A 72,089-nucleotide genomic window follows, 5' to 3' on the forward strand; every position below is an offset into this window, starting at 1 on the left:
ACCTCGTACTCGCAGACAACATGACTCCATTTGGGTGATTGTTGATAGGGTTACTAAGTCTTCTCGCTTTTTGGCGGTCAAGACTACAGATTCGGCGGAGGATTACGCCAAGCTTTACATTAATGAGATTGTGAGGTTGCATGGAGTTCCTTTGTCTATCATCTCAGATAGAGGTCCTCAGTTTACATCTCATTTCTGGAAGTCATTTCAGAAAGGTCTTGGTACTCAGGTTAATCTTAGCACAGCATTTCATCCACAGACGGATGGTCAGGCAGAGCGTACCATTCAGACCTTAGAGGACATGTTGAGAGCTTGTGTGATCGACTTCAAGGGTAGTTGGGATGATCACCTTCCTCTAATAGAGTTCGCCTACAACAATAGTTACCATTCCAGCATTCAGATGGCCCCTTATGAGGCATTGTATGGGCGTAGATGTAGATCTCCAGTTGGTTGGTTTGAAGTAGGTGAAGCAGCCTTGATAGGACCAGATTCGGTCCTTGATGCTATGGAGAAAGTGCAACTCATTAGAGATAGACTTAAGACTGCTCAGAGTCGCCAGAAGTCTTATGCAGATGTGAGAAGAAGGGAACTAGAGTTCCAAGTTGATGATTGGGTTTTCCTGAAAGTGTCACCCATGAAGGGAGTGATGAGATTTGGCAAGAAAGGAAAGCTCAGTCCCAGATATGTAGGCCCTTACCGGATCTTGAAAAGGATTGGTAAAGTGGCTTATGAGTTAGAGTTGCCAGCAGATTTAGCAGCAGTGCATCCAGTCTTTCACATTTCTCTTTTGAAGAAGTGTGTGGGTGATCCAGCATCCATAGTGCCATTAGAGAGTGTGGCCGTGAAAGATAGCCTTTCTTATGAGGATGTACCAGTTGAGATTCTCGATCGTCAGGTTAGAAGGTTGAGAAATAAAGAAGTCGCTTCAGTCAAGGTTTTGTGGAGGAGTCAGTCAGTAGAGGGAGCTACTTGGGAAGCAGAAGCAGCCATGAAGTCCAAGTATCCTCACCTCTTTCCTTCCGATTCCATTCCAGCTTGAGGTAATAGTTCCTCTTCAGTTTTTCAGTCATTCATGCGAAAATTCAGTCTTAGAATCATGTTCCTTCAGTTTGTACTTGCATTTTCAGCGTATTTGCATGTTCTTGGAACTCAGTTCAGTCAGAAATTCAGTTCTCAGTGTTCAGTGGTAGGGATTGCAGCCCTCTCCCTCCATTTCAGCTAGTTTAGTCTTCATTCGAGGACGAATGGTCCCAAGGGGGAGATAATGTAACACCCCGTATTCAAAATAGACAAAAATGCAGATTTTGAGAAGTTGCAGGTGCAACTTACGGTCACCATCCACGGACCGTAGGTCAGACCACGGCCCGTGCTGGTGGTCCGTGGTTCACCACTGCAACCCCTCCCCAAACCAGCTCAGAAATTTGGCTAAGTGTTGACCCACGGCCGGACTTACGGTCCGTAGGTCAGGTCACGGACCGTAGTTCGTGTCCGTGGATCGATGCCCCAAAAGCCCAGCTTCAGTCCCGAACTACGGTTGACCAGCACGGACCGTCATTCGATCCACGGTCCGTAGGTCTGACCGTAGATCGAAGGTTAGCAGCCAGTTAGCTGAAAATTCTGATGGGTCAACTTCAGATGGTCATAACTTTTAGTACAAAATGAATTATGTGTCCCATGACCTATGGTTAGATAGATAATTGAATTATCTTTCCAACGCCACCGAGTTTGCTAAATTCCGACCTCCGAGTAAAAAGTTATGCCCGTTTTAGTGAAGGCCTGTCGAGCAGACTCGACCTACGGACCCAATCGACGGTCCGTGGATTGATTGACGGACCGTAGGTCCAAACCGTCGATCACTCCGACAGCAGTTAATTCAGGGGTCTTTTGGTCTTTTCCTATTTCGTTTAACCCCTAAGATACGTCGTTTAAACCCTAAATCATGAGGTTTTAATCAGTTTAAGCCTAGAAACATAACTAGAACTTACCTAAGTCAAATCATTAATCAAACTTAGAAGAATTAGAACGCTAAAAGGAGAAAAGAAGTCAAGAACCCTAGTTCAAGAACGCAGCAAGTTTCCTTTAGTTCCAGCACCAAAATCGAAAGATTTCTCCGTGGAATTCGTCACCAGGTATGTGGGATTTCACTAGTGGGTTCCTTTCGCCCATTAGGTCCCTAGAATTCAGTCAGATTCTTGATTCCATGATTATGAACAGACCTAGGGTTTCTAGAATTATAGCAGATCATCATGAATTAGTTATTTAAATGTTCCAAATCAGATTATCATGTTATTGCTCAGTTTATCACATGAATTTCAGAACCCTAGCTATGTATTTCTTTAGTTCTTGAATTACACATGCTAGGTCAGATATTTCAGTATTCAGTTTTACATGCCTCAGTTTATGAATGCATCATTATCAGATTAATTGTTGCATTCTCAGTTTGCATGTTCAGTTTCGAGCTATCCAGTATTTACAGAAACTCAGTCATAACCAGTTAACCAGTTAATTCATTGGGAGTAGCATAATACCGAGTTGGACTAGGGTTTCAGCGTACCCATATAGTCCCAGAACTACGAGCCACGTAGGTGTAAGTCCCCTCTGTGGGCAACATCAGTTTAGTGATCACGCCAGCATGCCTCTATACCTCTGGCAGGGTATATTGGGTCCTCTCGATGGGGCGTATACATCGGACTCCACATTTAGCTCATGTGGTTTTATGTCGGTTATTAGTAGCTCCCACAGTTCAGTCAGACTCTATTGCATTGACCATATTTCAGTACAGTCAGTATTCAGTCTCAGCATGTTATAAATTTGGTCATTGCATCAGTTAGCTCAGTATTCAGTATTTTCAGTATCTATATCATGTTCAGATTATTTCATTGCTTTATTGCTTTGTTCAGTTATATGTTATTTCAGCTTTACTCTATCCTGCATGCTCAGTACCTTTCAAGTACTGACGCATACGTGCGCTACATCTTCTCGTGATGTAGGTTCAGGTTCTCAGCATCCAGATCACGCTTAGATCGGTTCCCGATCTTCAGTTCAGCAGCATCAGTGGTGAGTCCTCATTCTTCGAGGACTAGTGACATGTTTATCTTTATCGCTTTTAGTCTTTAGTTTCAGTTTTGCTAGATCTAGTTGGGGCATGTCCCAACATTTCTAGTCAGTTTAGAGGCTTATTTCAGACATAGTTAGATTCAGCTTAGTATTTTGAGTTTGATATTTCTTTTGTATTAAACTCTCAGATTTGATATATTCAGTTATAGTATATGGGTATTCCCCATCTTTTCAGATTTATTTATGAATTAGCTTCCGCATCAGTTTATTATCTTTAGTATGCTCATGATCATGCCAGCAGGGTTAGCTTGGGATCACTTGTGGTCCTAGGTCCCGTGTCCGTGTCTCGGGGGTAGCTCGGGGCGTGACATTTATATATACATAATCCCTATAATTTGCCTAAGAGATATATTTAATTCATTATATCGCTTTTTTGCTCTTTGTAAAGCTAACTGTCAGGGAATCACATGATGGCCTACTGGCGGTGATTAGTGAACCCTGTATGGCATCTGTAGCCCACTGTCATGACCATGCGTGAAATCTTATGGTCTGGTAACGAGGTCTATTAAGGTACTCCCCCAGGGCTCCTGTATGGTCTTCCCGCAGGCCTGTATCAGACAGGTGAATCCACAATGGGAAATTCTAGCTGACTATATCTGAATTATGTTCACAGAGTAGCGTCGCACGTAGTTGCCCTAAATATACCCACCCTACACTACAGAGTAGTCTATAATCTCAACTGCTTGCAATTATTTATAATAATTAATTCATTAATCACATAGCTAGTGATACAAATTGTGATTACATTCTTTAGCTTGAGAATCATATATCTTGTGACCTATGCACTTACGAACAGTCTGTGGCTGGTTGCTTTCTTTAAATTTATGCAATATGTACACCGCTAACTTCTAAGAGTTCCAACTGTAGACAAATGTAGTTGTGTGAAACATATTGCTTCCTTGAAGAGTACTATAACTGTAGAGGTTTAGGACTCAACATGAGAGGGTTTATAAAATAGGATAACTTTCTTTCAAGTATCATAGAATCTATAGTGACATTTATCGGAAGAACATGCGAGTTTAGGTCGTGCCTTAAGGGCAAAAGAGGTTTTAGCTTTACATACCTTAATTCGGGACTTACTATCTTAAGTCGTCAAACTCCTTTGCTGAAAACTTTATCTATAACAGAAAATCATAAAAGGATAGTATAAGAAACTAATCAAGAGTCACAACAATGCCAAAAACGCAATAATGGTTCACGAGCGACAATCTCAACAATTATCATAGATGAGTGGTTTATCACCACACCCTTCTATTTCTCTACTTTCCAAGTAGGCTTATGACTTATTTACATGTTCAGTATTACTCCTCATCCTTTAACCATAAAGACCCAGCCCCCTTAATCTTCCACACTTAACATAAAAGTAAAACTCATGGCCTCAGATCACCATCCCACCGGTTCCTTGTTAACGATGTCAAATTCCTTTATAAGCTCATAGTTTCAGTTGGTAGAGAACTAATGCAATAAATTAAAATAATAGGAGCTCATATAACCAGCTACAACATATTCCTAGCGACTTAGGAATTTCATCAAACACTTGGTGAGCGACAAAGTTTCAAGAACTATAATAGTCGTGTTCTCTATACATCACCTTCCGTTTTAATGTAATCAGCTTACTTCCCTAATACAACAACATTGACCCCTCATTTGGTCAAAACAACAGCCAACACAACCTTCTACAAACTCCCTCCTCACCAAAATATCAAATACAATGGGTAAAACATGGACTCACGGCTTCCTATCACCGTCCCATGAGTCCTACCCACAAATTATACTTAAAGCATCCTTGGAATACTATTTATGAAGATAGAAGAGGATTCATACCTATATATCAAAGAAAAGCAACCCTGCACTTCTTTATTCTCCAAGAACAATACTTTTTTTCCTTCAAGAAAACATTTAGCTAAGTATATCTATAGGTCTATGGAGAGGAAGACACTTGATTCTTGAAGAAACCAACTTACCTTAAGCTTTGGTGGATTGAAGATGAGAAAAACTTGAAGAAATAAGTTGAAACCAGTCCTTACATGTTCTTGAGTATATGAGAAAGTATATCCCAAACTTATAATATAAAAACAAGAAGTATGGCCGACTTTCTCTAAAGTGCCACATGTCCCGCAGTGATTGGGCAGTGTGCGCGTCTGTCGTAGAGTGAACATAACTTTTTACTAAGATATTGTTTTAATGAGCTGTTTGTTTTATTGGAAACCAGACTCAAATACCTTCAATTGGATAGGTAGTAGGCCCTCTAGCTCGTTATATATTAGGAGATATGCTCGTTCAAAGTCAGATGAGAAATGAGATCATTTGTAGTATTCCTCCACAATGAACCTTTAAGCTTTGATCTTTTATTTAATGATCTCTTTGACCTAAAACTTTTTTTTAACCCTTCAAATGACTAAATATAAGGGTTACATGATATGCTTAACCATTTGCAATGATATACCTCCCCCGATATCACATCAATGCATTGGTGTTTATGAGTCGCAAATGTATTTTAAGTTACGGGGCATTACAATATCTCCCTACGATTTTTTATCTACCCATTTCTGCAAAAACTTCGAGGCTAAGTTAAATATAGATTCACATAGGAGCAAAAATGGTGTTTCTAGGTGTGGAATTTCTCAGGCTAATCATTTAAACTGATGTACAAATGACACAAGGACGCAGGCAAAAGGCGAACAAATGCTCTCTCGATGTGTCGCCAAGTGTATTGTGCGAACCAAGCTGACCACCAAGAGTCACAGGTCAATCAGTACATAAAACACGCAAATAAGAGCGAAATGGAGCTGGTGGGCGAACCGCTGAGCAGTTCGGCAGAATTTGGTCACCTCGCCTATCAGCTCAACGTGTCCATTATTAATCCAGCATTTCGACTCTCACCTAGCAACCCCAAACAATATAGCTTACGCACACATAACTCAATTTCAACGAAGACACATAGAAACTTCCATTCCCATCATTAACAATCCAACTCAAAGTATAGCTAAGTGGGAACTCCTCGAATAATGCACTAGGTGCCACATTATGATAGAAAATATATGTAATTCCAGTAACTCAAAGACTCAGCAGAGGTTTAATACTTTCATCATTATGCAAATGAGTACAATTATAATATTTTTAAACGTGAGGTTCAGACTACCAACCTTAGATGCTAACGAAGTGCCAGGCAGCATTGCAAACCAAATCCACGCACAAATCAATGAACCACAATATTCCAGAAGTGCAATATGAAACTAGGGTATAGGTGTGTGTTTGGTCTGATGAAGAAATGAGAGAAAGTGAGTGAAATAGGAATTTTAAACCTGTGGCCTGCAAAAACCGTCCAGTTCCCGCCCGTTCAGCGATGTGAGTCAAGTTCGTCTAGTCATTCGGCGACACGCCGAATGTCTAATTTCTTCACCGAAGTTAGCAGGACCTTTGGTTTATGTAGGGATCCCAACAGCGGTCTCTGTCGAGATTGCCAACATGGTTGGTGATGCGCCAGTAATTTTTCTAGACCGCTGAGCTTTACAGAAGCCCATCTGAGAATGCCTTCGGTTAGACCGTGGAAGAAGTTTTGTTCACCAAACTTGTCGGTGACCCGCCAACTAAATTTGTTGCTCGCTTTCATACATCTTTTCAAGCACTTCCCTAGCTTCAACCTGTTTAAACAAAACACTATTATTTTATCAAGAAAATTTTTTTAAAAAAAAGTAATTGGTTTTGGTTTCCTCCCAAACAGCGCCTTAGTTAACGTCGTGGCACGACGTAAGTCAATGCTCAAACTGGCTTTTTGGTGTTACACCTAGTGTAAGTAGTTGATTCCGCTTGCTCATACGGATGAAGCTGAGGTATTGTAAGATTCAAGAGAGTTTCGATTAGCTGAATAGACCTAGAATTTGAGCCACTTATATGATTCAGCGTTTCGACATTTTCTCTATTTTCCTCTAATACTTTGTCTTGCTCATTCAGCTTTTGGAAGATGGTTAATAACATATCGTTGATACGTCTATTTTCAATGTCCATGCATCTTCCCTGCTCCGTAGATGATGGGTACTTGCTCTTTCCTTTGGACATCACTTCCAGTTCTTCAACCTTTTGGGTCAAGCTATTTATTTGACCCAACAAAATGGTCAATTACTGGTCCTTCTCTCCATCCTTGTTGGTTTTAGCTGCAAGGTCAAGGAATTTGGCGGCGGTCTCATAGGGGTATTTCTCACGTACACTTGGCATGAGTTGGTTCAATAATTCTCTGTTTTCGGGACTCAGACCCCTGTAGAAGCATTCTAGTAGAACTAAATTGGGTATTTCATGAGTTGGGCATTGCATCAATAGTATTTTAAACCGCAGCCACGACTCATGAAAGGGTTCTTCTTCGAAATGCTTGAAGTTTAGGATGTGATCACTGAGCCTCATCACCTCTACTTGAAGGTGCTCCATCATGTATACTCATTGTCCAGCCTCAACTCGCAAACAACTAGACAAAACTAAAAATTAGGTGAGTAAACTACTACTAACAAGAACAACAGTTATGTTAGACTAAAAATTTTGTAATAACACCACTCCTCGGCAGCGGCGCCATTTTGATGCTTATCGTGACCAACAACACTGACCTACGGTATGAGTGTCTACGATCGTCGATAATTAGTAACCCAACCAAGGGTCAGGGTCGTGTCCCAAGGGAGCGGTTTTGAGAATTGATAGAAAAATAAAATTACATTGTAACTAGTCGTAGCTAAAGATATTAATGAACAAAAACATAGTAAATAAAAGGGGGTGACACGAAAGTGTCAAATATCAAATGAGGGTTTTGTAACAAGTGATAAAACAGCAAAATAAACAAGAAAATCAAATATGGGGAAAGGTTCTTGGGATGTCACCGCAATACAAGTTGAGATAAATCGTTGGGTACATGCTTTCGGTAGGAAATTTTCCAAGACAATAGTGACTAGGCTAAGCTTTAAATGGAAATAAGTTCCCTCTCGGGCAACTTACCCCGTTTCAAATGTGTTCCTCTCGGACACCCATTTACCGCATCAAGACCAGCCTATGCCTTACCCTACTCACTCTCTCGAGCTGAGTGTTAGGATATGGGACTAGGGCTCACCCTCTCGGGCTAAACCTCATGTCGACCCACTCCTTAGGCTATCAATCTAGTGGTTTTGGTTTCGCGACCTCCTTCTTAGGAAAGCCGAAAACACATGGGTGGCTTTGTATTTGCAACTACAAACCCTTTAGATTAAACCACAACCACTAGGTGAAATCACCATTAAAATACATCTAACCTATCAGCAAGCAAGACCCAACAAGAATATCAACCCATATTTGCTAAATCACACCCCAAGAATGGGGGGTTTTAGCCACCTATCAAGAAATAAGAAATTATACCTAACATGATAAAGAAATAAACTGGGTATAAGAAATTAAACCTTGAATTAAGCTACGGAAGAAGAATAAAGAAGACTCACTTCCAACTTGGGGAAGATGAACTCCTTTCTTCAAGTCTCCACAAAACCCTCTCCAAACTTGAGAGAAAAATAATATAGACTAATAATAATATTTACTCTAAAATGTTCCACACTAAGACTACAATTCTAACTATTATTTATAGTTTACACAGATTGTACTGCGGAGGTTTGTTCGACGATATTCGTTGAGATTGCCGATGAACTCGGCGATCCGCCTTTTGGTCATCTCATCGCCTTCAATGTCTTGCCTTTAGCATCCTCGCATTCTAGATCATTGGACGGTACAGTACTGCTTCGCGGAACTAATCAGCGACTCACCAACTGCTCCTTTCCTCGCCTTTTGATCCACGTTCTTCAAGGATTCGTGTACTGGAACGAAGGGTGAATTATGTTGTTTCGGCGACTCGCCAAGTTGAACTCGGCGATCCGCAGGATTCCATTTCTTATTTTTCTCAGCCCTATTTTCTCTGTTTTGCGCCTAACTGTCCATGCTTCCACTAAAACTTCAAATACTTAAAACTTCAGCATTTTAATCAGGTATTGAGATAAAACAGGCATTCAAGGACACTATTTCTATTAAAATAAAGCCCTAAATGAGTCCAATTTGTGGACTCATCACTTTCCACATGTCACTTTTCCATATTGTGTGGGTACCGCAGTTTAATTGATCATATGATATGGCAAAATTAGTGCTCGTAGGTTTAATATGAATCACATATCACTTGTTTACATGTCATATGCATCATAAACCGTTTCTATATATATTACATGCCTCATATCCTACTTGCTTAAACATTACATGCTTTATAGCATTTCTGGCCATGTGTCATGTGACTTGCTCATACTTCATATGTGTACTTGTTAACATGTGAGTCCACTTATCCATGCAATATAACGCACTTGTTCAATGTGATTTGTGTTTTATAGTTCATTTCCTGATATGTATACATGTCTTATAGTCTTCTTGCTTACATCTTATATATTTTGTAGCTTTAGTACTCATGCATCATGTGCTCATCTAGTCCATTTGCTACATGCCCGTATGTTATGCGCTCCCTTTTGTGCTAGTCTGCCGATGTGGCATACCCAATGTGACTTATTTATCCGTATACTATGCCCCTCTATGCTTATTGACTTGAGCTTTGAACATTTTGGGAACACGTTTCCTTGTATCATTCTATAGTGAAGATTTTGACCAGAAAAGGTTAGGCATATATGTAAATTTTTTCACAATTTAGCATAATGCCCTATCGGAAGGTGCGACATACAATTTTAGAGGTCATATTAATAGGTATGCTACGTTCTTATAAGACTTACCTATGAAGAGCTTCATAAGATAAAAGAGAAAGGAAAGTAGAGCCCCAATAGGTTAGGCCTATGATTTTATTTGTCCGTTCCATATAATTTTTTTGTGAGATACAGTATTCATTCTTGATTGTTAAGGCTCGGAAGCTAAGCAAAAAAGGTGTAACCTCCAATGAAGTATTGTGGAAGGACTAGAATATAACATAAGATACTTGGGAATAGAAGATGGTAGAGATCCTAAATAGCCCTCCCCCTTATAAACACCAATATAAGGATCTGAGGTCGTGTGGTCCCTATATATGATCATAAGTCCTACTAGCATTTGTTCATTTGATATGTCATTTGCATGTCTTGTGTTTAGGTATATTAAATTCCTTATTTGTATCAATTCTACTTGTGTATCTTCAGTGAATTACATGGACAAGAAAGGGGTTTAATTTGTCATATTTTTATTTCTTGAACCATATCTATTGAGACGTCATGCAAGACTTGTCTATACGTGTTTTAAGTTAGTCTATAGATTTTGGATAGTCCCATTTACAAAGGAAGCTCTCACAAATCTCCAAATGAAATTCCAAGATTAACCCAACTATCTACTACACTTATCATTCGAGGATGAATGATCATAAGGGGGGGAAGATGTAACACCATGTATTCTAAGCGTACTAGTTTTATTTATATGACGCTTATAAATTTCCTTGTGGTATAGTTATAGACTCGGTTTCCTATGCGAATAAGTGAACTCAAAAAAAAATTGAACTCGAGATAGTAAAAGGTGATGTTTGATGTAAAAGTCAAAGTTGTAAAGTGCGTATTAGTGTTACGGTCTTGTAGAGAAACTAAGATTGAGAAAATGGTGTAAAATAAGTGAGATGCTTGCTTGACTACACTATGCTAGTAGGTGACAAGTAGGTGATGCACCTACTTAGAATTAGTTGACTACATTTTAAGTGAAAATGACAAGTAGGTGATGCACCTTCTTAGAATTAGTGGACTACATTTTAAGTGAAAAGGGCAACTAGGTGATGCACCTACTTAGAATAAGTGGACTGCATTTTACGTGAAAAGGGAAAGGAGGTCATGCACCTACTTAGAATAAGTGGACTGCATTTTAAGTGAAAAGGGAAAGGAGGTGATGCACCTACTTAAAAACTTGTGGCAGAACTTGAGGAACTGATGCACCTGCTTGCTTAAAGTAAAGGACCATATTATTTCTCCAATTTACTAAGTGAAAACGTCCAGAAGGTACCTGTAAAGCACTCAAGCTCATCACATCTCCTTCATCACTTATTCTCCAGAAAATTACTCCCAAGGAAAGCCATAGAAGCTCCAAGAGTTCTGATCTGCAGATTCACCATTAAAATCTGAAGGAAACGGGTGTTTTTAAAGTACAAGTTGGTAAAACATCTCCCATCATAAGGAATTCAAGTGATAATCTTATTTAACTTCAAGGTAAGGGGGAGAGGACAACCTAAACATTGAAGAATCCAATTCATAGCAAGTGAGGTTTCTGTCCAACAAGGTAAGCTATGGAAATATTCATCCCTCTCTTGTTCTGGCATTGTTTGTGAAACTTTGTATGTGTTAATAAACTTAGGAGTGTTGTTTCTATATGGTGTGAGCTTGGTAAATGTTCAGATAATGTGAGCTCGTTTTGAGTATCTTAAATGTAATGTTAGTGGGAACTAATGGGATGTTGGTGGAAAGCCGTGATTCATATTGCTACTTCCACATTGTGATGCATAGATACTGTTTTGTGTATCGTAAAATAAGGGGGTGTGACTGGATATGTGCAGAGAAGTAATGGGAACTGGTTAGAGGATAGAACATTGAAAGTGTAGTGATACACCACTTAATTGATTGTTGCATGAGCTTACTTTATGACATCCCTTTGTATACTGTTTTCCAAGCGTTATGAAAACTGAGGAGTTTCGGAGGACCTTATAAGAAGGTTGTATACTATATGAAAAAAATTAGAGGAGAATGGGTGGAAGAACACTCTTGATGGGATCAATTATTGAATTACTGCCAATTACTATTTAGGTCTGATCGAGTAGCCCAAACTTGTTGATCAGCTACTAATGCTAGTTTTATTATTTACTCCATTGTAGATAAATAATCTGAAAGGAAGATGATTAACTCATTATAATATCCAAAGTTGTGAAGCAAGGTATGTAAGGAAATTCAATTTTGTAATTCTTTGGCATGAATCCAACACTTGGATTACAAAGTAAGCTTTCTAAGTACCTTTGGTAGTGACTGGTCCATAGTGGCAATATAAGATCACCAATATAGCTAATTATCTCTTCCTACTTCCTAGAACGTTAAAGTCAGTACTCTAATATGAGTTTATTACTAGATGTACGTGCTTACTTTACCAAGTATTAGCATGCAAGGCTTAAACCTTTTTCATCGTCAAAGTGCTAACCCTTGGCACACATTCCTCTTATATAAATCAAAATGATCCTAGATTACACATGGTACATATGTTTATATGTTGGTTATACAATATGTCCATATCCTGCCAACTTGCTTCAATGGTCTGCTCCATCATATAAGTTATCTTTTCACATGTTCATATGTTTCCTTTATTGGTTATCACTCCCATTGTGTTAGACTAAAATGTTACCTCACAAGATCCCTACTTGCTCTATTTGTACATTTTATATGTACTTACTTAGAATATGTACTTGTCCCTAAGTTGAATCTGCCCATGTGCTTCCTTGGTTCCACGACCTTGTATTTGAAATTAATTAGTAAGTATTTGGCTATCATATAGAGTTCATATCTCTTGGCTGAATGTTAAATGTTTGATTTGTGGTTCAATTTGAGATGTCAAAAATGTTTATTGAGAGATATCAACTCCTAAGTATTATGTTGGTGTCACAATTTCTTCCCATGTCATTGTTATTATCTTAAGTCCATATTCAAATGTCTCCTACTACGTTTTACTGTCACAAAGTTGAATAACACTATGACCACCAAAAAAAATATCTCAAAAGAGTTATGAACATCAAAAGAACAATCTCAAAGATTAAAGAGACAAGGTAAAATGAATCTATATAATTATGGGTGGCAGCTCAGGGGTTAAAATACCTAGCATGGGTCGATCCTAACTCTAGTACTTAAGTGTGCTAGCTCAGGGATTGTAATACATAGCGTGGGCCGATCCCAATCTATATTATTATGGGTGGCAGCGCAGGGGCTAAATGCCTAGCATGGGTCGATCCCGATTTGTATATCTATGAGGTCCGCATCCCAGGAATTAAAATGCTTAGCATGGGTGATCCTCTTCTACCACTGATCAGCTGGTCATTTGTATCATATACCTTATAAAGACTATAAAGCACAGAAAAGCAAGGAAAAGAGTGTAACATACACGATTCCACAAGTATAAGCAAACGTGATCTCTAATCCTTATCTATTTGTATTTGGTTTCACTTGAGCTCTCATTTTACATATGGTTGTATTATGCCTTACATATTCAGTACATTCTTTTCTACTAACGTCCCTTAGTGGGAACCCTGCATTTCATGTTGCAGGTACATGTACTCAACTAGTAGATATCCCCACTATAAGCACATGATATGCAACGGTTGTTGGTGAGCTCCAGGTTGACCCGGGGCTTTGCCGAGTCTTTACTATGTTTACTTTGATAGTTGTACCGTCATGGATTCCAGTAGAGGCTTTGTAGACAATGTAAAGATAGCATCTGTATTAATAGTTTTACCTGTCACATGTATCGGTTCAGCTAGTCGACATGTGTACATGTAGCTTCTCTTTAGTAAATCTATCTGCATATTAGTTCACTCTCTCATCATAGGTCACTTGTAAAGCATGTGTTCATATGATATTTGTCGGCCTCACCTAGGGTTGGGGTGCGACAGCTTTTCACAAATTGCACCACTGTGATGGATGAACTTGAGACTTGAGACTGATCTAGACATGCTCAAATTTTCCAGTAATGGTGGTGTTATCGATTTTATTCTTAGGGCTTCTCATGTGCGTGCAATCTATAATGGGAGGATCAGAAAGGGATAGTAGTACTTGTTATTTTAGCAACACATAATGTGTGTAAGTGTGATCATACCGATGAAATGAGATTTTTTGTCCCCTTATCAATAATTTGAATTTTAAAGAAATAATAATTTAGAAAACGATTTTTTCAACTAAATTAAGTTTATAAGGGGGCAACAAAAAATTGCTTTTAATATATTGATTTGCAGATAACTGCCAATGTTTCACCTTGAGCAAAGTCAACTATATCAGAAACATATCCATGCTATCTAATTTCTTCAAGGTTCATTGTTTAATATTTTGATCATTCAATATTTGATTCAAGTTATTAAATACCTAACAGTCTCATTAGAACATTTGTTAAACAACATAATAGAGATGCTTTCTTGAATTTCTCTTAACTAATTTGTTGGTGGTGTATCCATGTATTTAAGAACAATAGACTACTTCAATTATATGGGAACTTCTATGAGTATTTAAACATACATTTGTAGTTTGAAATCCTCTACCTAACGGCACAAAAATAGACGGAAGGTTGAAATTTGTCATAGAAGGGGTAGCTCGAGAGAAGACAAATCAACTTTCACTTTTAAATGATATATTTATGTCCAACAAAGATAATTGTTCTATTATATGTGCTTAACAAGAAGATGTTGCTAAGTGGTGCATTCTCTCTATAAAAAAAAATCTAAGCCTAACAACTTTAGGAGGTTAATTTCTGAATAATGGTTACTTTTTATACTTCATTGCTCAATTATATTCTACATTAACTTCATGATCTCAGACTAGAACAAAAGCAAGTACTTCTTGCCAGTTGTGATAAGCAAAATTGCTTATCATAGTTTCAGTAAAATAATGCAATTACATTTCCGTCTCTTGTTACACAGATGTTGCTCTTAAATATAAGACTCTGGTATATGTTTTGTCTCGACAAAGAATTTGATGGGAAAATTCCGATTGTAAGAATATATCATAAAATTTAATTGTTAGACATTTTTAACTCTAACAAAAGAAAGGTTTTATGTTATTGATTACTTAAATTTTGTTTAGTTAAATATAAGTTCATTACCTGGGAATGTGTTTATATCCTCCGGCACAAATCATGTAATCAATGCCAAAGCACCCTTTCAATGCTCTTCATTTACTTATCCTGGAGGTGATGATTGATTTCTCATTTGTATCTCATGAAGTGATACACAGTATTTAAATTATTTCCACATATTGTATTCTTAAAGACAACATCATTGTACATGATTTGGCTCGACAAAAAATTTGACGGGCAGATTATGATGGTAAGTATCATCCTTTAAGATTTGATTTCTTGACATTGTTAACTCTATTAAGAGGGAGCCAGGGGTGGCTCAATGACATTGGTGGATTAAAGCCAAATCTTAATAAAAATATTAAACATTTTCAATAAAACTAGCTTCTACATATGTCACACACGCATCTCGTGCACGTTTTATGCATTACATATGCATCTCATGGAGGCAGCAATAAGAGGCCCCAATGTTAGGGTGGTTTTAGCAGGTCTAAGTCCCATGGTAGAGGGTTCCTGGCAGAGGTTACCCTCAACAGTTTCAGCCTAGTAGACTTGTTCAGGAAGCTCTAAAACTTATAGATGAAGGTTTTGCGGGTGCTAGTGTTCACGTGGGTTAGGCTCTAGTTCAGACTTTTTGGGGTGCACATTTGTGGTATTCAGGTCGGGGTGGCCAGTCAGGATCAACCGAGTTGTCCTAGTAGATTTCTTCTAGTAGGGACTATTACCAGTGTGGTATAGTGGGTAATTTTAATAGAGATTTCCCTTCAATTGTTCATTGTGGGAGACAGGGTCAACAGATTAACGCCTCTAAGGCTTCGGTTCATTAATCTAGAGGTGATGCACAGGGTGGTAGGGGTGGTCTCCAGGGTACTCGAGGTGGTCCTCAGTCAGGCATTTCGGACAGTCGAGGTGAATGCTGCCATATATATGCTTTCCCAAGGAGGCCGAAGTGAAGTCTCTGGATGTTTTCATAACAAGTACAATCTCCATCTCTCATCAGCCTACTTATACATTATTTGATCTAGAGTCTTCATTTTCGTATGTGTTTTCTTATTATGATATGAATTTGGAGTTATCATGGGAACCGTTGTCTATGCCTATATGTGTAGCTACCCAGTAGATGATTCTTTAGCATTGAATCAACTGTATATGTCCTTTGTGGTGACAATCTTGGGTATGACAGTTGGGTAGACTTTATTGAGGCAAATATGGTGGATTTTGACTTGATTCTAGGCATGGATTGGTTTTCTCCTTAACATATGGTCTTGGATTTCTTCTCCAAGATTGTTACTTTGTACATGCCTGGTATTCCTCTGCTTGTGTGGACCAATGTTTATAGTCATATGTAGAGACGTGTGATTACTTTCTTGTTGGTGGGAAAGAGGTGTCTAGCTTATCTTTCTTATGTATGTGACACTAGTGCTGACACTCCTTTGCTTAAGACTACTCTTATGGTTAGAGAATTTGTCAATGTGTTACTATAGATCTACCAAGCCTTCCTCCTGACCGCGCATATTGATTTTTGTATTGATGTTGAGTTTGGCAAGCAACTAATTTCTACTCTACCATACCGGATGGCTCCAACTTAGTTAAGGGAACTTAAGGACCAACTCTAGGACCTCTTCGGCAAGGGTTTCATTAGATCGAGTATTTGTGAAGAAGAATGGTACCTTGAGTATATGTATTGACAGATGAACAAGGTAACCATCAAGAACATATATCTTATGCCATGGATTTATAATTTGTTTGACCAGCTTCAAAGTCCAACGTTGTTTTCTAAGATAGATCAGAGGTTAGGCTACCACCAGTTGAGGATTAGGGCAACAAATATCACTAAGGCTGCCTTCAAGACTCGGTACGACCATTATGAGCTCTTATTCATATCTTTTGGGTTGACTAATGCCCCAATAACATTCATATGGTTGATGAATTATGTTTTTAGGCCCTATTTGGACTTCTTTGTGATAGTGTTTATCAATGACATCTTTGTATACTCTAGGAGTGGGGCGAAACATGAGAAGCATCTGAAGATTGTACTGGAAAACTTGCGAGATTAGCAGGTGTATGCCAAATTCACTAAATGTATGTTTTGGCTTCAGTGTGTAGCATTATTCAGGAACGTGATGTCTAAGTATGGGATTATGGTTAATCCAATGAAGGTGAAGGTAGTTTGTGGTTGGTCTAGGCCTACTTCTCCTACCAAGGTTTGTAGTTTCATTTGGTTTGTAGGCTACTAAAACTCGTATCTATTATAATAAGTTCATGATTTATTCTATTAGCCCTAATATGAATTGTGAACACTCAAGCATGAATAACTAAATCCACAACTAGGGTTGTGGGAACCATGAGTAATTAACAACGTAAAACTAATAATTAAGTAATTATGGAATAGTGTTTATGCATGTATTGTTAATCGCTTCGTATTGAATGTTTTTAACGGTGTGCAACGTTAGAAATTGTATCATTCCTACTTGCCGGACCAAGGAAGTAATGAATGAGAAAGAGGTTAAACAACATATATTTAGCGTGATAATCTGCTATCTAATAGCTTGACCCAAATACGCAAGGGCTAATTTGGGGTTAAAGGTAAGGGTTTAGTAAAGCATATATTTGTAGACCAACCAAGTTGAGTGGTGAAATTCCTTACTCGGACAACCAATCACTTAGGATATACCTAACTTATCAACCTTGCATCATAACACTAGGAAAGAGGTACTATTATTAGGATTAGTGCGGTAAGAACTTGTGGGGAACACTTATGCCCTAGTTTCATCTCATATTGATATTACAAATTGTGAATCATGTTACTTGTTACAAAAAATCAATCAACAACTATATTGTGTTGTGAATCCCCATTTTTACGGAAATAAGTTGACTAAAAGTACAATCAACAATAAACTAGCCTAAATCTAGAGCATATTCCTTGTGATATCGACCTTAACCTCAATTAGGTTCTTTATTTTAAAATGACTAATTATACTTCTTAAAGAGGTGTAATTTGGGCGTATCAAGTATACAACGGAGAAGTTAGATGAGCTTTATATCATTCAAATTGTGTGATTGCATGAAGTCCTTTTTTATATTGTCTCTGATCGAGGTTCCTTGTTCACATCCCATTTCTGGAAGGACTTGCTGCATAGTTTGGGAACTCGGTTAGATATGACTACAACATTCCATCCTCAGACAGATGGTTAGTCCGAGAGGATGATTCAGGTGTTGGAGGACATGATCCGAGCTTGTGTGATTGATTTTGGTGCTAGATGGGATCAGCATATGCCCTTAGAAGAGTTTGACTACAACAACAATTATCATTTCAATAATGAGATGGTCCCTTTTGAGGCGTTGTTTGATAATTGATGTAGATCTCTGATCGAATAATTTGATTCAACTGAGGTGGATTCATTTGGTACAAACTTGCTTAGAGATGCTATGGATAAGGTCCCTATGATCCAGGGTATACTTTTGACAGCCCAGAGTCGATAGAAGTGATGTGAAAATAATTGAAAATTCATGTAGTTATATATTAATAAAATAGAAAGATTTTATGAATTCTCTTATCTTTCTAGTTATCATGATAAAAAGCTACTAGTTATGGTTAGGATTATCCCATGATTCTTTTAAAACGTATATAAAGTGCTTGTTCACATGTCATGTAATAGATGGATTTATGGTATGATGATATGATCACATGTGCATTCTTATCAACTTGTAATTCAGTTTTTGCAAGGTTGTTTGCTCAAGTTGTTAAATTAAGAGCACACTTTAAAATTATAAAAGTATGTTGATCCATTTAGCAGAAATTGTATGCCTCAAATATACCTAAATCATTGATTATGAGAAAAAAATCTCAAATAAAACAAGATATGAGATGAGTTTATTTAACATGTAGCAACACATGTACGCATCAAATAGACCAGGTTCCCCATCACAATTGATTCAGGGTCAAAAATCAAATAATTTTCATCTAAATCAAATGTGTAATATTTAATATAATTGCTCCACAGTGCACAAAAAAGAATCACCAAATGAAATTAGGGGTAAACGTTAGATTTTCTAACATTATGGGGAGATATGATTAGCAACTGAAAACTATGTGAGGTGTGGATTATTTATATTTTTGTTCAAAATATGTAAACATAAAGTTCATGAGATAATTCATTTGTAGCGAGTCCTCATATTCTGAGGACCATGTCATCTTCATTATGTTTTCTTTATGTTTTAGTTTTCAGACTTTGTACATGGTGTACGAGCTACGTTCCCACCAATCCTCGAACAATACGATCACCAACTATCCACGATCGGTGGAAGAGGTAAGGCCACACCCAATATTAGTGAAACAATGTTGGCACAAGTATGCACTAGTACATGGAATGTACTAAGTATGAGATACATGCATAAAACATAAAAATATTATCTTAAAGGTACATAATCGAAAACATGAAATGCATGACCAAGCTAAACATAGTAAAACATTTAAAGAACATCTTAAATCATGAACATGGTCAATGCATTTTGAAATTCATAAGGAAGGCTTTATAAACCTTTAAGGACAACTTAATTTATTTTTTGGGATATTTACTATTAACCGACATACACCATGTGAGCTATAATATATTTGATTGCCAAGGCAAAGACCTTAAGCTTATAGCTTAGGTGGAAACACTAGCTATGTCACTTAAGACAACAAATGGGGGCACATAATCAGAGACAAGGAAATTGCTACTAGAGACCCGACCTCTACTAATGGCAGAGCCTCCATCTCAATATCCTCCGGTGCTAAGCAAAATCTCAACAGAATAAGTCATAAACATAATCATATCACCATCCATGGAAAAGTACAATTAAGTTACTAGTCCAAGATAAAAACATCATAGAATAGCTCCTTAAATCTTGAATCATGCATGAGTTATAAAACCTTTCACCAAACCATGATTTCTTAATGTGAGGAAACCTTTCACAATTCATGCCTATGTGAGAAATCCTTTCACTATTAGTCGATGCTTATCTTAAAGCAATATAGATCATAAGATAATCTTTCTTTTATAAATCATGCATAAGTTTATGAAAACATCATTCATTGATTCATAACTTTTCTTAAATTTTATGCAAATTAGGGTTTATAGTCAAAATCACAATCAATGCATGGGTTCATATGGAATTGATTGGAAAGAATGTAATTGAGTCCAAACAATAATAATATGATCAAAATCAAATAATTTACATCCATACAAATAGAACCCTTGAGGAATTGAATTAAAACTTAACCAATTTAGTGAAATTGAATTGGAGTAAACCTTGGGACTCAATGGGTGAATGTAACCCATGGATGAACTCCCTACATACTTTTATCTTGAAGCCCTAAGAAATTGATGAAGAAAAAGACTTGAACTTGACGAGGTGAGCCTTACAGATAATTGGGAAGGATGAGTTTGGTGAATGAATGTAGAGTTGGTAGTTTTAGGACTTAAAAACCCTATATAGTCCTAGGAATGAGGATTAAAATGACATAGCTTAGGCTTTAAGAACATTGGATAATACCCAAATACCCTTTTCAGAATAATTGTCATACCCAATATACATAAGCAATCTACAATCCGTAGGACTTTCTATGGACCCTACTAGTCAATCATAGACCAAAGTCCTAGAACTTTAAAATACATCAAACTTTGACGAGACCTTTCTATGGCCCGTAGGACTTCCTACAATTCTTAGACTCAAACTATAGAACTCAACTTTAACCCAAAATTTCACTAAGTCTGGAACTTTTCTACGGGAGCTTCCTACGACTGGTAGAACCAACTACGACCCGTCATTTCCATCCATAGAAGTGAGGTCCTAACTCAAATCTCTGAATCATCCCTATAGATAAATCCTACACCTCGTCCTGTCAAGTCGTAGGTTCCACATTAGAAACATAAAATTCCAAAACTCAATTCAACTTCCTACTATTACCTTTCTACGGCCCGTAGGACTTTATACGGTCTGTAGGTAGGACTCATAGTTCGCTACTTCAACAAGTTTTCTGCATCTTTTCTTTTCGACTTGACTTCCCAATTTTTAAGGTGTTACAATATCTCTCCTTTGGGAGCATTCGTCCGCGAATGGTACTCAAGCTAGCATGAATAGAGTAAGAGAGAAACTAACAATCCAATATGAATGAAAATCTCATCAAAATGCACATAAGCATGGAGAATCACTCCAAGATAAATCATAACATCAAAATCAAGTTTTGATGAATATGCATGCTTATGGAAACATGAGAATGACTAAAATGAATGAATCTGAAAGAATGAATTATGAAGAACTAATACCTCAAGCTAGAATAGGAGTGGAGGGAAAGAGATGAGGATATCGGGACATCATATTGGCTTCGACCTCCAAAGAAGCACCCTCAACAAATTGATTTCTCCATAGAAACTTCACAGAAGCAACTTCCTTATTTCTGAACTATCAAACTTGCCGGTCTAAAATCTTAACTGGAACCTCTTCATAGGAAATATTCTCCTTGACTCCTAAACCTTCTTAAGGAACAATAGATGTTAAATCTCCAACAAACGTCTTCAAAAAAGAGACATGGAATACCATATGTACCGATGCCAAGTCATTAGGCAACTCAAGTTCATAAGCAACTTTGCCAATTCGCCTCAAACCCTTACATGGGCTCATATATCATGGACTAAGCTTCCCTTTCATTCCAAATCTCGTTGCACCCTTCATAGGTGAAACATTCAAGTAGACCCAATCAACAACATTAAACTCAAGCTCTCTTCTCCTATACCGGCATAAGACTTTTGTTGACTTTGAGCCATTTTGAACCTTTAGTGAATGAGTCGAACCCTTTCCATAGCCTCATGAACTAACTCGGGTCCTATCAAAGAAACCTCACCAACTTCAAATAGACCAATAGGGGACCTACACCTCCTACCATAAAGAGCCTCAAGTAGTGCCATCCCAATGCTAGAATGATAGCTATTGTTGTAAGTAAACTCAATCAATGGAAAATGATCATCTCAATTTCCCTTGAAATCAATCACACACACTCTTAACATATCTTCCAAATTCTAAATGGTACGCTCGGCTTATCCATCTCTATGAGGATGAAACTCATGCTAAGTTGCACTTTACTACCAAGACCTTTCTAAAAAGACTTCCAAAATTGAGACGTAAATTGAGTACCTTGATTGGAGTAATGGACAAAGGCACTCCATGCAACTTTAGCATTTTCCTAATATAAATCTTGGCATAATCCTCCGATGAGAATAAAATCGTAACAGGAAGAAAGTGAGCCAACTTTGTCATTTAGTCCACAATAATCCAAATCAAATCAAATTGTTGAAGAGTGCGAGGTAAACCCGTAATGAATTCCATATTCAAATCTTTCCACTTCCATGTAGGAATACTAATGTGTTGAGCCAAACCACCCAGTTTTTTATGCTAAACTTTCACTTGTTAACAATTTAGACATTTAGCCACAAATTTTGCAATATCCTTCTTTATCCTATTCAACCAATAGACCTCTCGCAAGTTGCGGTACATCTTGGTGGCTTCCAGTGAATAGAATACCGAGATTTGTGAGCTTCTATCAAAGTCTGATTTCTCAATTCATCAAAATTTGGAACACATAACTGACCTTGATATCGAAGGACACTATCTCCCCCTTGGGAGGAAGTCTCAACGGCTTTTTTCAAAACTGACTTCTTCAAGTCAACTTGTACCAAATTAATATATTGTATAGCCTTCACATATGATACAAAACAAGATTTTGAACCATTATGAACAATTACACCACCTTCATTGGGTCAATCTATGAACATCACGAACTAACTCCTTCTTATCATCTTCAACATGAGCAACACTACCCATTGACGATCAACTAAGATCACCTCCCACCACATTCACCTTTTCGGGATGAAATCATGTCATAATCCGTAAACAATAAACCCACCTCCTTTGGCGAAGATTCAAATCCTTTTGAGTGAACGCATATTTTTAACTCTTGTGATCACTAAACACATCTACATGAACACCATATAATTAATGTCTCCAAATCTTTAGAGCAAACACTAGCGCCGCTAAGTCAAAATCATGAGTCAGATAATTCTTTTCATGTACCTTCAATTGGTGACTTTCTTTCACCCTTAATTGGTGATAATCCGATTGGAGGTCAATCTTAGAGAAGTAACTCGATCCTTGGAGTTGGTCAAACAAATCATCGATCATTGAAGTAGGATACTTATTCTTAATGGTAACCTTGTTCATTGTCGATAGTCAATGCACTTTCAGAGAGAACCATCCTTCTTTCGGATAAACAACACTGAAGCACCCTATAGAGAGATACCAGGTCTGATGAAATTGTCCAAAAAATCATTCAATTAGTCATTTAACTCCTTTAGTTATTTTGAGGCCATACGGTAGGGAAGAATATAGAAAGGTTGTGTGTCTGGAGAATCTCAATATTGAAGTTGATTTCCCTTTCGAGAGGAATACCGAGGAGATCATCAGGAAACACTTCGAGAAACTCATTAACACTCAGAACTGACTCAAGAGTAGGGGTTTCACAATTTGTATCCCTACCCTGAATTACATGATAAATGCAACCCTTAGAAATCATTTTTCTTGCCTTTAGACAAGATATCAACTGACCCTTAAGAATATAATTCCCCTATTCTCATGACATGATAGGTTCGTTTGGAACATTGAAAGTCACGAATCAGGTCCTACAATATATAGAAGCATCAAATGCATGAAGTCAATCTATCCCAAGAATAACATCAAAATCTAACATAAAAAACTCTACAATATTAACAAGAATGACAATCGAGTTCTACAATATATAGAAGCATCACATACATGAAGTCAATTTATCCCAAGAATAATATCAAAATCTAACATATCAAGCTCTACAATATAAACATGAGTGACCCTATGAGAAATGGAAATAGGACAATTTCTATAAACTCTCTTAGCCATTATAAAATCACATACATGAGTAGAGACATCAATGGGATTAGAAAGGATTTCGGGACCAACTTAAAATCTCATGGACACATAAGGAGTAACAAAAGATAAGTCAGCACACGGATCAATTAAGGCATAAATATCAAGATGAAAGACTTCAACATATCGGTCACCAGATCAGGAGAACCCTCACGATCATGTCGAGTATGAACTACTAGGTTCAACTTTCCTACCATCCCTTCCTTTAGTAGAAAGCTATGGTAAATCTCTTATCTTGTTACCACTCTTTCCACACTTAAAACAACTGATTGTATCGGCCAAATACTTGTCATCATGTTTTTTACCACACCTAGTGCAAGCAGGAATAGAATGTCAATTACAACCACCTCCTTGAGGCTTAGGGTTAGACACCCTATTATTGTTGAACTTAGGAGCCGGATCATTAGAGGAACCTTGATCGAAAAACTCTTGTCGAAATTGAGGATGTCATGTCTACCAGACCTAGAATGAGAAAAGTCACAATCACCGGTTTTTTCCTTCTTGGACTCTTTTGTCCTTTACTTGAGCTTTTCCTCTATAATTTGTTGGGCACGTATCATCAAATGAGAAATATTTGTCTCCCTAACCATCATGTTGGTACAACACTCTTTGACAGTAAAGTCAGACACACCTGACACAGACTTACTCATTCTTGCCCTAAAGTCGGCAACCATAGTTGGAGCATACTTAGCCAATTCAGTGAACTTCAAGGCATACTCCTTCACACTTATATTCCCTTGACGAAGATTAATGAACTCAAGAACTTTCACTTTTTTTCATCTCAAGAGGAAATAAATGATCAAGAAAAGCTCCCTTAAATTTCTTCCAATCAAAAGGACCCGTATCAATTGCCCTCCAACTCTTCCAATGCTCAAACAACACATGAGAACCACCGTTAAGTTGATAAGCGGTAAACTCTACCTTTTCAATCGTAGACAATCCCATAATATCCACTACCTTATATACCTCATCAATGAACTCCTGAGGATCCTCATCAACCTTAGACCCATGACATTTTGGAGGATTCATCCTAGTGAAGTCTCTAATCCTTGTTTCCCCCGTACCCAAATTTGGATTTACGGGAGCATTAGACTCTCTATTAGCTTGGGCAGTCATGGCTTTAGCCAACAATTGAAAAGTGGCTTCAAATTTGGCATGATTCACTTGATCAAACAAATGATCAACCGAAACTTAAGAAACCTCGAGCTCCATAGTGGCGTCACCCACATTCCTTCTTACATAAGCTCTTCGAGGGGTCATATCCTAAAAAGGATCAAACACGATTTAGAAGAAGTATCTTTATAGAGATAGACTTTATGGAATGACTTTAGAACAATGAAAGAAGTGGAGTTTGCTAAACGTTTTATAGCCTCCAAATCATAAATGTGGTGCGCTTCACACTTTTGAACAAGACTCTACTCAATGTGGCTTATCAGACATTCTAGGACCTTTTTCTAAAACCTTGTGCTTTGAATGCCAAGTTTGTCACGACCCAAAGTACACTATAGACGTGAAATGGTGTATAAGACCTCGAAAGGCCCCTACACAAGCCACTTGGCATACATATACACAATATAATAGACAAAAGTAAAGAATCTCATATAAATGGAAAAGTTTGACATTATAGCAGAAGTCTAACATAGTCTTGACAAATCATTCTAATCCATCAAAATGAGTGGTCGGGACACAACCCATACACCACGTACAAAGTTTGAAAACTGAAAAATAAGGAAAACATAATGAAGATGAGATGGTTCTCGGAACATGAGGACTCACCACGTCTTCAATCTCGAACAATCAAACGATCACAACCTAATCACAAGCGGAGAGAGAAGAAGTATCACACCCTACATTAGTGAAACAATGTAGGCATAAGTACATTAGTACATTGAATGTACTAAGTATGAGATATATGCATACAGTATGAAAACGTGATCATAAAGAAATATAATTGAAAATATGAAATACATGACCAAGTTGAACATAGTAACACATTTAACAAGACATCTTAAATCATGAACATGGTCAATGCATTTTGAAATAAAAATTAAAGCTTCATAAACCTTTAAGGAAAACTTAGTTCATTTTGTGGGATATTTACTATTAACCAACATAGACCATGTGAGCTATTACATGGAATCTGGTGTCTTGCTCCTACACCGATAAGAGTATCCTTGCTTGCCAAGGAAAAGAAAATAAACTTTTAGCTTTGATGGGTCTACTAGATATGTCACTTAAGACAACATACGGAGGCACGTAATTAGGGACAAGGAGATTTCTACTAAAGACCTAGCATGTACTAACGGAGAGCCTCCATCACAATATCCTCTCGGTGCTAAGTGAAATTCCAACGGAAGAAGTCATAAACATAATCATATCAAAATCCATGGAAAATCACAACTAATTTACTAATCTAAGCTAAAAACATCATAGAATAGATCCTTCCATATTGAATCATGCATGAGTGGTAAAACCTTTCACCAAACTATGATCCATTACTATGAGAAAATCTTTCACAAGCCATGCATATGTGAGAAAATCCTTTCACAATTAGTCGATGCTTATCTTAAAGCAACTTAGATCATAAGAGAATCTTTTTTTCATAAATCATGCATAAGTTCATGAAAATATCATTCATTGATTCATAACATTTTTTCAAATTCATGCAAATTAGGGTTCATATTCAAAATCATGATCAATGCATGGGTTCATATGGGATCGAGTGGAAAGCATGTAATTGAGTCCAAACAATCATAATATGTTTAAAATCAAACAATTTACATCCATACAAATAGAACCCATGAGGAATTGAATGAAAACTTAATCAATTTAGGGAAATTGAATTGGAGGAGACCTTGGGATTCAATGGGTTAATGTAACCCATTGATAAACTCCCTACATGCCTTGATCTTGAAGCCCTAAGGAATTGATGAATAAAGGAGATTTGAACTTGAAGAACCTTAGAATTCCTTGTGAGCCTCAGAGGGAATTATGGAGGTTGAATTTGATGAATGAATTTAGAGTGGGTAGCTTGAGGACTTAAAGACCTTATATAGAGCTACGAATAAGGGTCAAAATTACATAGTTTAGGCTTTAAGCACATAGGAAATGACTCAAATACCCTTTACAAATAATTGCAAGACCTAGTCTAGAGAAGTGACCTATGGTCCGTCGTACTTCCTACGGACCGTACTGGTAAACCATAGACCGAAGTACTGGAACCTGAAAATCCATCCAACTTTGGCAAGACCTTTCTAGGGCCCATTGGACTTCCTATGGTCCGTAGAACAAAACTTTAACCCAAAATTTCACTAATTCTGGAACATTTCTATGAGACCTTTCTACGACTCGTAGAACCAACTACGACCTGTCATTTCCATCTGTAGACCCATCATTGCCTACGGATCAATCTTGCGCACCATCAAAAATCCTACACCTTGTCTTGTCAAATCGTAGGTTCAATCAGAAACTTGAAATTCTAAAACTCAATCCAGCTTCTTATGATTGCCTTTCTACGGCCCGTAGGACATCCTACATTCCATAGATAGGACTCTTAGTTCACTAGTTCAGCAAATTTTCTGCATCTTTACTTTCCAACTTGACTTTCCAATTTTTGAAGTGTTACAACTTCCTTAACGATTAGGTTTGGTATAAGACTCTACTTAGGTCAAATTCAAATGATCATATCTATTAGCACATAATGCATGAGGTACCCTATGACCTTTCAAATTAAAGGCCCTTGATTCATCTTTCTAATGCCATCAAGTTTTTCTCATTTTGAGTACGGAGTTAATTGTTATGACCATTTTACCAAAGACTACCACAACATATTTAGTGAACTATGAAACACTTCTACAGGTTGTACATCGTACTATCAACTCATAGGAAAAGTACATGGAGTCAAATTTTGGGGTTTGATTCCTACGAACCCATCTATGGGTCGTAAAACCCTCTACGGGCCATAGTTTTGACTCGTAAAATAAAAAATTTAGCCTTAAAACTTCCATATGAATTCCTCGGAGGGGATCTACGGTCCATAGATCAAACCATGAAAAATAGATGACCCCATGGAAGGTTTTCGACTATTTTTCAAGTGGGGTTTCTTTTGTCTTTTCCCACTTTTTTAAGTCCAAGTCATGATATTTGAACTTCAATTAGGAGAATATATTTTACCAAGTACTCAATTTTATTTTAATTCTGCGCTCTCAACTCCCAAACTCAAAAAGAAAACTGCAAGGAAGATAAAAACTAGGGTCTCAAGGCTTCCAATCAAGTTCTTCTTCAAACTTCTTAAGGAACATTGTTCTTCCAGGAATATAAGGCGAATCATAGTGTTGGACTAGTTAAACCTCACGCCCTACATCTCAATTCAGTCATTAAGAGTTCAATCTAGTGGTTTCCCCATAGTTTTTCCACAAAATTCTATATATGGATTGAGTTCTTTATTCCATATCATGAGTTCTTATTTATGAGATTTTGATATTTTATGCATTGATATTATTGGGTTGTTGTTCATGCTTTTATTTCACATGCACCCTACTTGATGAGATTTTATTGAAAGTCTTTGTGCATTTATTTCCATGCACTGATTTTAGAATTTTAAACTGAGTTCAAGAGTATTTTAAAGTATCTTTTGAGAAGAGTGTAACGGAATACAAATGGTTCCAAAAGTACTATTTTTACATTGAGAGAAAAAGAATGTTATTTTTAAGAAGAGTATAAATAGTTTTTAAAAGCATTTTAGCCATATAAAGAGGGTTCAGTTACCCAATAAAGAAAGTATTATTTTTCAAATTGAAAAGAGAGTATACTGTTTTTAAAAATATATATATAGAGTTTACAGAATATTTTAGAAAGATTGGGTACAGTTCATTTACCTCTTAAAGAAACCCTTTTGAGTAATTATATCAATCCATTGAGCATTTTACATAGCATACAGTTATATATTTTGGGAGTAGTATTGGGCACCAATTTGGAGAGAGTTCGGATAACTCACAACCCCCATAAACTACCTAGTCAATGTAGATAGGATCGTATCGCAAGACGGGGAACTCCTTTGTTGCCTCAAGAAGGATTTTTAGTGGATCCATCAATTCGGTTGTGTTCTACACTCCGAGAAATTATATGGTGCTCTGGCAACGTGGAAGGACGTTGTATCATCACGAGGATCATAGTGATGGTTGTCGATTAGAGAAACTCTCATAGTAAACTAAACTAAAGTATATTTTTATTTATATATTTCAGTTCAGTATTTACTATTATTGCATTCTTAAATAAATATTTTAAATGATTTTCATCTATATTTATACTATACTTCAGTTGAGTTACTTTAAGTCTTTCAGTTCAGCTATCCGTAATATTCAGTCCTGTTACATACTTGTACATTCAATGTACAGATGTCATTTGACCTACATCGTTTCATAATCTAGATTCAGGTACTTAGGATCATCAACAGGAGTTCTATTGAGATCACATCATCTACTCGTCAACTTTTTATAAGGCCTCCTTGGTTTCAGAGGACTTCAATCTTATGATTTGTTAGAAGTAGCATTTTTGAGGTGTCGTGGGTCTTTTTTCGACACCTATCTTTATACAGTAGAGGCTTTATATATAGACAGTCTTCAGTATTCAGTTTCAAATATTTTGTTCAAAACTTTATGTTTAATATTCGGTATTTTCAAATATCTTTGAAATTTAATAAAATATTTTTAAAAAAATGCTTTAGTTTTGATATTTGTGAATGCTTGAGTAAGTGTGTAGCCTTGGGTGTGACAAACTTGATATCATAGCTCACGGTTCAAGTGTTCTACAATGTCTATGAAGTCATGTCAATAGAATCTCATTTATGGTCGTGAGGGTACCACGTCTATTAATGAGGGACTATAGACATTTAAGAAAAGTTTTCCTTCTTGCATACTCTAAATCGTGCAATAGAATTATGCCAAAAGGAACTTATTCATACTCGTATATTTCTCAAATCCATTTGACTACCCCTCATACTCAAGGTGGTTGAAATAGCAAAGCCTAGATTCTTATGGATGAGTTACTCTCAGATAAAGTCTTCAAAAAAATTCAAGAGATTGTAGAAGGGATTGAGAGAAGCCCATTAGTGTGCTTAAGTTTATTTATCTGAAAAATGCACCCTTGTTCATATGAACCGTGCGTTTGAGCAAAAGCAAGATGTACTCTCAGATTCTCTTCTTTAAAACCTTGTTTCAAGTGATACCCTTTAAGAGGTAGTATGTTCTAGAATGCTTGAGTAGTAGTATCTCCCAAAAGATAGTATGATTTACGATAGTATAAGCCAGTAGTGGTATAAGTTCCCAGAATTATAAGTATGCATTTGGAAGTGTAGTAACTTAAGAGGTGGGGTACTTATTGATTAAAGTGTATAGTTGCAATCATTCACCTAGTAAGTTAGTAATGAAGAAATTTTCCTCTATGTGTAGGCTTAAGGGAAATTATTTTGTGAGGATATCATGATAGGAGTTAGAGGAATAGTTATTGGTTAGGATGAGTTAGAGTATACTTTAACCAAAGGGAGTTTTTGTCAATGTACCATTACGTTAGTAAAGACCAAGTATATATGTTGAATAAAATAGGTGAGTATTCATAAGGTGATAGATCTAAGCTAGCCTTATGATCTTTTAAAGGATATCTCCATGGTATTCAGAGGGTTATAGAACTAGTTATTAGGAAATGATGTATAGTGAATAGGCAAAAGGTACTTAGGTGTGAAAAGGAATGTGATGGTAATCTGTAAATAGATAGCTGGAGATAAGGATTGACTACTTGTCAGGAGGTCTTAGTGGGAAAGTGTTTTTTTAATTTAATCTAGTAGTGGTAAGTTGGTATAGTGTGTGAGGAGTTATATTGACATATATGGTTAGAACATGACAATAAGCTTGAATTTGAGATGAGCATCATGAAACAAATGACAACTCGAGGGGGGTGATGTTAGTTTTGAGATCTAATCTAGTAGGTTTGACATAAAGTAGGTGAGGAATTAAGGTATTAGTTTGCAATGAATGTGAGTGGTACAATTGTGATATTATGACCCTTGGATGAGGGCAATGAAGTGTGACTAAGTCATTCGATTAACAAGAGCATTAAGAGGTGTACCCGAGATCTTGTATAGTCAGATGAGCTTCAAATTAAGTTTATGATTTTGCATGTGTGCCTAGATAGTATATTTGAGTTGTCAATGTGGAGTAGGCTGATGTAAATATTACTATTACCCTTGAGAGTTTGGTTGAAAGGATCATATATAGCCTATGATGAGCCTCTTAAATAAAGTCAAAGTTCCCTTAAGTTAGGTAGATATGAACTTAGAAGGACGGTATTAGTGGTCTAAGAAGGAGAAGTCGGGCTATTAAGACCTAGATGAGGTGGCTTCATAAGACAATGTGGATAATGATTATAGAAAGACTTCTATAGAAGCAGGAAGAAGTTAAGAGAAGTAGCTAAGAAAGAAATCCTAGAAGGAATATTAGTACCTGCGCATGGAAAGTTCATAGACATCAGATTGGCATTTTTCCGAGTATTAGAGTAAATCAAATATAGACTAGTTTAGAAAATATGAAATAGATCCATAGCTTTAAAATGTCGACTTTAGACATAAGGGGGAGATGATAAGGTAAGGAACCAAGTCAAGTGTTAAGAATCAGACAATGATGTGTTCAGAAAGATTTGTAGTGATTTATCATTTTATTCATATTGTACTACATTCCTCAAAGTTCCATCGTTATAACATCCAATTGATGTCTCTATATAAGCCTAATATCCATGACCTATTCTCCTACACTTCAAATAGATCCACATTTATGCTAAATTTCCAGAATAAGAGGCAAAGACTTTAGCCCATTGATCTCAATCTTACTTCATAAAGTTATGAATATAAGCCTCATGATATGAATCTATTCATATAAGCACCATGTCTCATAGGATACTTAGTCTTGCGAATTCACAATTTACTCTCAATGTCTAGCAACATAATGTTACGTCATGCATATTCTTATATTAGATTTCTCGAATGAATTGTGCTGATGATCTTTCGTTCTAAGCTCCCTCAGTGGCCCTTTTAATTTTGATAATATTGTTGATGATAGTAGTTGAGTAATGAAAGATGGGATAGAGTTGATGTTTCTATTGTGATTCTTAGAAACTTCATGTCATGACCTGTAATCTTGAAAATTATGTGAGGTGCTCTAGTCTATTTTCAAAACTCTCAATATCAACCAGTTCCGCCTATGTTAGTAGACAAGTTCAGAAGTCAAAATTATAGTAAGAGTAACTTCTTTCCCTTTCATGCTCAGTTTAATCATCATTCGAGGATGATTTATCCTAAGAAGAAGATATTGTAACATACCAAAAAAATTTATGTTAAGGTCCGAATCATTCTTCATTTGTGAAAAAGGTCGTGTAGGGTGATTCTTAAATTTCTTTTAGGTGTTAAGGTCAGTTCTTTAGTATGAGAATGGATTTGGTTATGAATTAAGGTCACTAGAATCCTCTAGCATAAAGTTGAGTTGAAAGTTTCATTACCGATTACGTTTTGATTTAAGATTCTATTTAGGCCAACTACAAACGATCATATCTCTCATCACATAATGAATTAGGTGGACTATGACCTATAAAATTAAACGCTTACAAGTCCTCTTTCAACAACACAAAATTTTCCTTATTTCAAGTTTGGAGTAAAAAGTTATGATCATTTTTATCAAAGACTACCACAATAGAGTTTTCAAAGTCAGTGAACTATGAAACCCTTCTACAGGTCATAGATTGTTCTTAACTTGTGGAAAAAGTACTGGGAGTCAAATTTTGGGGTCCAATCCTACGGACCCATCTACGGGTCGTAGAAACCTCTATGGGTCATATTTTGGACCCGTAGAATGAAAATTTTAGCCTTAAAGCTTCAATATGAATTCCACTGAGTGTATCTACAGTCCGTAGATCAACCCAAGGACCGTAGATGAACCTGTGGAAGGTTTTCGACAGTATTTTAAGTGAGTATTCTTTTATCTTTACCCACTTTTCCTAAGCTCAAGTCATGACGTTTTAACTTTAGTTAGGGGAATATATCCCAAAAAGTACACAATTTCCTTTTAGTTATACGCTCTCAACTCCCAACTCATAGAGAAACCCGCAAGGAAGACAAAAGCTAGGATTTCAAGGTTTTCAATCAAGTTCTTTTTCAAATTTCTTCATGAACTTTGTTCTTCTGGGTATGTAAGGATAACCATAGTGTTGGACTATTTCTTCTTCACGCCCTACATCTCAATTCAGTACGTAAGAGTTCAGTCCAGTGGTTTGTTCAAGAATTTCCACAAAATTCTAGATATAAATTGAGTTCCTTATTTCGTATCATGGGTTCTTATTTATGAGATTTTGATATTTTATGCATTGAGCTTACTGGGTCCATAATTTTATTTCACATGAACCCTAGTTGATGAGATCTTTATTGAAAGTCTTTTGTGCATTTATTTCAATGCATTGATTTTGGAATTTTAAAGTGATTTCAAGAGTATTTTTAAAGTATCTTTTGAGAAGAGTTTAAGGGAACACAAATGGTTCCAAAAGTACTATTTTCACATTGAGAAAAAAGGGATATTATTTTTAAGAAGAGCATAAATAGTTTTAAAAAGCATTTCAGCCATATAAAGAGAAGTCCAGTTACCCCTTAAAGAAAATATTTTTTTTCAAATTGAAAAGAGAGTACTATTTTCAAAAAAGTATTTGAGTTTTCAGAATATTTTAGAAAGATAGAGTACAATTCAGTAACCTCTTAAAGAGGCCCTTTTGAGTAATTATGTCAACCCAATGAGTATTTTATATGAAAATACACTTATATATTTTGGGAGTAGAGTATTGAGCACCGATTTGGAGAATAGTTCAGATAACTCACAGTCCCATAAACTATGTAGTCAGCGTAGATAGATTATACAACAAGACCGGTGCCTCCTCACCTGCCTCAAGAAGTTTTTTTAGTGGAGTCATCAGTTCATTTGTGTTCTACACTCTTGCAAGGTATAGGGCAGCTCTGGCAATGTGGGTAAGATGTTGTATCATCACGAGGCTCATAGTGATGTTTGTCGATTAGTGAAACTCCATAGTAAAGTAAACAAAAGTATATTTTTATGTATATATTTCAGTTTAGTATTTACTATTAGTGCATTCTTACAAAAAGAGTATAAATAATTTTCATCATGATTTACACTATACTTCAGTTTCAGCTATTTCTTTTATTTAGCCCTGTTACATACTCGTATATTCAATGAACTAATGTCATTCGACCTGCATGATTTCATGATCTAAATTCAGGTAATTAGGATCATCGTTCTTTTGAGATCACATCATCTGCTCGTCAGCTTTTAGTGAGTCCTCCTTGCTTTCGCGAACTCCAATTTTATAATTTATTAGTAGTAGCATTTTGAGGTGTTGTAGGTCTTGTATTGACACCTATCTTTATGCAATATAGGTTTCATAGATAGATAGTCTTGATCAGTCTTTCAATATTCAATTTCAGATGTTTTATTTAAAACTTATGTTTGATGCTCAGTATTTTCATTTACCTTTGAGATTTAATAAACTGTTTTTAAAAAATTCTTCAGTTTTGATATTTGTGTATGCTTGAGTTAGTCTTCCGCTTAGTAGTCAGCCAGGACAAAAGTTTACATGGGAACCAACAATGGTTCTCGAATGTGAGTCACACCTAGGGTGTAGGTTCGGGGCGTGACATAGAATTTCACTTTTATATGAAGATATTCAAATGAAATCAAATATTGATATGAATATATTATTTCTAACTAATGTTTTTGAGATGGTCAAATGCAAGAAGATTATTCCATCTACATAACGAAAGTTATATTTTTGTATGTTACAATCATATTATCATTAATTATTAAATCCATAATGTTTTCCATCTTCTCAAAAGTTAATGTCATATTTATAATTAAATTCATAATGTTTCCCTCTTATCTTATATAATAATAATAATAATAATAAAATCTTTATCTTTATGTTATTTTGAGCTTAATTTTACAGCAAATTCTAAATTATTATTTTGTCACATTTATTTGCATATACTTAAAGTCTCATGCACTGGTCTCATTTTAAATTTTGTTTTATACTATTAATTTTACTAAGATGCTCTTACTACTTTAGAAGGCCAAGGCATGAGGAGAGGAGAGGAGAGGAGATTGAGTTCTACACGAATACATATGAAGAGAGAAAAAATGTTCCCACAAAATTCATGTGAACATACACTTTGTTTGGATCATTGTTACCCATTGTATTGTACTGTATCGTATCGTTATCATACCTACAATGTTTGTTTTGATTGTTACTTAAAATGTATTGTATTGTGTTGTTAAATTTCTTTGTTACGTAACAATGAAAAACCCCATTTTATGAAACAACTGATTTGATGTGTTCCCGTTGTTACTTAATTTCTTTTTTCAATTATATCCTTACATAATATTTCATATTACTTTTTTACCCTTTATCCTATATTATTTAATTTTAATCAAACCTCCTACCCTAGAATAATTAAGGATATTTTTGTAAATTTATAAATTACAATACAGTAGGATACAGTCAAACCAAACAATAAAAATGCTATTAAACAGCAGCAAACAATACAGTCTAGCCAAACATTGTATATCATACAATAGAGTACCATACGATACAGTACATTATAAAACAATGGGTAACAATGATCCAAACAGAGTGTTAGGCTCCGAACCAAGAAACATTAGGTTCTGTCGTGCACTAAAACTACTACTTTCTATATTTCAAAAAGAATAACCTGCAAACAATACAGTTTAGCCAAACATTGTATCTATCATACAATACAATACAATAGAGTACCATACAATACAGTACATTATAAAACAATGGGTAACAATGATCCAAACAGAGTGTTAGGCTCCGAACCAAGAAACATTAGGTTCTGTCGTGCACTAAAACTACTACTTTCTATATTTCAAAAAGAATAACCTACTTTATTTTTTAGTCAGGATACCCTCTTTTCTTTTTTAAGACTTCAATTTCAATTTTTCACATAGCATGTTTAAGGCCACAAAACTAAAATAACATATTAGTACATTTGACATTACTTTAATATATAACCACAAAATTTAAAAATCTTCTTTATTTTCTTAAACTCCGAGTCAAGTCAAACTAGGTCATTCTTTCTCAAATAAGAAGGGAACAATCACCAGCACTACGACATCAAATAATCTAAAGTCGCAATATTCTTAATAAGTTGTGCTAAAGTATTACATTTTGATTTTGAGTAGAAGTAACACTTTCGAGTCTAAGAGACATTCATCCACAAGTCCATACCACAAGCGTCTTAGGAAAAGAAAAAAGAAAAAAAAAGCTTCAAGAAATAGTACCAAATGCAACAGTCATACTACAACTCTTTCAGTTCCTGCTCGAACTTGAGCAATTTTTCCTGAAAAGGCTGCAGAAATTGCTTCATATCCTGTTTTATTCGATGCTTGTCTTCTTGTCCAAGATCCTTGTCTTCACTAAGACTCACTTCAATCTACAAATTAACAACAAAACTTGATAGTAACTAGCTAAAAGAAAATTACATTACGAACATATTTCTTTCCATAAGTTTGGGGAGAAAGGTTGTCAAATCTTCGAAATGCAAGAAAAACACGAAAACTTCTACCCAGCAAAAAAAATAATACAGGCACCAGCTATATTATTTCTCTTACGTCTGCATCAAGGAAGGACATTATTTATTTTTCTATTTAGAAAAAACTTAATATGTATTCTTGTCTAAACTGTAAGTGCCAGATAAAATTCGTCTAAACAATGAAGGGCAATAATAGTTTTTCTTCTTTCTGCAAAATCATTATCATACTACCAAATATTTATTTCCAATGGTTTCTTATATGGAAGTATAAAAACATGTCTAGCAAAGTACCTGCAAATCATCTATCTCGCCAAAAGAGAACTCTGGTATATCTATATGGCCCTTGATCACCTTTTTCTCATCTCCAACAAGCCATTCCCCTAATTACAGTATAACATTATTTGCTTGTTAAATGAAAACAGAAGATCATGGAAACCGTTTAGAAAGTTAAAGGGTAGAAAACTTCAAGAAACAGATTTCAAAGGAGAAAAGAAGTACCCTTGACTTTGATCGTGAGCTCATATGTATAGCCAACACGCTTTTTATTCCGTACAGTCACCAAAAATGCCTGTTATGTTATCCAAACATCATGAGGAAAGATATAGAAATGATAAGACTACAAAATACACCTGTGTGGAAGTGGATGGTTTTGACTGTACGACAATATATATCGTTTTGGCCTATCTCCATTTAAGAGATTCTTCGTAAATACACTCATAAAGTAAATAGATGGGAATAGAGGAAACTGTTAAACACAACCAATTCTTTAGTTCCTAAACACTTCAGCCATATACAACTATATAATTAGATCCAATCCCCTTGATAAGGTCCTGCAAAATTATGTGTAACATAGTTTAAAACCACATAAGAATTTTTGATAGGCTTTAGATACTTCATATTTTCACTTTATCCATACCATTTATTTAAATAAAGTTCACCTTCCCCATATAATGTCTCTTGAAAAGAAAAAGAGAAAAGCAAAGATGAAAGTAACGAAAAAAAAAAAGAATCAAAAAAGTCCTTATCAACCTCAATTAGCTAACTATGTTAGGCATAAAAGAAAAGAACAAAGCACTCACATCACCAGAACATCGTGTTACTTCGGCCACTTCTGCTCTGCCACCAGAATACTCCAGTGATCCCACAGATATGAGCAGCTCCTGCCATTCAAGAGAATCAGGCAACATAGACATAGATACATACCTACAAATAATACACATGCGCACACACATGTATGGTTTAACTTTCGATCTCAGTAATAAGATTCTTATCATATTAAATAAAAATTGGAACTTTTCAGAATATTTTTCAAAACACAGAGAATTGTGAACTTTTTTTAACATAAATATTCACAAAGAAGCAACTAATACAAAAATACAACAAGATAGAAAAAGAAGGTACACCATGGATCATATCCATGCGTGAAAAAGTTCCCTGTATTGACATAATTGTTGAACATTTGGAGCTTATGGTACTACGTTGAACTAAATAAAAGCATAATGATACAATCCGATTATTATAAAATTGCAAATCATTACATTTTCAACATTTACTTTTTATATATAGCTTAAGTTGGTTTTACACTTTCTACCAAACATCCAAAAATAGGTTTTATTTCCGCTTTCCTAAGAAAGGTTAGAAACTTGTGATAATTGTAAGGAGAAAGTGCTTTGAGAACAACCAATCAGATATCTTTAAGAGTTCACGTTAAATGTTAATCTGATGTCCCCGAAGGAAAACAACCAATCAGATATCTTAAAAGTGTTACAGTTTCTAATGTTAACGTAGAAAGGTGAGAGAATTGCATAGCTACAAGGAGATCTAGTATTTGGAGAACTGCTACCAGATCTCATTTTTCATGTTAAGAAGTAGAAAAATAATTTCAAAATAAATATTCGAAACTTCAAATAATTTGTATAGTGTAAAGGAACATGCATAAATTACTAATAGACTGATGATGGGCAATCCGGCAGCTATGAAATCAACCATCATGACATCATAAATTGGTCACCCCGTGTGATTTCAGAGAACTCATACTGTGAAGAAGCATTAAAAAACAATGCATTAAGAGTATGAAGAAGACATAGAAAATTAGAAACCATCTAGGAAGGTGGCTAGATCTTTTGTGTGCTCTGTATGTACCTTTTTTCTGATAATTATAGTAATATTTTACAATTTATTATCCCAAAAAACAAAAAGAGTATGATGGTGGATGGTGGATGCCGGATGGAACTTATAATTACAGAGCAGATTTTTCTCTTGCATAAGAAAAAACACAATTAGATAGGGGGTATGAGGAGAGCCAAGACTAGGAGCCACTGGGATTGGGTTGCTGACATAAATAGAGCATCCTAAGACTTCCATTGCAATAATACATTCAAAGGAAAAGGAAGAGAGAAGGATGAATGGAAGTGTAATTTTAATTAAAGAAGTATAATTTGTATTATATTTTTTTACTTTATACTTAATATAATCTAATGGCATATTAAGTAACTGATTTTTAAAAAAAAAAAAAACTAATGGCATATTATGTTTACTGATTTCAAAAAGAAATTAAACATGTCTTGTTGATAAGTCAACGTAATTATTGAAGTTCTTAATCACATAATTGGATAATTTTAAATAAAAAATGTATTTATGAGGAACGAAGTTAGGCTGGAGAATTACACTATCAAAAGGACACAAGTGGACAAGTATTTAAATATGTAAATAATTACACTTCGATGAAGATCATAAATAAAAAAATATTGGCATTTTTAGAAATTTGTGAGCATGTAAATTTCTTAGTTATAGATATCAGATAGAAATAAATGTATTTCAATATTTATTTAAGTTTTAATTTCACTCCTAAGGGAGACAAGACTGAAATGGTTCAGACATGTGAAGAGAAGGTGCACAGATGGCATGGTAAAGAGGTATGAGAGGTTGGCTATAGCAGGGATAGGAGAGGTAGAGGTAAGCCAAAGAACTGAGGGATGTAATTAGACAGTTCATGGCTAAACTCCTACGTACCAAGGACAAAACCCTAAATAAAAAGATATGGAGATCAAGAATTACAATAGAAAGTTTGTAGGTAGTTGAGTGTTGCCACACTATACGTGGGAGAAGTAGGGGGCTATAGCCTCATCTCCTCCCCTCCTATTAGTAGTAGTTAGTAATTGCTTGTTTCTTATTCTTCAATATGTGGTACTATCTATTGTTCTATTTGCTTTGTATCTTGTTATTTTGCAATTGTACTTTCCTTGCTTCGAGAAACTTCTCTTTTGAGTCGAATGTCAAGATTTGCACACATCCTACCCTCTCATACCCCATGTGTGGGACTAAACTGGATATGATTTTGTTGTTAATTTCACTCATAATTTCATGTGGCAAAAAATACCACAATTTATTATTTCATCTTATAGAATCATCTAATACAACAAAAAATCAACGAATGCAAGTTTATATTATAATAGTTAAAACCTTAATTTAGAGCCTAAACACAAATAATTTAATAATGATCTATAAGGATATTAATAAATAATAATTAACACATTAATAAAGCACTTCATTCATTCTATTTTACTTGTCATTTCATTTTTTACACGCCCCTTCAAAAATACCCCCATCCGCCCCATTTTATTTATTGATAGCTTTTATCATGCCCATTAATTAAAACAATAAATACAAAGTATTAATTACTGAGTTATCCTATTTATTACTCCTTTTATCTTAATCTAAGTGTCTTACTTCCCATTTTGGTCCATCCCAAAAAGAGTTTGTTTCTATATTTAGTAAGTATTCCAACTCTATCATTCTACATGGCAAGTTTAAGTTTAAGATCACAAGATTTAAAGGACTATCACATCTTTCTTTTAAGACTATAAGATTCAAACATCACCATTTATTTTTTAAACCCCGAGCACAGTCTAACTAAGACATATAAAATTGGGACGGAGACAGATGTTTTCAAGAATTGAACAAAACTAAAAAGAACTACTAGTATAGTTGAAAATACCAACAAACTTTAACTTAAAGTGATTATTGATTTAACATGAAGGGAGTATTAACTCAAAAAGAATCAATAAGTGGTAAGAAGAGATCCATAGAAATTACAATTGGATCACACCAATTACAAAGGCCCAAGTGGGAATGGTCTTAAAAAAAGGGTGAGGGGAAAAATGGGAATATGCAAGAAAAAGGCAACATCAAGTGTTGTGTGTGGCAACTTCACATCACCAAAGAACTAATATTCCGGATTAACTCTTGTGAGGACTAGATTTTTTTAGAATAATTCTACATAGTAATAATATATGTATATATGTGTTTTTTTTTTTTTTGTGTGTGTGTGTGTGTGTGTAGAGAGCATGAGGAAAAGAGGGAGGGGATAAAGTTTTTCGGAAAGACAAAAAAATGTATCGAAGTTGCAAATTAGACTCTCCTTGATACCCAGGACGCCGTACGGTTTTCACATAGGCTAGAAAACTGTAAATCAAATTTTGGGCTCTATATTCACAAAATCTGAAAGCCACCCGGAGAATTCATTGGACAGCTGATAATTCCAAGCTTATAAGCCTTTTCTTTTTGATTATAAATCAAATAATAATATTACCTCATCGAAAAAAGCATTAAGCGGGTTTCAGCTTAGACTGTTGACAACCCCACTTTGAATTATAAGGTATGTGTACTTGATTCCTCTATCAGACACAGCCTCTCTACCCCACAAAAGTAGGGGTAAGGTCTGTTGTGTACATCCAGCCCTCCCTAGACCCCCCTTGGGGGACTACATTGGGTATGTTGTTGTTGATTCCTTCTATAGTTGGGGTGTCGAATCATTCTTCAAATGGCTCATTGATTTGTAGAGAAGTACAAAGTGACATAGAACTATAAAGTCTGATCATATAGGCTGTAAAGATAACTAGCTTTAGTACCATTTTCTTATTGCCCATGTCCTCGAAGGTGTCTAACTGGCTCAGGAGTTTAACTAAGTTCTAGCTTTCATTCCTAACAGGCAGTACTTCCATTTGGTTACCCCTTGAGCCATGTACCTACATGGCTTAAAAGACTCCCCTAGAAGTCACCTTCATGGCCTCAATTCATAGGTTACAATCTGGTTGTTTATCATTCTAAATGAGAGACGTTCTTAAAAGGAATCATAACTCTCTATCACATTCACAGATTACATGATATCTAAGATGTCTTTCTAATTTACTGCAAATAATATCATCCATATAATTTGACAGTTAAAAGGCCTTCAAAAATAACTGAATCCTAGTGCTACGATGTTTAACCATTGCAGTTCATGTCAAATATGATGATTTTTGTTTTAGCCTTTCAGACCTTGGTAATAGAAAGAGGGAGACACTCAACTAAATCTTAGCTTATTTTAGAGCATTTTGGCAGAAGGGGCCAATCAGATCCTCTTGCCCCATTATTGTCTGTCTCATAAAGATAATATACTCAATACTCTGAACTTATTTTCTGTTCTAATGAGCTCCTGATCATAATTTATTGGAAATTTATATAGAACACCAAACAGATCTTCAAAAGATCTGATACCACCAGATTGCAGAGCTCATTAGATCTGATGGGCTGATGGAAGCATTGAACATCGCAAGGAGAGGCAATTTCATGGGAAATTTTTAAAAAAGATCACTTCAAAATGTGATGAAGAGAATGTTGTGCTCACACCTTAATTCGTTCATTCGCCCATTTATTTAGATTTTTCTCCTCCCATGTTCCAGCCTGCAAAATAAAAATAAAAATTATCAGTTGATACGCGACGTAAGTAGAATCAGTCAGCAGACACAAACCATGCAAAACCATTAGTCATGAATGTTTTTCCTGTAGAATTGCAAGTTTTCCCAGTATGTTTTATTTGTTTATTATTATGATATTTTTCTTTTTGAGGGGTAAGGAAATAAATCACAATGAGATAGTGGCAGATGACATCTAAGAAACCCCAGGCTAGCATCTTTCCTTCATTCGCTCTGGATAGGGAGAATGAGCATTCCTCATTGAGGTCGGCATCCCATGACCCTGACCAGCCCAAAAAGCACAGCCAAGTCCAAAGACTGAGCTATTCTAGATCTTCTTGTAACCTTAGTTGTTAAACGTAGCATAGCCAAAAGCCAGGCTGCTTTATTGATTTGACATTGATACAATGGGCCACCAGGCTTAACTGCAAGTCTTTTAGTTGATGTGTGCATATACATTAAAATGTCCCAACTACATAGAGCATACAAAAAGAGAAAAGCACAACTTCACAAATAGCAATGTACAAGAAAGGTGCTTTTGATAGAAGTTTTAGCCTAAATACAGTATAGTAAGTGTCATTTTCAAAAAAAAATAAAATACAGTATAGTGAGTGTTAACTCTCTACGCCTAACAAATTTAGGTATTTCTATAACATCACTTGCTCAAATACAATGAACATTAAAAAATTTAAAAAAATAAATAAATAAATACAATGAACATAGACATACTTTAAAATATAACTACATTGATTTTCTTTATTTTCAGCATACCCTCAATCTCAAGGTGGTTAAATAACTTAAGTTCAAACTACTTTGAATTAAGCGAAGTATGCAGGCTTTTTAACTTTAATTAAAATAAAGGCCTCAGGATAGTATTCACATAAATAGTGCCATTGAAATAGTACTAGAGGAATAAAGTTGTTGGAATAGTACTATTTGAATAGTTATTCCGAGTAGTGCCACACGAACACTTTTTTAAAGATGAAATTAGGATGAAGATCATAGGAGATCAAATTTGAGTCATCCCAGAGACAAAATAGTTCGATGAACTCTAAACATCTGCCTAAGTCTTGATGTGAAAAGTTACTTGGTACATGTACTAGTGAAATGATATAGGTACCTAGTGGAAACAAACACCATAATTATTATACAAGAAAAAATACCACGTGAACATATTCTCGCTAAAATAAAACTATCCTGACATTACCCTAAGACTGAGTCACGCAATCGTGAGACAAATTGATTGCATCTGTTATGAGACAACATGTAGTTCTATATTTCTATCTATTATATTGTCTGCTTGACCAGATATCTTTAACAATTCACAGAACCTTATGGTGTAAACTTATGGAGGTCTATCAGAACTGACTTTTGGAAGGATGATTGGCATGAGGCAAGCAACCTGCAATCACTCTTCCTGAACATACACTATATAGTTCTTCATCATCAAAGGACTATTGCAGACCATGGGACACCTCAAGGTTGGAGCTTCACCTTAAGAAAACATCTAAATGATTTGGGAGATCCAAAGAGCGGCTGATTTCTTCAACACAATTGAAGATTTCAATTGTTCGCGGCAGGACAAGATGTTTTATGGTGGGCTGGTGGCAGGGAATTAATAAGGGGTCTTTCAAGGTGACTATTGTGTACAGTAGGCTGAATCACTCCAACCAAGAGCCAAGCAATAAGCCTTGGAAATGCATCTGGAAAAACAAACACCACACAAAGTGACTTGTTTTGTATGGTTGCTAGCTAAGGAGGCAGTACTGACTCAAGATGAGGAGAGGGAAAACAATATGTTCTAGATGATTCTTTTTAGCGGAACTGCTGAGACAGTTAACTATCTATTTTCTTCATTGCAAGATCACAGGCCAACTCTGGAGACAATTCCTAAATCTCGAAGGCATGTCTTGGACTATGCTCGGAAAGATTCCAGAAGCACTTCAGAGCAGGGAGGAAGCAGGTATGAACGCTATAAGTACAAGGAAATTGTCCTTGCAAGCATTTGGTGGACTATATGGAAGGAAAGGAACTCTAGATGTTTTGAGAATATAGAAAGAACACAAAAGATTAAGTTGAATTGACTTTTGATACTACGTTTTTGGTATAATCAGTTTATACCCAAATGCTACTGTATCTATTATTGGTGTTTTAGACTCAATTTTATTATAAGCAAAAGGAATACTCAGGAAGTATACCAGTAATACTTGCAATCAAAAACACATGACTGAGATTGTCCTCCTATGGAATCATAAGCAATCTAAAATACTACGAATATCCTCATCTTCTTGAGGATATTCACGTTTACACCAAATATAGAGAAGAACCAAACAATTCAGCTTCATCTTCTCCATAGAGCAGCTCTTGTTCTCAAAATATCTTTGGTTCCTTTCCAACCAAATAGTCCACCAAATGTAAGCTGGGACAATCTTCCATCTCTCCTTGTGCCCTAACTGATTTTCATCCCTATTCCAACATGCCAAAGCTTCTTTTATCTTCCCAACTGATGCCCCTTGTGTGGATGAAAATCTGCCAAAGTTTCAGTCTCCCTACAGTATAAGAAGAGATGGTTTATTGGCTGCCTCACTTGCACAAAAAAGAAAACCTAGAACAAAATGGGATACCCCTCTTCATAGGTTATCCTGAGTGAGAAGCCTGTTTTGCTAGAATCCAAGTGAAACAGGCCACCTTGAAAGGCACCTTAACTTTCCATATCATTTTCCATGGCAATAGCTTAGTTGAGTGTGGGTCCTCTATGAGTTTTTGTAAGTTGATCTGACTAAGAATCTCCCTTCCTTGCCTGGAACCCAAAATAGTTTTTCGTAATTGTTCTTGAGGCCCTTGCATTGCTCCAGGACATCTAAAAATTCAACCATCCTACCCACCTCCCAATCATTTAAAGGCCTCTTGAACCTTAAGTTGCCACTCTGATCATCTCTCTCATCTCTTTAACCGTGGCCACTTTTTAGACTCAAGTTGAACAGGTAAGGACAGTAACTTTGAGTGCCTCTTGTCCCACCCAACCTTCCTCCCAAAATAGGGTTTTCCTTCTATCTCCTATCTTGATTTTGCACTTGTTTATAAGTTTTGGCCATAAATTTCTGATTGTCCTCCAAACTCCATTGCCATATGGTTGTGTTGCTACTTTGGTGATCCACCCTGTCTCAAATTCCATATATGGCCTTTATGGTATCTTTCCGTGGTGATTGTTCTGGAGATGAAAACCTCCGCAACCATTTCATTAGCAAACTGTGATTTTGTAGCTTAAAGTTCCTTGTTCCCACCCATTCTTTCTTGCTAACTAGAACTTGATCCCATTTGACCAAGTGAAACTTGTAATTGTTTGGGTCACAGTTTCCTTGCCAAAAAAATTTCTTCTGATGGTACCCAATCTATCTCTTACACTTGTTGGCATAGGGTACATAGTCATCATGTAGGTAGGCAAAGCATCAAGGACACTATTGATGAGAGTGGCAGAGTTACCCTAGGATAGATACTGGCTTTACCAATTGGCAAGTTTATTCTCACATTTCTCTAGTACATTGTTCCAGATGCCCTTTGTTTTGTTGGTCTCCCAAAGGCATTCCCAGATATATTATGGGCAGCTCTCCAATCTTTCCTCCCAAAATATTTGTCAGACTGTCTGTCAATCCTAGGTACCTCATTAACTGGGTAGATGAAGCTTTTGCCCCAATTAATGTGAAAACCTGAGGTTGCTTCAAACAGCTTAAAAACTTCAGATGGTTTCTATCTACATCACAAAAAATTCAGAGTATCATCTACATATTGGAGGTGGAAAATGGCTTAGACTCTATTATCCTCCATGTAGAATTGGAACCCCTTATCCAACTATTTATTTGGGTTGTTCTTACCATATCATTGAGACCATCCATTGCCAAGGTAAAGAGAAGGATCCCCTTGCCTGAGACCTCTCTCATATGAGAAAAAAACATGTGGGAGAATCATTAATCAAATTGAGAATTTCACTATAGTAGTGCAAAATTTGATCCAATTTATCCCTCTTTCCCCAAGATGTTATTCAAAGTCTTCCTGACGAAGCCCCAATGTAAGTGGTCATAGGCTTTTTCTATATTCAGCTTTCAGAGAATGCCAAGGACCTTACTGATTTGCCTCACATCTACACACTCATTAGCAATCACAATAGCAGCCATGATTTTCCTGCCCTTAATAAAAGTCATCTAATGTGCATCCAATAATTTGGATACTACTTTTTTCAACATTTCAGATAGCACCTTTTAAATGATCTTATAAATGCTACCTATTAGGCTAATAGGTCTAAAATCCTTCAATTCTTTAGCCCCGAACTTCTTTGGAATCAAGGCTATAAATGGTAGCATTGAAGCTCCTCTTAAAGATGTTTTGATCATGAAAATTTTGAATTGTTGCCACTACTTCTTTGCTTACTATATCCTAACAATTGATGAAGAATGACATGGTGAATCCACCAGGTCTAGGTGCCTTGTCCCTAGCACGTGTCATAACACAATCTTTGATCTCAGACTCACTGAACTAACTTTGTAGGATTATATTGTATTCTTCACGAATAACAGATCCTGATCTATGGTTAAATTGAGGTATCCTATCTCTCTAACTTTGTGTACAAATTCAAATAAGATTTGACCAATTTCCTCTCTAATTACTATTGGATCCCCTGTGCACTCGCCATCCACAAAAAGTTTGTCTATATTATTGCATCTTTTGTGACAGTTCGCAGTCCTATGAAAGAACTAGGTATTCCTTTCTTTCAACCATAGAGCTTTGTACCTTGTCTCCGTACCCCCTCTTCCCTCTTTACATTCTCTACAAACTCTACCATAATAACTGCTCATAGATAGATCTCATCATGAGATAACTGTCTTTGGTCTTGAATTACCTCATGTTGTGTGAGCTAGCTTAGAATACTCTATTTTTGTAGTCCCAAATTGCCGTAGAGTAGTTCTACTCCACTCTTTTAGTATGCCTTTCAAATATTTTATTTTATCAACTAAGATATAAACATGTCTGCCTCTACAATTGTGAGGCTCCCACCACAACTTTACTTTCTCGTTGAAATTTTATGCCTGTAACCACCAATTCTCGAATTTGAAAAATGAATTTGATCTCTTCTAGTTGTCACACTCAAGAATAAGAGGACAGTGATCTGAAGTTACTCTATGTAGGATTGGTTGTTTGATATTCCTAAAAGAGCTCTCCCATGCTTAAAATATCAAAAATCTATCTAGTTTGGCTGCAACATCAACCGTTCCTTGCTAATTGGTCCACTAGCTTATACCCTCTACGAAATCAGAGTCATCCATCATAAGCTTTGTTATATCTTGAGCAGTTCTTCTCCCTTTCTGATCTGCTATTTGGAGTATAGACTCCTGCCATATGCCAACTAAAATCTTGTGTTTTGCCCACAAATTTGCAAGTTATACACATGCAAATAATGCCCCCTCTTGTACCACTTGCTTCTAGTTGCACATTTCACCCAGCTATTTGATCACAAATCTTTGGTAATATCCTTTATATCTCCTTGTAATTTTGTCTCTTGAAAGCAGGAAACGCCAGCTTTCCAATTGTGCATCAAACTTTTAATCATGAGTCTCTTCCTGACAACATTGAGACCCCTCACGTTTCATGATAAGATATTAACCCTCATTAATTTGGTCAATGTCACATCCCCCTGCTTCTCATGCCGTAACCGAAAAATTATTTCCAAATTCCAATCTCTTCAGTTCCTTCAAAACTTTGTTTTGGGAGTCATCGAAATCAAGGCCTTCGCTTCTTTAATGGAGCTTTCTCTATTTCCAATCAGTCTTTATGACCATTTCCTCTACTATTTCCTCACAGCCCTGAGAATGAACCCCAATTCTTCACCCAATCTAAGGATGTTTTGTCTAACCCACAAAGATACTGATTAATGAGAGTCTGGGTCAATATTCTGTGTCAATTGTGTTGAATTCAATGGAATAGCCTCTTCTACATTTAGTGCCCCAATGGAATGTTTGACTATATCACTTCTGTCGTCAATATGTATTATGGTCATGACATCCTCGTCTACTGGTTCCTTAATTTGAATTGCCTGCTCACTACCTCTTTCATTGATTTGACCAAGATCTCATAAAAGAAGTCCACATTCTTCTAATCTATTTTGTCGAAGAAAAATCAATCTTGTTGTTAATCTAATTTGCTTCAGCTTCATCACTTAAAGGGTCTCCATGCTTTTAATTACTGAGGCCTTTTTAAAAACATTTGTCCATTGGGCCATCAGATCCTGGCCCAAATATTCCAAGCCCATTCTTTTTCTCTTTGCCTTTATTTAAATTGAGGTCATGTGATGTCCCATGTGTTTTCTGACCCCACTACTTTTTCACATGGGAAGTCACGTGTTTGGACAGCTGTATAATTAAAATTTCCTTGGGAATTAGAGGTGCCCACACTCCTAATCACCTTTCTATGTCCTAGGTCTCCTCTTTTTTAGTGTTTCTCTATGGACCGTTGTGCAAAGGCTAGATTTTTTTTAGACCTTCAGTTACTACTCTCATTGGAGCTTATACCCAAACTTGGATCTTGAAGATTTTTTGTCGTGTCTTAGCTCCACCACCTTTGATACCGACACTTATCTCCTCTAACCTTCAATCCTTCCCATTTCAGATGGTTTCACAGCTCGGTTTCCTTCTCAATCTAAATCCATCCACTACAAAGATCACCTATTATTTGGAGAAACTTTTGAGGCCAGAACTGTAGTGGTAGCCCTACCAGCCAGATCCACACCTACTTCAGATTTTCTGTTATCAGTTTTGACATTGGCGACCACCAGTCGTGTTGGGGTTAGTGATTCTTCCAAAACCAGGTTCCTTTCACGATGTGGTCAACATCCTTCTTTGTGGGGAGTTCGAAAAGAAATTGGTTCGACCCATCTCATAGATGTTTACACCATGAAGATGCTGTCAGGTACTCGCTGACCATCAGAGTATCTCCGACAAGATGACACTTGGAATTTCCTATGGAAAACTGCCTACTACACTTCTAGCCAAAAGTTCATTCTGGGTTTTCCCTGCCTCATCAAAAATCACCAACAGATTTCCTTGTCTATGGGTTTTAGCAGCATTCATTTCTCTTGTGGACCATTTATTATTTCTAACTGTTTCAACATACAGTAATCCCTTCTCTGTATTTCATTGCTTTAATGTCATTGTCCTTGTCCTCTTAGCATTAATGAAGTCCATTATTTTGAGAGCAATGTCTAACCACCCTGAGTTGAAAGAGCATTCAGGAATGATGTTACTGCTTTCCTTTTCCCTTGTATTAATAATGTTAATGTGACGACCAAATTTGTTGAAGTTTCTAGGGAAAAAGAATTCTAAGACATGCTCATGAGATTTCCATCTTTTAACTACATTACCTTTGGTTTAGTGACTCTTCTCCGAAGCCATGGCATATCCATTCCACCACCTTCTGGCTAAAACTCGCTCTTGTAATCATGTTACGCCCTCTTTCTACCTAATCATAACAAAGTCTCGGCTCTTGAGATCATCCTAGTGATATCGTACGATTTAAATCCTACTGCAAAATATATGATATCTTCACCCATACTTGAGGAAAAGGAAAAAGGATGCTAGAAAAGAAAGAAAGAGGAGTCAGTAGGTTGACTCCGTTGATCGAATACCATCGAAAAAGGTCTCTGTAGGTCCAAAAGGGACCTTGGAGGTGGACCTTAGGAAAAGGGTCTGGGAGCATATTTCTCTCTCTTAAATAGGATAGTAAGATTTTGGAGTACATTTGTAAATATGGTTTCAATACAACTCATGCAATATTTTATTCAAATAAAATATATACAAAGTTGCCAGTTTCAATTCACAAGCCCTAAAACTACTGTAGATCCATAAGGCTAGACGAGATAAGGATATAAATATCGTCAACTTGACAAGATGACTAGCAATCCACAATGAAATTGCAAGGTTGTTATGTAGCACTAACTAGTCAAATGCTATGTGCAGACTGGGAACTAACTAGACAAATATGTAATGTTGAAAGATGACAAATGTTGTCAAAAATTTCCCAAAAATAAAGTAGCATAGGACCAGTCATCAAAAAGAGACAAGACCACTAAAACAATGAATGGATAAAAAGTGTTGCCAAGACAAGAGAAAGGAGAAGACTTCTTATTAACTTGACCTATAGTAACGTACAAGAAGGGCTCATTATATTGAAGTTTTAAGCTACCTAAAACATGACAAGTGATTATTCTTTAGGGCTAACAAGCAAGTAGTCATTAGAATATACTATCATGCCATGGGTCTATACAAGTAAATGAGGGTTTGAGGAGGATGTCACTCACTATATTTGTGCAGGGTGGATGAAGTGGAGGCTCACTTCCGGAATCTTATGTAACAAGATGGTGCAACCAAAATTTAAAAACATGTTCTACAAACTGGTGGTTGTACCAACTATATTGTATAGTGCACATTGTTGGCCAGTCAAGAACTTCACATTCAAAAGATGAAAGTTGTAGAAACAAAAATGTTGTGGTGGATGTATGGGCATACTAAGAGAGATAAAATTAGAAATAAGGATATCTGAGACGAGGTGGATTGACTTTGGTGGAGACAAGATGCAAGATTTTTCTATATGGCTGAAGTTCACTTATATGGCGACGTCATTTTGCGGTTTGTGAGTTTTGTTAAAGATGCGGATAGCCTCATTTTCCTACTAGGTTTAGTCATTTATGTATCTTTTTTTCTCTAACACTACACACGCCCCTTATAAATTCTACTCCCACTCCCTCTGTTCCATCTCTATTTACTTGTTAAATATTTTTTAATTTGATTTTCAATTTTACTTATCATTTTTACTTCCATTGCTTCTCTTCTTGAACTGCTTTGCACTGATTTTCTTCGAGTCCAAGGTCCATCAAATTCAACTTCTCTACCTCTAACCGTCCCTACACCCCATTTTGTGAGGCTACATTGGGTATATGTTGTTGTAAACATATTTTGAGCTTATAACCATAGGAATTCTTCTCTGACTTCAAGAGAGCAAAAGACATAGGTACTACCCTTATCCTAAAAAAATCAAATAAAAACATAATCTCCCTACTCATCCATTACCACGAAGCTACTACATCATCCAACAGAGATTAAAAAACACAATATAAATATGTGATGTTTCTACCAAAATTATGTAGAAAACACAGAGGATCAAACTTTTCTATTCCCCTGTCAAGATCAAAAAACAAAATAAGAAAAAGAGAGTGGGTATTTGGTACATACCCGATTCCAAGCAGAGCCTAGGTGGGTTTGGGTATTATTGGCTTGATTATTGAGGTCGTCAGATGTGAGCTTCTTTGGAAGAGGTAAAGGTGCAGCATCTTGCGTCGTTTGTCTAACCCAGTAGGTATAAGACGGCGTGGATTCGTTCTGTTTTTCTGTTGATACTGCTGCACCTCCTTCCATTATTATCAAAGAAAGATCCAAAGAATGAAATTAGATTAGATTAGATTAGATGCAGAGCGGAGAATGGGTCAAACGTAGTGGAGATGGGTTAGATTTTAAATAAGGATAGGTGTAGGCTCTTTCCTGATTCGAGAAGGTTCCAGGAGAATCAAGAGAGATTGAGATTCGAGGGTATTCAGTATTCACACAATAGCGGCGGCTCTTACTCCCTCCACTTCCAAACTTCAAGGATTTAAATAGGGGCGCTTGGACTAAAAAATATACTCGTTTTATCCCTACCTAGTAAAATTACACGCGCTTTGCGCTGAAATTTAATATCACGGAATTTATAAAATAATACTTAAAACCTATCAGTCATTAAAACTAAAACATTATATTGTCTTACATACAAGATTACGTAGTAACAAACATTAATAATGTAAAGAAAAATGAAAATTATTACATCTTATCATTTATCCTTAATAATATAAGCATAAATTAATAACCGCAAAAATACATACAAGGATCTGCAACATAAGCAATGGTGTCAGTGAGCCACTCAACAGGAGCAAAGTACACAAATATTTAATTGTGAAGAAGAGAGAGTAGGTTCAGAATTTTCGTTGTTTTAAAATGAGAGAAAATCCCTCTATTTATAGACAACAAAGGGTAGTGTGAACAAATGTTTATTGTGCCTTATCGGAAAGGTTACAACTATTTGGAAAAGTTGCAACCCTTTCGAAAGGTCACAACTTTTCATAAAAACCGCAACTCTTTATTAAAATCGCAACTCTTCATAAAAGTCACAATTTTTCATAAAAGTCGCAACTCTTTATAAAACTCGCAACTTTTCATAAATGTCTCAACTTTTCATGAAAGAGGAAAGCTAGTTTTGGAAATAAATAAATTAAAAGTGAATTCTTGTTTGTGGTGACGCCACGTAGGCGGGCCTAAGGTTCTCTTTTATATGTATATATGATTATTTGTGATGTCTTTTTCTTATTTGTCTCTTTTTATTTGTCCATTTTCACATATCAAGAAATTTAATTCATTTGCTTCATAATTAATACGATAAAATGATAAATTCATTATGTCAATCATTGTTTTCCTGTCAATTCAAGAGTTGACAAGTAACTAGGGACAGAGGGAGTACTATACTAGGAAAATTATCCGTGCCTCGCTCAGACATTCAATATTACAAAATTTATAAAATAATACTCACTACTAAAAACACAGCGTTTAGCGACGGATATTAGCGACGAACAATATTTTGTCGCTATATAACGACAGATTTGCGACGGAATAACCATTTTGTTGCAAAATTAACAAATAATTTTTTGATTTATAATATAGCAACAGATTTGCAACGGAATATTTAATCCATCGCTAAATATTAGCGCGAAAATTTGGCGCCTAATTTTCCCTACGGATTTAGTAACAAAGTAGTGGTGACAAATTTAATTAATATTAGGCGACGAAATTAGTGACGGAAAAAAGGTTGCTAAACTTTTAAATATATTTTTATAAAAATTATATTATATAGTGACGGAAATATACGTCAATATATTTTTTTCTAAATATATATATTTATTTAAAAGCAACGGATGTTAGAATCCGTCACTAATTGCGTTGCAATTCACTCCAATTTCAGAATTCAACCCTACCCCAATCTTTTAATCCTGACCATTGATCTCATCCTTTCAATCTTAGCCTCTCATTTCAAAATAATCCTACGGTCAAGATCTAATTCCTAAGCTTTCCTATTTTTATCTACCAAAAGACTCAAACCTAAATTCCTCATTCTTCTTCACCCTAGATCCGCCGCACCCCACCCTCTTCTCTTCCTCCTCGTCTCTACGTTGTCCGCCATCTCCGACGAGGCAGCCACCCATCTTCGTCCGCCANCTTCTTCTCCCTAGATCCACCGCACCCCACCCTCTTCTCTTCCTCCTCGTCTCTACATTGTCCGCCATCTCCGACGAGGCAGCCACCCATCTTCGTCCACCATCTTCGGCGAGAATATAAGAGGAGACGTTGCTCTCCTCTCTTATCCGCTCCTCTTCCTCCTCTCTCCTGTCACCCTTCTCCATCTTCTCTTCGCCAGCAGCAACAGCGAGGCTGCTGCTCCGGTGAACAGAAGCTCCGACCGGTGAGCCACCAGCAGTCGCACGGGCAGAGACAACAACAAACAACAGCGACACCAAACGCTGCTCCGACCAGTGAAGCAGCACACTCTGGTCAATGGCTGCGAGAACAACAACAACCATGGCTACCAAGAGACTAATCGGAAAGCTTGAAGTAAAATAGTTCTTGTTCGATTTCTGTTAAAGGCTCCGATCCAAGTATGTCCTCCTAATACCTATTTTCTATCTATTCAATTCTTTGTTTTATTTAGAACAAACTCTTAGATTTGAAGTGTGAATGTTTGCTTATATTATGTGTGAATGTTTCAATTTAAATTTTAGCTTGCTATTGTCTTCATTATTTTCTTCTTTTCAACTATTAAAGTTTCAGCTATAGCGATTTGTTACAAATTGATTTTTATGCTTTTGATGTTTTAAGGTTGTTAAGAAAAGTTGATTTTCCAACTACTCCTGTCGTCTACCAGCCTAATTATTTTCACTATGGATGTGCTTCCTTTGATGTTAGTTCTGTATAATAAATTTTTCATCTTTATGCATTTTATTGTTCATGTGTTTAGACACATGTTACTGGAGTAACTATAGCTTCTTTGTCTCCTATATTATGAGATTTTGAGATCTTTGAAAAAGTTTGTTATTTTTTGACCACCATCTGCCCATCCCAAAAAAAACTTTGTTTTAGCCTATTTGCATTGTCTTTCTATCCAAGAGGATTCAATTGAACTTCTTTCAATACACCTAGCTACGTATGCGGTTGACCTGTCATTATCTGAGGCAAAAGAACTAGTAGGGGTGGGATTGCGTGAAGGGCTGAAGTTGTGGGAGCTAGTCATTGACATTGAAAATGATGTGGAGGGTTGTTGTGACACCGCCGGTGTAGTATGTCGTCTCTGCCTAGTCATGGAAGATGAGAACTCGGAATGAGCCATTTGGGATATTGTTGTTGAGTGTTGATGATGAAATTTTTTTGGTTGTGGTTCTGTTCAAGTTATAATATGGTAGATATAGACAAATATGAACATAAAAAAGTATAATTTACCGCTCTTTTAGCAGTTGTTCCTAGGATGAATTTGTTTATTAAAACGCTTTCTGGTTTCTCCAAGATTAATACTAACTGGTTAATGCATTTGTGTATGTCAATTTTTTGTTAAGTGATTCAAGACAATAGCATGATTGACCAATTCATGATGTTGGAGGCTTCATGTTTCGACCTTTACCGTATAATGGCCTCATAAAAAGAGTAGTATCACAATAGCATCCTTGTTTCCTCTGACTTCTGCTAAACAAGAATTTCATATAGGTTAAGAATTGATTCTCATGGTTTTCAACAGTATAAGAAAGACCAATTTATGGAATTGTTGTGGGGAACTACATTTGTTGAATTGGTATTAGTTCATAACAGAACAATCCAATGAATATGCAAATGATGTCATGTTAGATTATTTTTAACTTGCTTTTAGTTTACATTTGTTGCATTGAATTTACGTGTGAATAACTGAGGACTATGAACTTTCTTGTCATTTTGTGGAAAATAAAAGCAAAGCAATCAATATTTGTGACATCAGATTCCAATCAACTTATTTGTTATGATTTATTTCTAGCATTTTACATCCACGCATTAATGTATCACTCATTCATTACCACACAATGCCATATCATATCTTTTATATTTTATTACTCACATGTTATACTTTATTACTCACAAAGAACTACAAAAGGTGGGCTTCTAATAGGAGAGGCCACAGTAATATCTGAGACTGGTAGAGGGTGCAATGATACACCTGGTATATGGACAAAAGAGCAAGTAGAGGCTTGGAAAACAATTGTAAATGAAGCTCATGCCAAAGGAGGAATTTTCTTTCCCAAATTTGGCATGCTGGTAGAGTTTCCAGCAAAGGTAATTATTGACTTTTCTACAATGATTTTAGACATTTTATCATAGTCATATTTGGTGCTTTTGAGTGAAATATATGTATCACTAGATGTAACTTTTGTGCAATTTAATTAATTAGAGTTGATGTTTTAGATGATCACTCAATTGATTTGCTTTTTTATGAGAAGGAACTATTGAGTTGGTTTTGCTGCACCATCATTGATACATATAGTTTCAAATGAAGGTGATCTATTTGTTATTGAAATATTATGGGAAAAAACTACCAAGCTCTCAATCTGACATTGATCAATATGAAGCATACTACCAAGCTGCTGGGGGAGAAAGAAGAGAAGAAGTATACGGTCTTGGATCTGAAGCAAAAACTTACTACGGAAAGAATCTCTATAAATCAAATGATTCTCTTAAGAATAGTTGATAGATTGATTTTGATGTTTTGTACCGAATGTATGCGATTTGAATTTTGCTATCTACAGATTTTGAACCCCCTAAAGATTATTTTATATGACTGTTTGTTATTTTAGAGGTATTTAGTTTTTGTTATTTAATTTATTTCAGCAATGTATATTTAAAATAAATAAATGAAATAATTTTACAAGAAAAAATTTAGCAAGAAATTTAATGACGATTTGGTCGTTGCTATAAAAAAATGTTGGCGACGGATTAACAACAAAACATTTAAGTGGAAAATGTGCTGGCTCAAATAACTGAATATTTTGTGACGGATTAGTGACAGAAATTTCGTTGCGAATTTATTTTAAATGATGAATTAATTATGAAATTAGCAACGAGCTATATAAGTATAACAACGGACCAGTCCGTCACTAACAAATGGCGACGGAAATTGTTCGTCTCTAAACGTTGCTAAACGTGCGACAGAACTCATTTTTTCGTCGCTAAGTGATTACTAACGAGCGAAATAGTAATAGCCAATAATCCGTCGCAAATTCGTCGCTAATACGATTTAGCGACGGAATAACATAGATTAGCAACGGATTTTGTCAGTCGCTAAATGCTGATTTTTTTTGTAGTGACTTAAAACCTATCAGTCATTAAAACTATATATTATATTATCTTACATACAAGATTGCGTAGTAACCAACATTAATAATTTTATAATTTAACCTTTTGATTCCAGAAAGTGTTACTATTTGATATTTTTGGGAATCAAATGAGTAGGGGTGGGCATTCAGTTCTTCGGTTCGATTTTATCAAACTTCAATTCGATTCTTCGATTTTTGGTTTTAGAAAAGTGTTCACCGTTTATTAAACCATACTAATTTGGTTCGATTCGGTTTAATTCGGTGTGAATGAAAAATAAAATAAGGATAAAGTATAAGATACTTAGAAATTTAAAATTATGTTAAGGAATGATGTGTATCACCGTGGAACACTTATTGTGCTAACTAAAAGACTATATTTGTCTTTTTCAAGAACATTGTGCCTCCAACTATTTCTCGAGAAAAACAAGTATGAAGACGGTTCCTTTACATAATGTACATTGGTAGAAATATGTTTGAGTTTCTCTTGGAAATTAATATTTGAAGTTAACTATTGAATTGTACATTTGTTGTTACATTGATTTGTTCATGAATGATTAATTGTTAGTTGAATTTTTAATTTTTAGTTAAGAGAATGCCCATATATATATATAAAATATTATTTTTTTAAAATAAAAGTTCGATTCTTCGGTGCACCGAAGTTTTGAGACCCTTACACCGAACACTGAACCGAAGAACCGAACTTTCAAAAAACAAACACTGACATCGAACCGAAAAATGAAAGAATTGAAACCGAAGAATTGAATTAATTCGGTTCGGTTCGATTTTTTGATTTTTCGGTATTCATGCCTATCCCTACAAATGAGCATCAACCTGAGATGTTAATTTTTTCTATTAAATAAATAATAATTGGTGAAGAGATAAATAAATTTTAAAAGGCTGAAAAAATAAACAAATATTCTAATTTTAACATGTAGAAAGTCCATCCCTATCTTTTGTTTTACATATATCATTTTAAAGTACCTAATTTAAATGTATCATAAGAAATTATTAAAATGGAAAATTAAAGGAAGAATGTATCATATCGGACAACAATTCAACTTATCATATATAATTGAAAGGGAAAAATATTACACAAAACTATTCAGTTTGTTTGGGTACTTTTTAAAAATCAACATATCAGAGTGATTGAGTTCAATTTGAAACTACACTTCTATTCCAATCGCAGTGTCGAGAAACACATCTACTACATCAAGAAAAGTATTTACAACTTGTAGTAAACTTGAGAATCTATCCATACTTCATATTGAGTATGAGTAATTAATTTATTGTGTAGTTATCTATGTCTTTGGGATTAAAAGAGGATCCAATCTAGTCACATTCCTCTATAGGTTATCTGGCACACATCCTTGAAGTCATGTCAAAAGTTTATTATTTTTGTCTTCTTCTAGTTCACTTTGCACATCAAGGTACGATAAGGTTTTTAAGGTCGTTATGTTCTTACAATAGCATACCAAATTTGATTTTTTTCTTCAATAGATGGTAGTATAGATCTTTAAGGGATTTTTGTTATTGTACCTTCAACAATTTCAGTAGAAAAAACTTGTGTGAATACTCAATTAACATGTATTTAATAACAATAACTTTACAGAAATACAAACAACAAAGTTTAAATCATGTACTAAAAATAACAATTAATAATATAAGTATAAATTAATGACGGTAAAAAAACATATTAAGAATAGAATGAAATAGAAAAGAAAAAAGCGAGCCCACTGTATGAACAATGTCCCCTTAAAGAAATTATTCCCTTCTAGTACTTGAGGTTTAAAGGTATAGATCCGCTCAGGATAGAACAATTTAATTCATCAATGTGTTGATACAATAATAATTATGTCGGTGAGTCACTCAACAGGGGCAAAGAACACGAATATTTAATTGTGTAGAAGAAGAAGAAGTTCAGAAATTTCATTTTAAAATGAGAGAAAATCCCTCAATTCAAAGCTCTAATAAATTACATTGACATTCAATCTATATTGTACCACCCCTAGACAAAAAAATGATTAACTCAAATCACTAAAGATAAAGTAAGTTTATCGAAAATGCATGCAACAATGCAAGTATACACAGGATAAAGTTTTTGGCCCAATATTCCTATCTAGAGATCAGTTACTGATGAGTCCACAAATTAGACTCATTTAGGGCTATGTTTTGATAGAATTAGTGTCTACAAATGCATATTTTGTCTCAATATCTGATGAAAACCCTTAAGTTTCAGGTATTTGGAGTTTGAGGGAAAGCATGAACACTAGTTAGCAAAAAGAAACAAAAGCAGCTGAAAGAACGAAGAAATGAAGATCTGAGAATCGCCGAATCTGTTCAGCGAGTCGCCAAAAGGTCTTATCCTCGCCTTTTGTTCCAGTGTGCTGAGCCCTGAAAGAAAGGATCAAATTGGCGGTGAAAAGGAGCAATCGGTGTATCGCCGAGCAGTTCCGCGAAGCTGTACTATGTCACCCAATGATCCAAAACATGATGATGTTGAAGGCTAACACAAGACGGCGATGAACTAGACCAAAGGGTGAATCGCCTAGTTGATCGGCAATCCCGACTAACTTCACCGAGTGATCCTTCGCAGCACATTTTCTGAAAACTATACATACTAGTTGAAGTTTTATGGTGTAGTATCAGAGTAGAAATTATTATTATCAAGTTTTATTATTAGGTTTTAATATCAGACTTAGAATATTCTTTCTAAGCTAGGAGAGGGTTTTGAAGAACTTGAAGATTCAAAGGGTTTCAACTCCAAGATTTTGGACTTGGGTCTTGTGTATTCTTCACTTTTGACTTGTTTTAAGACTTAATCTTGCATACCCATTGATGGAAAGTGATATTGGTATACATTTTTACTTCTTTTACATGTGTAGCTAAAACCCTAATTCTTGGGGTGTGATTTTATGAATATGGGTTAGATTAATTGTTGGATCTTGCTTGCTGATAGTTTATTTGTTGTTTAGATGTGATTTCTTTTAGTAGTTGTGTTGGAACTTAATGAAATTGTAGTTGCAAATACGATTTCACCTTTGTGTTTTCAGCTTGCTCGAGAGAGAGGTCGTAAAACTAAGACTACTAAATTGATGGCTAGTGGGAGTGGGTCGACATGAGGTTCAGCCCGAGAGAATGAACCCTAGTCCTTCTCCCACACACTCAGCTCGAGAGAGTGAGTGGGCTAAGGCGGAGGTTGTTCTTCATGCGGCAAGTGGGTACCGAGAGTAACCCATTTGATTCGGGGTAAGTTGCTCGAGAGAGAATTTACCCTCACTATAGTCTAGCCTAGTCACAAATATTCAACCTTTTTACTATCAAAAGCATGTACCCAATAGTTTAGTCTAACCCGTATTCCTATCACATCCCAAGAATCTCGTCTTCATATTCGTATCTCTCTTTATTTTTTACTGATTTTACTCTTTACTTGCTTACAAACCCCCCATTGATAATTGACACTCGTGTCAAACCCTTTAATTTGTCATGTCTTCATTCGGTAAAGTCTTTAGCTATAGTTAGTTTTAGCACTTTAGCGCTTAACCACTAATTTTCAGTAACCACTCCCTTGGGATTCGACCCCAACCCTTGGTTGGGTTACTTTACTATTGTACGATCGAAGACACTTGCATTGGAAGTTATGTCTTGATTACGCAAACATCAAAATGGTGCAGCTGCCGAGGAGTGGTGTTACGTGAAATTTTTTAATTAAGTTGAACTTTGCTTTTGGTAATTGTAGTTTGCTAACTTAATTTTTAGTTTTATTTTTCTTTGAGTTGTTGATGTAGGCAAATACCCTGAGCATGGCTGAGGGAGATGGTAGCAACTTGGCTGAGTCGAGTCAAGAAGTCGAGAGGGACTTCAAGTTAACCACACTGGTAACTCAACTGAACGAGTTGGCCACCAAAATATCCAAGGTGGAAAACCAGTGCAAGAGCCAAGGGAGGTACATACCCGCTCATGAGCGGAAACAGTCTAGAGACAAGGAGAACAGTCGTGTCGAGGACATACTCCAAATCATTCTCCAAAAGATCACTGAACAATATCAAATGTTGGAAGATATGAAGGAGAATATTGAAGTGTTGAATAAAGTGATTGGCTCTCATTTTAGATCGATCCAGCTGATCAGGACACTCATGAGTTATGTAGTGCCTCCTCTTCACTCAAATGAACTATTGGGGTTACCTAGTAACACTAGGACCAACCCCACCAATACAGAGTGAGTAAGGACTCGCGTCGTGCCACGATGTTAACTAAGGCACTTCTTGGGAGGCAACCCAAGGTTTTAAATGCTTTAGTTTGGTTTTATAAATAATGGTGTGTTAGTGTGTAACGTCCCATATTTTGCATATACTAGTTCTATGTGAGTAGTGAGGGTTTGAAATAGGTTTGACAATATTCAAAAGAGGTTTGAGGCTAAATAGAGTAAGTAAAGTATAATTTGTCATAGAAATCAACCTATTTGCTTAAGCTACTGATTCAGATGTCTTACGTAATTAAGTTACTTGCGTACATGTGTAGCTTACGTAGAAAGGATAACATAGGTTCTTAATGGTAGATTAACTGTTGACCTACTTAAATAAGTGGTAAGTAGGTGATGCACCTACTTAGGAAATATCTGGACTGCATTTTAAAAGAAAAAGAACTAGGTGATGCAGCTACTTAAAGAACTTGTGGCTGAAATTAAGGGAGTGATGTACCTGCTTACTTAAAGTGAGGGACTAGATATTTCTACATATTTCTTAATGTAAAAACTTCCATAAAGGACCCTTAAGAGAATGAAATTCATTTCATATATCTCTCACTTGTTCTATAGCAATTTACTCCCAAAAAGAAACCCTAGAAGCTCCAAAGTGCTGGCCTGCAAGTTCACCATTAAAAATCTGAGAAGACCCTTTATTTTTCAAGTACAAGTTGGTGTAACATCTCCCATCTTAAGAAATTCAAGAGGAGAAACTGATTTCACCTTAAGGTAAGGCTACTGCCATATGTTAATTTTTTTGAAGTTTGGATTCGTAAGAATATGGTCTGCTGATTTAGTAATCCTTCATTATTCTTAAGATAATTTGGAAAAGACAACCTAAACCTTGAAGTTAGCAAGTGAGGTTGCTGTCCAAAAAGGTGAGTTACTGAAATTTTCATCCTTCTTTTGTGCTTGAATCGGTTAGGGGATTTGGTATGTGTTAATGAGCTGAGAATTGTTCCTTTTACATGGTGTGAGATTGGGGAATGTTCTGGTTGATTGTGCATGTTGGGACTGCCATGGAGGGGAGTCCCCTTTAACTCAATTGTTAGCCCATTTGAGCATTTTAAATGTAATGTTAGTTGGATGCTCAAGGGACAGTGGTCGGAAACCGTAAGTTCATATTGCTACTGCCACATTCTGATGTTTAGAGACTGATTTGTGTATAGTAACATAAGGAGGCATGTGCAGAAGTCATGAGAACTTGTTAAAGGATAAAACGGTAAAGGGTGCAGTAATGTACCATCTAATTGGGCGTTGCATGAGCTTGCTGCCTGCAACCCCTTTGTATACTGTTTTGCATATGTTATAAAGCCCGAGGAGTTTCAGGGGACCTTATTAGAAAGTCGTATTGTATATGACGTTATTAAAGGATAAGGGGTGGAATGCATACCATCGGTTTGATAAGTATGGGTTTGCTGCCTGATTACTGTTTGCCAAGTTCAAGTAGCCCAATCTGTTGGTTAGCTACTAATATTAGTTGTGTTACTTATTTCATTGTAGATTAATAATCGGAAAGGAAGGAGGTTAAGTCGTTGTACTATCTGAGTGGTACATCAAGGTATGTAAGGCTATTCTATTCTATATTCTTTGGCATGAACTCTGCTTGTGTCACTACCAACAAGTGAGCTTCCTAAGTGCTCTTTCAAGTAAAAGACACATAGTGGCAGCGTACAATCCCAAACACAGCTAACAATATTTCCCCTCTTCTTAGTGTGTCGAATTGCTTCAATATATGTGCATCTTTACTTTTTCCAAGTATTGGTATGAGAAAAAGGTAATTTCAGCAGTAGCTTTGTGATTCCTCCTGTCAATCAAATGAGGTCCATTGTGTCATTTGAGCTCTTATGTAATACATTAGTGTTACATTTCCATCTTGTGTTATTGTTACTGCCCTAAGTGCATATTCACATATTTCCTACTACTGATCCACAGTTCTGATGCTTAAAAATAATTATGACCACCAAAGTAACAATCTCAAAGATTAAAGAAACTATATGAAGCGGTATATGTGTAAGGGTGGTAGCCCAGGGGCAAAAGCCTAGCATGGGTCGATCCCAATTTGTGTATAAGGGTGGCAGCCTAGGGGCGAAAACCTAGCATGGGTCGATCCCAAATTTATATATTTGAGGACAACATCTCAGGGGTTAAAATGCCTAGCATGGGTCATCCTCTTTTACCACTGATCAGTTGGTTATTTGTATCACATGCTTTACAGAGATTGCAATGTAAAGAAAATTACAGAAAAGAATATAATGTACATGATCCCACAACAGCAATAAGGGTGGTCTTTAATCTGATCTATGCATTTACATATTGATACTTGATTTCAATTGAGCTCTTGTTTACATATGTTATTGCCTTACATATTCAGTACATTCTTTGTACTGACGTCCCTTTCGGGGGACGCTGCATTTCATGCTGCAGCCACAGGTACTCCAGCTAGTAGACCTCCCCAGTAGGAGCACAGGACACTTAGCTGCTATTGGTGAGCTCTAAGTTGATTCGGGGCTTAATCGAGTCTTTGGCAACTATTTTGTTACCATATATTAGTTAAGGGTAAGGCGGGGCCTTATCCCGACCTAAACTAAGGTTGTCTATCTTGTAGAGGCTTTGTAGACTAATGTATAAAGTTTGGTTGTGTCTTGTCTCTTAACAATTGTGGCCTCAACGGCCAAGTGTTGTACATAAGTTTTGGGCCTGTCTATGTCGGTTTTTTATCACTACAGGGCATATAAGCTTGTCATAGCTTCATAGTTATCATAGTTAAATGTATGGTAAGTGCAGGTTGTAAGTTGGTTCTCCCGGGCCATTTAGACATCAGGTGCCTATCCGTTTTAATCAGATCTGAGGCGTGACATAGTGGTTGAGGTTTAAATGCTGAAAGTGTTTGGAAAATGCATATTGGTGAGTAAAATGGTCAGTCAGCGAATCACCGAAGAGGTCGGCGTGCCCGATGAAGATCGTCGTTCGGACCTCACTTTGACTGAAGGTCCTTTAAAACTCGGTGAGCTAAGTGACCACTCAGCGTGTCGCCGAGTTGTTCAGCGAGTAAGACTAATGTCGCCGAATGGACGCGAACTGGATGGTTTATAATGGCCAAAAGTCTCAGAATTTGAACTTCTTCACTTTTCCTCGCTTTTAAACTTCACAAACTCACACCAAGTTAGTATTTTCAATATTCTTGCTTTCCATTAATATTTTAGTCGTTGATTGGTGCTCAGAACTAGGATTTCTTTGTTGCCTAGCTTTTCAATTGTGTTTCAATCGACATTTAAGGTTGGTTTCTGAATCCCGAGTTTACATTCAAAAAATTTGTACTCATTTGCAATGATCGTATTGTATTGTTATGTGTTGGGCCTCTCTAATATAATTAGAATGCGTAAATGCCTATTTCAATTTGCAAATCTTGCCCTTATTGTTTTGATCGTCAAATGCCCGTAATTTTTATGCTTTTAAATGAATGAATTTGCATTGAGTTGTGCTTGCGTGTCATTTATATTGTTTGGGTGAAGTCTGAGTAACCCATGTTTGTGCTAAATGATGAAAAATTGCTCAATGATAAAGCGGGTAACAACACTCTTAAGAGCAAATATCGTCAAATGGCTAAATTTGGCAAAACCGGGAAAAATCTGAGTATCCCGGGGTGATGGGTAGTACGGGTCTTATTTGAATTTCATTAGTGCATGCTTTGATTTTTTTATCGGGGGTTACGGGGTTGAATTCGAGAAGATAGATTGAAAATGGCATGTTGAGCCGTTCGGCGAGCTGGGTCAGGCTCGCCGAACCACTCGGTGGTTCGCCTAATGACCCCATCTGCTTTTAAATTCATGCTTTATGTGTTGTTTGAGTCTGTAACTTTTGGTGAAAAGCCTTTGATCACCGAAAGCACTCAACGACTCGCCGAAAGTACTCTTGATCACCCTTTGTATGCTCCCTTGAACCTTTGTTGCACTGTAACTTTTGGTGAACAAACCCATGATCGCCGAAAGTAGTCGGCGATTCACCGGAAGGGCCTTCCCATTGCCGACCTGCTATAATTTTTAAGCCAATCCCTTCGGCGAGCCTGACTTAGCTCGCCAAAGAGGATCGGTGACTCCCTAACGTTCCTCCTCCTAGACTACTGAACAGACTGAAAGGAGAGGGAGTACGAACCACCCTAGAAGAGAATCTATTATCTACGGAGGACCTAGAAGGCAAGCATCCCGATGTGATTGACACCCTCCGATACCATGAGTTTGAGCAGTTCACAAGGCCTCGAGGCCCTTACATTTCTTCTTGGGTTAGGGAATTTTACACAGCTTATGAGAAGTTGGTGCCCAAGAACAAAAAGAAGTCAAGCGAGTTTAGACCGGTAAATTCGGTCATGGTCAGAGGCAAGGAAGTTGAGTGCCACAACGAGTATATTAACATTGTATTGGGTAAAGTGATGCATTCTGCACTTCCCTATGAAGGGTTGCCTATTGTTCAATCCCTAGATGACCTGAAGGGTTGGCTGGCTACTCTGATTTCTGACACCACCCTGAGGTGGATGGATGCATGGGGACCTATTGAGAAGAGGGACTTGAACATCGCTGCCAGGTTCTGGTTTGGTTTCATCAGCAGCACCATCATGCCATCCCAAAATTAGTCCATTTTGCGCCATCCTAAGGAAGCTTGCCTTGGTTCTATCATGTCCAGGAGGCGCAACGATCTGGGCTGATGATTTCACAAGAGATGGCTATGAGGGCCAAGCAGAAGCTGACTTCTCTGCCATTCAGTCTTGATAACAGAGTTGTGCCAGCATGCTGGAGTACCTTAGGATACTACGAGGGATATTGAGGTCACCCCATCTTCCTCCACTGACATCCGACATATTGAGGCCGAGTTCACACGAGAGGAGGTTGACAAGAGGAGAGAAGCTCCAATAGATATTTCTCCGAAAGTTGATGTTGACTCGTTACCAGCAGAGTCACCTTCGCCTACTCCGACCTCTGAGCCTTTAGGTACATCCGCTCCTTCCTCTTCTTCACAGGTCCTAGGTGTTTCTTCCTTCTCCAGCCTGCCAGGATGACAGCTGGCCTATTCAACGGATGTGAGAGCGACTCGATTAGAAAGATCCATTCCAGGGATGATCAATAGTGCTATCTTGGCTGCACTGACCCCGCCTTAGGGCCTCTGTTGATGATCTGGCTACTAGAGTCACTACTTGTGGGAACAGACAGGGGGAGACATCCGAGGTTTCGGCTTTGAAAGCTGAAATGGCAGATTTGAGGAAGGACGTAAAATATTTGAAGTCTACCGACTTCACCTCATTGATGAGGGGTGCAGATAACAAGAATGCTCCTAAGACCTTGGGGATTCCTTTGGCTACCACCAAAGATGTACAGAGGGGTGGCATAGCATATGAGAAGTCGAATGAAGAGACCGACGAGGAGTTGATAGCAGTACATGAGGAGGAGATGATGGAGAGCTGATAGCAGAGCATATTTAGAGATTTTTCAGATCTTGTGGGGACGATTGTGCAGCCGGTGATCCAAACATCGCCGACTGAGACGTCCACAACAGCCCCTAGTGGATCTGGCACTGCTATTCCCTCTGAGGTGACTCCGAGCACTGATGCCCAAGTTCATACTGCTACATCGGGCACTGAGTCCCTGACAGATGGAGAGACTGCATAGACATGACTTTTCTTTACCTCCCTCTCTATCTTACTTACTTTTACTTTTGGATACTTTTATTCGTATTTGAGGACAAATTATTTTTGTTTGTGGTGGGGTGAGGCCCACCTTTGTGCATATTTATTTTGATTATATATTTTGGGTTGTGAGCTATTGTTGTGTTATTACATTGCTTTTTTTGTGGATGTTTGAGCTTGTGGCTCCTCATTTTAAATTGCAAATTCGAAAAAAAGTTGCCACCTCTCATGTGTTGAATGTGGTTGTTCTTTTACAAAATTTGAGTCTCGATCCCAATCAATACCGATGACTTGAATAGTGCTCTCAATCGAACGAACATGAATGTGCGGCTACGATGAGGCCAAATGAAGTTGCATAAACAATATGTGAACTATTTGCATCTCGTTATGACTAGCCTAGTATCGAATTGAGTCTCTTGTGATGATTATTGCACACTAGTAAAAGTGTGGAGTCTTGTTTGACTTGTAGTGTCAATGCCTAGTGTGATGAGCTTACCTGTGAACTATGCATGATGGATCCTAGAATTTGCCCCGTTGGTCCGGTCAACTAAGTGATGCTATCTCTTGATATGATCTTAGGCAACTTCTAAGAGTGTGAGCCAATTTGTTATATAACTCTTTTGTGGCCTACCTTGTGAGTGTGTGAACCGCTTTTGAACACCTCTTGAGCCTTACGTTCCTTTGGAAGAAACTTGATGAAAACTAGACCTTTCTTTATCCATTACCCATAATCCTTTTGATTTGTGGTTGATTGAAAAGCCTAAGTTGGGGGTGTGGTGGAAAGAAAAGGGAAAGTCAAGAAAGTCCATCTTACCCATGGTTTTGAGAAAAATGGAACCCCTCCATATAAAAAAGAAGAAGAAGAAAAGAATGAAAAGGAAAGTTGTGAAATAAAGTACAAAAGAAATGGGGTTTCCAAACAATCCATGAAGAGTGAATAATAGGATGACTTATGAGCATTAAAGAGAATGATGACGGAAAAGGAAAGAAAGTGTTGTGAACACCACATTTCATGAGGATGAAAGTCGCTGAGCCTAAATGATCATACATTTGCACTCAACCCCATTACAAGCCTTGAAAAGACCTTTTTGATCTTAAGTGAGCTGAAACAAATGTTGATCGGAAAATAGGGGCAAACCTATGGGTGAAAGTATGCATCGTGTTCATCTTTGTGAGTGTGAGCGTTGCGTTTGATTCCGAAGCTTTAAATTGTAAACCATTGTGTGTGAATATGGAATCATTCATTGTGTGAGGGCATTTGAACACTTGGTTGAGCTTGAACTTGCATTTGAAGCAAGTATTGTGAGCATGAGATTTTTTGATATTGGTGAGTCACAACTTGAATCTTTGAGTGCACATTTTATATTTGCATAAGTAAATTGAGTCTTGTTGTGTGCATTCATGATTGAGTCTTGTGTAGCACTGTTCGAGACACCCTTTTTGAACGGCTGAACTTGAGTTTGCTTGAGGACAAGAAAAAGTTTAAGTTGAGGATTTTGATGAGTCCACAAATTGGACTCATTTAGGGCTATGTTTTGATAAAATTCGTGTCCTCAAATGCATATTTTGTCTCAATATCTGATGAAAACCCTTAAGTTTCAAGTATTTGGAGTTNTGTTGATGAGTCCACAAATTGGACTCATTTAGGGCTATGTTTTGATAAAATTTGTGTCCTCAAATGCATATTTTGTCTCAATATCTGATGAAAACCCTTAAGTTTCAAGTATTTGGAGTTTGAGGGAAAGTATTGACACTACTTAGCAAAAAGGAACAGAAGCAGCTGAAAGAACGAAGAAATGAAGATCTGAGAATCGTCGAACCCGTTTGGCGAGTCGCCAAAAGGTCTTATCCACGCCTTTTGTTCCAATGTGCTGAGCCTTGAAAGAAAGGATCAAATCGACGGTGAAAAGGAGCAGCGTATCGCCGAGCAGTTCCGTGAAGCAATACTATGTCGCCCAATGATCCAAAACACGACGATGCTGAAGGCTAATGCAAGACGACGATGAACTAGACCAAAGGGTAGATCGCCGAGTTGATTGGCGATCCCGACTAACTTCACTGAGTGCTCCTTCACAATACATTTTCTGAAAAATATAAATACTAGTTGAAGTTTTGTGGTTTAGTATCAGAGTAGAAATTATTATTATCAAGTTTTAATATCAGACTTAGAATATTCTCTCTAAGCTAGGAGAGGGTTTTGAAGAACTTGAAGATTCAAAGGGTTTCAACTCCAAGATTTTGGACTTGGGTCTTGTGTATTCTTCACTTTTGACTTGTTTTAAGACTTAATCTTGCATACCCATTGATGGAAAGTGAGATTGGTATACATTTTTACTTCTTTTACATGTGTAGCTAAAACCCCAATTCTTGGGGTGTGATTTTATGAATATGGGTTAGATTAATTGTTGGATCTTGGTTGCTGATAGTTTATTTGTTGTTTAGATGTGATTTCTTTTAGTAGTTGTGTTGGAACTTAATGAAATTGTAGTTGCAAATACGATTTCACCTTTGTGTTTTCAGCTTGCTCGAGAGAGAGGTCGTAAAACTAAGACTACTAAATTGATGGCTAGTGGGAGTGGGTCGACATGAGGTTCAGCCCGAGAGAATGAACCCTAGTCCTTCTCCCACACACTCAGCTCGAGAGAGTGAGTGGGCTAAGGCGGAGGTTGTTCTTCATGCGGCAAGTGGGTACCGAGAGTAACCCATTTGATTCGGGGTAAGTTGCTCGAGAGAGAATTTACCCTCACTATAGTCTAGCCTAGTCACAAATATTCAACCTTTTTACTATCAAAAGCATGTACCCAATAGTTTAGTCTAACCCGTATTCCTATCACATCCCAAGAATCTCGTCTCCACATTCGTATCTCTCTTTATTTTTTACTGATTTTACTCTTTACTTGCTTACAAACCCCCCATTGATAATTGACACTCGTGTCAAACCCTTTAATTTGTCATGTCTTCATTCGGTAAAGTCTTTAGCTATAGTTAGTTTTAGCACTTTAGCGCTTAACCACTAATTTTCAGTAACCACTCCCTTGGGATTCGACCCCAACCCTTGGTTGGGTTACTTTACTATTGTACGATCGAAGACACTTGCATTGGAAGTTATGTCTTGATTACGCAAACATCAAAATGGTGCAGCTGCCGAGGAGTGGTGTTACGTGAAATTTTTTAATTAAGTTGAACTTTGCTTTTGGTAATTGTAGTTTGCTAACTTAATTTTTAGTTTTATTTTTCTTTGAGTTGTTGATGTAGGCAGATACCCTGAGCATGGCTGAGGGAGATGGTAGCAACTTGGCTGAGTCGAGTCAAGAAGTCGAGAGGGACTTCAAGTTAACCACACTGGTAACTCAACTGAACGAGTTGGCCACCAAAATATCCAAGGTGGAAAACCAGTGCAAGAGCCAAGGGAGGTACATACCCGCTCATAAGCGGAAACAGTCTAGAGACAAGGAGAACAGTCGTGTCGAGGACATACTCCAAATCATTCTCCAAAAGATCACTGAACAATATCAAATGTTGGAAGATATGAAGGAGAATATTGAAGTGTTGAATAAAGTGATTGGCTCTCATTTTAGATCGATCCAGCTGATCAGGACACTCATGAGTTATGTAGTGCCTCCTCTTCACTCAAATGAACTATTGGGGTTACCTAGTAACACTAGGACCAACCCCACCAATACAGAGTGAGTAAGGACTCGCGTCGTGCCACGATGTTAACTAAGGCACTTCTTGGGAGGCAACCCAAGGTTTTAAATGCTTTAGTTTGGTTTTATAAATAATGGTGTGTTAGTGTGTAACGTCCCATATTTTGCATATACTAGTTCTATGTGAGTAGTGAGGGTTTGAAATAGGTTTGACAATATTCAAAAGAGGTTTGAGGCTAAATAGAGTAAGTAAAGTATAATTTGTCATAGAAATCAACCTATTTGCTTAAGCTACTGATTCAGATGTCTTACGTAATTAAGTTACTTGCGTACATGTGTAGCTTACGTAGAAAGGATGACATAGGTTCTTAATGGTAGATTAACTGTTGACCTACTTAAATAAGTGGTAAGTAGGTGATGCACCTACTTAGGAAATATCTGGACTGCATTTTAAAAGAAAAAGAACTAGGTGATGCAGCTACTTAAAGAACTTGTGGCTGAAATTAAGGGAGTGATGTACCTGCTTACTTAAAGTGAGGGACTAGATATTTCTACATATTTCTTAATGTAAAAACTTCCATAAAGGACCCTTAAGAGAATGAAATTCATTTCATATATCTCTCACTTGTTCTATAGCAATTTACTCCCAAAAAGAAACCCTAGAAGCTCCAAAGTGCTGGCCTGCAAGTTCACCATTAAAAATCTGAGAAGACCCTTTATTTTTCAAGTACAAGTTGGTGTAACATCTCCCATCTTAAGAAATTCAAGAGGAGAAACTGATTTCACCTTAAGGTAAGGCTACTGCCAAATGTTAATTTTTTTGAAGTTTGGATTCGTAAGAATATGGTCTGCTGATTTAGTAATCCTTCATTATTCTTAAGATAATTTGGAAAAGACAACCTAAACCTTGAAGTTAGCAAGTGAGGTTGCTGTCCAAAAAGGTGAGTTACTAAAATTTTCATCCTTCTTTTGTGCTTGAATCGGTTAGGGGATTTGGTATGTGTTAATGAGCTGAGAATTGTTCCTTTTACATGGTGTGAGATTGGGGAATGTTCTGGTTGATTGTGCATGTTGGGACTGCCATGGAGGGGAGTCCCCTTTAACTCAATTGTTAGCCCATTTGAGCATTTTAAATGTAATGTTAGTTGGATGCTCAAGGGACAGTGGTCGGAAACCGTAAGTTCATATTGCTACTGCCACATTCTGATGTTTAGAGACTGATTTGTGTATAGTAACATAAGGAGGCATGTGCAGAAGTCATGAGAACTTGTTAAAGGATAAAACGGTAAAGGGTGCAGTAATGTACCATCTAATTGGGCGTTGCATGAGCTTGCTGCCTGCAACCCCTTTGTATACTGTTTTGCATATGTTATAAAGCCCGAGGAGTTTCAGGGGACCTTATTAGAAGGTCGTATTGTATATGACGTTATTAAAGGATAAGGGGTGGAATGCATACCATCGGTTTGATAAGTATGGGTTTGCTGCCTGATTACTGTTTGCCAAGTTCAAGTAGCCCAATCTGTTGGTTAGCTACTAATATTAGTTGTGTTACTTATTTCATTGTAGATTAATAATCGGAAAGGAAGGAGGTTAAGTCGTTGTACTATCTGAGTGGTACATCAAGGTATGTAAGGCTATTCTATTCTATATTCTTTGGCATGAACTCTGCTTGTGTCACTACCAACAAGTGAGCTTCCT

At 36.6% G+C, this 72,089-nt stretch overlaps 1 protein-coding gene across 1 annotated transcript; it reads right to left on the reverse strand.

The window, feature by feature from the left end:
* Positions 1–36,053: 36,053 nt before the first annotated feature.
* LOC125869245 (uncharacterized) lies at positions 36,054–51,984 on the reverse strand. The gene is made up of 6 exons (XM_049549811.1): positions 51,591–51,984; positions 42,251–42,304; positions 37,660–37,740; positions 37,079–37,148; positions 36,872–36,960; positions 36,054–36,481 (listed from the first exon to the last, which is right to left on the reverse strand). Exons 1-6 carry the CDS (start codon positions 51,771–51,773, stop codon positions 36,347–36,349), a joined length of 612 nt encoding a protein of 203 aa, XP_049405768.1. The 5' UTR covers positions 51,774–51,984; the 3' UTR covers positions 36,054–36,346.
* Positions 51,985–72,089: the final 20,105 nt, after the last annotated feature.

Source organism: Solanum stenotomum, chromosome 6 (assembly GCF_019186545.1).
Source record: "Solanum stenotomum isolate F172 chromosome 6, ASM1918654v1, whole genome shotgun sequence".
Taxonomy (NCBI): domain Eukaryota; kingdom Viridiplantae; phylum Streptophyta; class Magnoliopsida; order Solanales; family Solanaceae; genus Solanum; species Solanum stenotomum.

What these genes read in the sequence shown, in the direction of transcription:
- LOC125869245 (XM_049549811.1), bottom strand. Translation starts at nt 51,773, where the DNA reads ATGGAAGGAGGTGCAGCAGTATCAACAGAAAAACAGAACGAATCCACG. An exon ending in GGGCGAATGAACGAATTAAG is followed by an intron (nt 37,741 to 42,250) that starts GTGTGAGCACAA and finishes CTTGAATGGCAG; the next exon opens with GAGCTGCTCATATCTGTGGG. An exon ending in GCTCACGATCAAAGTCAAGG is followed by an intron (nt 36,961 to 37,078) that starts GTACTTCTTTTC and finishes TACTGTAATTAG; the next exon opens with GGGAATGGCTTGTTGGAGAT.